Source organism: Misgurnus anguillicaudatus, chromosome 19 (genome assembly GCF_027580225.2).
Source record: "Misgurnus anguillicaudatus chromosome 19, ASM2758022v2, whole genome shotgun sequence".
Classification (NCBI taxonomy): Eukaryota; Metazoa; Chordata; class Actinopteri; order Cypriniformes; family Cobitidae; genus Misgurnus; species Misgurnus anguillicaudatus.
The window spans coordinates 14,701,447-14,766,424 of record NC_073355.2 but is presented as its reverse complement, the minus strand read 5'-3'; the positions used below and the strand labels follow the sequence as shown (position 1 = coordinate 14,766,424).

The 64,978-nt window shown below is 38.2% G+C and overlaps 1 protein-coding gene and 1 long non-coding RNA gene across 4 annotated transcripts; both read right to left on the bottom strand.

The window, feature by feature from the left end:
* Positions 1–28,318: 28,318 nt before the first annotated feature.
* LOC129431154 (histo-blood group ABO system transferase-like) lies at positions 28,319–45,864 on the bottom strand. Of its 3 annotated transcripts, XM_055188903.2 has the most exons (8): positions 45,707–45,864; positions 45,081–45,170; positions 36,031–36,066; positions 35,889–35,927; positions 33,933–33,977; positions 33,771–33,803; positions 33,561–33,695; positions 28,319–29,528 (listed from the first exon to the last, which is right to left on the bottom strand). In XM_055188903.2, exons 2-8 carry the CDS (start codon positions 45,128–45,130, stop codon positions 28,838–28,840), a joined length of 1,029 nt encoding a protein of 342 aa, XP_055044878.2. In that variant the 5' UTR covers positions 45,131–45,170; positions 45,707–45,864; the 3' UTR covers positions 28,319–28,837. The 3 variants fall into 3 exon arrangements, with proteins under 3 accessions (XP_055044878.2, XP_055044885.2, XP_055044889.2); XM_055188910.2 differs by lacking the exon at positions 35,889–35,927; XM_055188914.2 differs by lacking the exons at positions 35,889–35,927; positions 36,031–36,066; positions 45,081–45,170; positions 45,707–45,864 and having other exon boundaries at positions 33,892–33,977.
* Positions 45,865–59,536: 13,672 nt separating this feature from the next.
* On the bottom strand, positions 59,537–64,283 carry LOC141351016 (uncharacterized). The gene is made up of 2 exons (XR_012359159.1): positions 60,928–64,283; positions 59,537–60,133 (listed from the first exon to the last, which is right to left on the bottom strand). It is a non-coding gene; the product is annotated as an uncharacterized lncRNA (long non-coding RNA).
* Positions 64,284–64,978: the final 695 nt, after the last annotated feature.

The window sequence follows — 64,978 nt, the reverse complement described above, 5'->3', positions numbered from 1 at the left end:
CAAATTATTTCTGTCTGCCCAGCTAGAAGAAAAAAGTTCTAAAAACTTTCCCTGAAAGTTCCCAAGGTTCCCAAAAACGCTCTGCCAACGTAAAAAGTGTCCGGTTTTCTTTAAGTTCTAGGAACGTTTTTTGTGTTGTCTGACCGTTAGAAGAATGTTACATTTTACCATTTTTAAACGTTATGACAATGTCATGTTTTAATGTTCACACAATGTTTAAAACAACAACTGTTTTTATATTGACTTGTTTAATTGTAAATGATAGAGAAACATTGCATTTTATTATTTTATAAAACTTTATTTCTGAATGTTCAGTAAATATATTGCTGTAGAAAACACAATTCACTTATTAGGTTTAGATGTTGATGTTTTGTTTAATTTATAGTCACAATTATTGTGATTAGTGTTTGTTTTAATTGGACTCTTGACCCTTGAGTTTTTGCTTGCTAGTTTTTTTCCTGGTTTTGTTAACTTTTTGTTAATACACCACAATTGTTACGAGAAGTTAATAGTGTAATTCTGTGGTGCTTAGTACATAATGGTAAAGATCATCACCTAAAAAATAATTAATTTGGTAATCAAAAGTTTATTTTCTGTCAAAAATGTAAGTGAGATCCAGCCCTTTCACAGCAGTTTGTCATTAAGGAGTTTAAGAAACTTTAGACAAAAAATATCCGCTGTGCGTTTGGGACGGGCAGACATCGGGAATCGGAGTGTGGATCTCAGCCATGGTGGCAATTAAATGAAAAACTTCATGCTGCAGTGCATGCTGGGTATTAACAAATTACAAATCTCATTCGGGACTCCCAGCATGCACTGCAGCATGGATAAATAAGGATTTTTTTAAACAATTTTGTTTGTCACCGTGGTTGGGATTCGTGCTCTGGTTCTTGGTGTTTGCGCGTCCCGATTGTGTAGCTGGCGTTTTTTGTCCGGAGTTTCTAAAACTCCATAATGACTAACTGATGTGAAAATATGAAATCTCATATTGACAGAAAATAAACTTTTGATTAGTTAGTTAATTAGGTGGTGATCTTTACCATTATGTACCAACAACCACAGAATTACACTATTAACTCTACATGTTCATAACAAACGTGGTGCATTAACACAAAGTTAAAACATCCAGGGAAAAAACTAGCAAGTGTCAAGAGTCCAACTAAAACAAACACTAATAATTCTAATGGTGACTATAAATGAAACAAAACATCAACATCTAAACCTAATGAGTGAATTGTGTTTTCTACATCAATATATTTACTGAACATTCAGAAATAATGTTTTACTAAATAATAAATTGCAATGTTTCTCTATCATTTACATAACAATTAAACAAGTCAATATAATAAACAGTTGTTGTTTTAAACATTGTGTGAACATTAAAACATGACATTGTCATAAGGTTTAAAAATGGTAAAATGTCACATTCCTCTAACGTTCAGACAACCCAGAAACGTTCTTAGAACTTTGGAAAACTGGACACTTTTTACGTTGGCAGAATGTTTTTGGGAACATTGGGAACTTTCAGGGAACGTTCTTAGAACTTTTTCTGCTATCTGGGTGTATACGTGTGTGCGCGCGCGTGTGTGTGACAGAGAGAGCGTGCGCGTGTGTGTGTGTGTGTGCGTGTGTGTGTGTGTGTGTGTGTGTGTGTGTGTGTGTGTGTGTGTGTGTGTGTGTGTGTGTGTGTGTGTGCGTGCGTGCGTGTGTGTTTGTTTGTACATTAGTATAGGCTTTGATGATAATATCTTAAATGGCACCTGACTGAATGGCACATCATAGTTTAATGTTTCTATGATTTCCAATGAATTTGTTGTTTTAATAACATCAGTAACCGATGACAGGAACTGTTCACACCTGCTATTATGCGTTTTGGTTGATCGGATCACTGGGGAATGATGCCAAAAACAGATGTAAATGGGGTGTAGATATTGTTTTGGACTTTGTGTTTGCCAAATCTCTTAGTTTTACCAGTGATTTTAAGGTATGAATGCTGTGATTTTGTTTTTGAACCTTCAAAAATATTTTTTTCTCAAAATTTACTTTGCTGACTCGACTTAATTAACTTCAAACATGTGTATTATTTTTTTGTTAGGATTTCAACAAATCATGCATAGTTTTTAAGTTGTTTAATACGGACTGTCAAAATAAAAATAAAAAATTTCAAAAGTTTTTTTGAGAAAATTCCCTGAGGTATCTTAAAGCTGTCTGTCTCAATGTCAGTTAAACAATAAAAGACAAAAACTTTTATATAGGCTTCTGGTGTAACTGGTTTTTCCAACAGTGGTGTGCATGAAGCACGTAGGAGTTTTCCTTACTCAAACATGTTCTGAGGGCAGAAAGAAAATGATTGGTTCTTCAGCTCGAAATGTTTTGAGCATTTAAGTGACGTGTTTACACGTGTCCGTGGCACGACTTTCTTAATCGTGCCAGTTTCACGTATTGATCATTCAATCGTTTTTCTTATTTTCTTACCATTGTCACTTGGGATTGGGGTTAGAACAACTTTCTGTTACATAAAATGACATCCTCACTCTAACCCCAACCCCAAGCAAAAACAGTTTAAGTTTCTGACAAATAAACCTATAAACATTGCCATTCTAACCCAAACACAACTTTATCCATGCACGAAAACAGTTTAAAAATCTGTCAAAAACCACAAATCTAACCCCAATCCCAAGCGACAATGGTTTGAAAAAAGGAAAAAAATGGAATAACCAATACGTGAAACTGGCACAAAAAAGAAAGTCTTGCCACGGACACGTGAAAACGCGTAAACACGTCACTTAAATGCTCGAAACTACTATGTGCGCACCCTGCACGAGGAAAACTGTTAAATCTACTAGCCATTTGTTGCTGTGTTAAATGTTAATGTTTATGCACAAAGGCTGCATAGTCCAGCTATAATTTTACACTGTCAGAAAAAAGGTTCAAAACTGTACATTTTTTGTCGCTGGGGTGGTACCCCAAGGTACTGTTTTGTACTTTTACAGGTATACTAAACATAATACAATTGTTGTACCTTTGAAGGTACCATCCCAGCGACAGAAAAAGGAACAACTTTGTACATTTTTTTCTGACAGTGTATTCATTATTTTGTTATGGTAAAATTATTTATCAAGTTCAAGTTCCTTAATTTAATACCCTTAGGTAAATTAGGTTTCAGTGGTAAGTTTACAGTTCTTCACACATATAACAGCCAGTAAGGTACAACATTTTACAGTTTTTTACGATTGGTTACACACAAAATCTTTTCATGTCACACGATTTTTGAAAGCTCTGACTCAAAGTGCAAAACTACATGCCAAATCTCCAAAACCATAAGCTATTTCTCAGCCTTTGACTCAGTTTTCAATTGGATAAAACACTTTTTTCAAAACACTACACACAATTCTCTACCTAAAACACAAAGATCTATCAGGAAGTCACTTGCTTTTCTTTTCCAAACACAACCAATCACAATGCTAGACTTTTCCACCAGGTCACACAGACACACTCCTCACATGTGCAAACACTAATTGCTTAACTGATCACTAACCAATCACTGCTTTACTTTACAGTAGTATAGATAGGCTTATAAATAGGTCAAATGTAATATTCCCTGTTTGGCAATCTGCACCCCCTCCCCCCTACCAATTCCTGGACCGGGTCACCAGACACAATTTACTGTATTCCACTGTAAAGAATATACTTTTGGTTTACACGTTTATAGTTTTGATGTATGCTAATGTATACAACAGTAATGTACTTTGAAATAATAAATAGTTTCTACATTGCATTGGCGTTTCCAGTGTACTTGTTACCCCTCTCAGCAGATTACTTTTACTGTAGAACATTGTATTGAAATGTAGATATAAGCCTATAAAAGACCAAAGAGCTTTAGATTTAGAACAGCAGTGTTTAGATGGTATATCCAAAAATGTATTACAGTTTTTTTCGATTGCTTAACGTCAGTGGGCACAACTGAAGTCACATGTGCAAAACTCTAACTACAGTCTGCACAGCAGCAGTTCATGTGGACCAAACTCTAGATCATTTTTGATTGCTTGAACACAGTTTTCAAAACTCTACACACTTATCTCATGACTTTAAACACAACCTGCACAACACTGTGGATTTACAGCACTTTGTTCAAATGCTAACACACTGCTTTCAAAACTGTGAACCACACATTCAAAACAGAAAAGATTTCAGCCTTGTGCCTTTCAAACACTGCTGATTGCAATTTCATATAAATATCAATTCCAATTTCATATATATATATATTTCATATATAAAATTCATGTACATTTAGTTTCTACCTTTTTTTCTCATTACTGTAATTCCGCAAATTACTCCAGACTACTGAAGCAAACTGCTAATTTTTATATACCATAAAGAATTATGATTTTCTAAATAAAATAATAAGTCATGTGATAAATCAATAAATAAATCATTCTTTGAAGAAAACATTACTTTGTGTGATGTCACTGAAATTGTTAAAACTATAAAGATAAAAGGTTAGTATTTTGTGTATTGGTGTTTGATGCTAGTGTTTTTCCTCTCAGTGTGTTGTGAGTGGCAGTGTGTGTTATCGTAGTGAGGGTTGTGTTTAGTGTTTGGCTGCACTGAGCTGTTTTGAGTCATGTGTTTAGAGATGTGCTCATGTGACTTTTGGTAGTGCAGACTGTAGTTAGAGTTTTGCACATGTAGCTCCTGTTGTGCTCACTGTCGTTTAGCAATCGAAAAAAACTGTATTATGAAATAAGTGTTTGCCATTTGATGCAAATGCTTCATTTTGACATGTGTTTGTGGCATTTTGAATGCAGTGTTGCATTTTGAAGGAGATATGTGCTATTTTGCATTTTGTGTGTGCAGTTTTAAGAATTGTGTGTAGAGTTTTGAAAAAAGGAGACTTAGTTTTGAAAACGTGTGTAAGCAATTGGTAAAAACTGTAATGTGATGTATACCCATAAAGGTACAAAAAGGGACCTTTGAGAGTACCACCCCAGCGACAGAAAAAGGAACAACTTTGTACCTTTTTTCTGACAGTGTATTCACTATTTTGTTATGGTAAAATTATTTATCAAATTCAAGTTCCTTTATTTTATACTCTTATGTAAATTAGGTTTCAGTGGCAAGTTTACAGTTCCTCACACATATAGACAAATAAAAAACAACACTAAAGCAACACTAAAAGGACATCATAAGAACAGTAACATAAAATAACAGCATATAATATATAAATAAATAATAAGTAAAAAATAAATAGAAACCCCTTATTATGCCTTAAAATTATTCATGTGATTGATCACAGCTGGGACAAAGCTGTTCTTAAATCGTTTTGTTGTGCAGTGTGGTACTCTAAACCGTCGATTTGATGGGTGAAATTGAAACACCCATTCGCTGTACCTACTGGGTTGCAACGGTATACAGTAAAGCAGGGGTAAGTAAAGGCTCCCCAATCAACTTAGCCCATTTCACAATTTGGTTCATTCAGTTGCAATTTTTCATTGATAGATTTCCATACCACAATGTAGGCATGATAAAACACAATTTCCTCAAGAAGAACATTCGTTGATTCCCTTTTTTTACACACAGCTTCACAGTTTCCTGCAAAACTTAACTTTGAATCAATGATTGTCCCCAGGTATTTATATGATTGCACACACTCCATGTGTGTGTGTGTGTGTGTGTGTGTGTGTGTGTGTGTGTGTGTGTGTGTGTGTGTGTGTGTGTGTGTGTGTGTGTGTGTGTGTGTGTGTGTGTGTGTGTGTGTGTGTGTGTGTGTGTGTGTGTGTGTGTGTGTGTGTGTGTTTGTATGTACACTTTCTTCATATACTGTATATACCTGACTAAATGGCATTTCATGGTTTAATGTTTTCTGGTATGATTTCCAATGAATTTGTTGTTTTAATAACAACAGTTACCGATGACAGCAACAAGACCTTTTGCCCTTTCATAAACAACATTTTCCATAATTTACATAAAAACAGTCCTGGTTGATATGATAAATACATATTACACTAAATGTAAGCGTCAACCATCTTTGCACTTAATTGTTTTTAACCCTCTAAGACAAGGTGTGTCCACATTTTTTGTTGTTTGCACCATAACACTTAATTCTGTGTAACTGGAACCTGTTGTACACCAACGTGGACACTTATAACCGCTTCATGTTCAAAGAAAAATACTTATTATATTTATTGGTTCCCCAAACCCCAAAATAGATAGAAGAAATCTAAAAAAAGACAAACCAAACTTCGGGTCTTAAAGTTACACTTTTATTCATTTATTTTATCTTTGAAAACCCCTTTTCATCTTTGACCCACATTTCTCTGCAACATAATGTATATCTGTGAATCTGTGTGCTTTGTTATCACTCTTTATCAACAGCTCGAGCTGCTGGTGTAACTGCATGTTTTTTTTTCAACAATGTATATGTTGTGTTCAACCTGTACTGGGAAACTGTTAAATCTTCTTGCCACTTGGTTAAATGTCAAAGAATGGGGTGCACATTTTTTGCATAGCAGTACATGATAATACCGTCTCTAAATGACACATGCCTTTCATTGTTTAATGGTTTCTGGTATGATTTCCAATAAACATGTTCTTCCAATGAACAGTAACCGATGACAGCACTTTTAAAACCAACATTCTCAAATGACAGTATATGAGTCAATGATGGGCTGTTTACATCTAGTATTAAAATGTGTTTTGGTATGATCGGATCTCTAGTGAACGATGAGATGTAAATGTTTTGAGCTAGTTCACTTTCGACTAAAGGATTTGTCAATGTTAATACCATTGAATCAATATCAGGTTTGCACCCTCCGTTAATATTGAAAAAATATTAGGATTTCAACAAACCACCATTATCGTGATCAGTGTTTACTTTAGTTGGGCCCTTTACTCTTGTGTTTTAATGTCAAGTTTTCTTTGGCTGTTGAAGCAGTGTTTTAAAGTACATCTGCTATTGCAAATAAAAAAGATCTAATGTTATCAAGTTGTTTAATTCTTGTAAACATATCTAAGTTATATTAATGAAATACTGTTAAAGTTTTGAAAAAGTTGATATTATGGTACTAGTTGGAAACAGTGTCAGGTCTGTTGTTTTGAGGATTATAAAAACACATTAAAAAGTTTAAACTACTGAATCTATCTCTGACATCATGAATCGGTCTATGAATCTCATCAATGGTGACGATCAACAAAAGAAAGCTTCATGCTGCAATGCATGCTGGGTATCATGGTAGTACTAAACTAATTTATAACTCCCAGCATGCATTGCAGTTGATCGTTTTATATGAATTTGTTTGATGATTGTCACCATTATTGAGATTTGTAGGATGAGTAATGATATCTGAATGTGTTAGCAGTTTTTCTGCTTATCTTGTCACAGTGGATTTACAAACCAGAATAATTGTAATAGTCAAAATAGATCAACATCGTCATGTAAAGCAGCTTAATTTAATATAATCTTGACATCTTCAAAGAAAGCAATCAGTTTCAACCTAACTTTAAAACACATCTTTCATTTCCGATACACATGTGTTACTACACAACCGAGTAGAAGAAAAGAAAGATTTAACTTAGTGAATATCCAGAGTCAAGGACCCAACTAAAGCAAACACTGATCACAATAATGGTGGTTTGTTGAAATTTCTATATTTTTTCAATATGAATGGAGGGTGCAAACCTGATATTGATTCAATGCAGTTAACATTGACAAATCAACTGTTTTTAACATTGTTTCAATGGTTTGCATGCTATCTGGGTTGCTTATGTTGTATTTTTGTATTTTTTTTAAAGGGGACATATTATGAAAATCAGACTTTTTCCATGTTTAAGTGCTATAATTGTGTCCCCAGTGCTTCTATCAACCTAGAAAATGTTAAAAAGATTAACCCAATAACTTAGTTTTGGTAAACCATTTTCTGCAAGCATGTGAAAAATAGGTCATTGTAATTTGGCCCTTATTGTGATGTCAGAATAAGGTAATACCGCCCCCTTTATCTGCACTATCCAACCACAGCACAACCATTTAGTAGGGAGAGAAAGAGAGAGATAAAATATTTCACAGCACAATTGAGTTTCAATTGCAACAAACCACCATCATTGTGATCAGTGGTTGCACTTCATCCGCTCATTTGCATTTTACAGTTTTTTACGATTGCTATGACACCCCCCTCAACACTTCCAACAAATCCTCCAAACTCCCAACGCACCAACACACCTAAAACACACAACTGGCAAAACAGTTAATTTTATCCTCAAAATCAACCATTGTAAACTAAACTCTCACACTGTTTACAAAAACACTCTAAACATGTTTCAGAATCAACTAGTTATACCAGATCACCAACACATGTTCTCTTCCAACAGAAACATTTAGTCAATCATAACACAATGTCATAAAAAACACAAACATAAGATGGAAAAACAAAAACTGCATAAGGTTATGTGTAAGTCTATCCTTATACAATAAACAGTAGATTGTATTGATTATAGACTGAGTTTTGCACAGCAGTTTCTTTTGAAAACTTGGTTGTATTTTTGTTTAGTTGGGTTTAGTAAATGCATTCATTATGTTTGTTTTGCTGCAGCAATTCAAGACAAAAATGAATCATTCATCTTAGAGTACAGTTTATGAAAAAAAAGTAGAATTGTTGCAGTAAAGACTTTACAGTATTTACAACAGGACATTACTGCAAGATAACAAACATAGTCAATATTACTTCCTTTTACAGTAAAAAAGTAAAAATAAACAAATACAAACAGAAAAAGCCACTGAAGAATAAAGTAAAAAAGAAAATCTCATCATCTAATCTATTGCGTTTCTATTTGGCCACATGTTCTCATTCACATAACACCTGATTTTTCTCTGGCAAGGCATCTTGTGAAGAACCTTTTGCCATGTCTTATCCACCTCTGACAGTGTTCAGGTGTGATGTCTGGGAATGCACCATCTATTGCATCCAGGTGGGACTAGAGAAAAACCTCTCCCTTGTCCTGGTGGTCTTCCGCTGGCTCGTGCAGACATATATCTTATTTTTGTGTTGCTCATATTGTTCCTTTTCCACACAAGATCAACCTATAGAGGCTTTACTCTATTGTATACCATATAGTCGTGCAATTGAAAGAACCTGAGAGTGTTTCCTAGGTGGGAATCAGCTGTGATTTGTATATGTGCATTGATACAATAAATTGTTTTTCAATCCCAATGGAATAAAATACAGGGGATATATTTATGTTTCAATTCATCATATAAACAGCTGTTTACTTTGACTATAAGTGAGGTTTAGCACATGATGTTATCTGTTTTGACATGCTGTGTGAAAGCATTTGTAAATTTGACATTAAAAATCTATTGTTTTGGTCTTGTTTGAGCTTGTATGTAAAAGAAGTTAAAGCATTTTAAATTTGTGTTAATTGTATGCATTTTGTGTTAAAGCAACAAGAAATGTGTTAATAGTATAGCTTACACAGGTGGATGTAGTGCTAACTGTGTTAAGAGTTTTGAAAACTTGTTAAAAGTATTGAAAAATCTGTCATACCAATCGTAAAAAACTGTAAATGACACACCCAAAACAGCACACTTTTGCTCAGACCTATTTTAGACTTAGTTTTCATCTTAAAAAAAATCTCATAATATGTCCCCTTTAAGTTAATCCAACTTTAACTTTTTACATTGTAACCAATCTATTATTCTAGTTCCTACTTTCCAATTTACTAATACAGTGTGTCTGCTAAATGCCTAAATGTAAATAAAACACTTTTTTATACATAAATTCTTGATTTTCAGTTTTAAATCATAATTACAATTTTACAGTTGCTTTCCAGCATTTCTCAAATCATCCTTAAAATAAAAATTTTTTACAAACAGCACAACATCAATGTATCCCATAACTTGTTCAAAATCCATGGTTCATCTCTCAAAACATTTTTATGTCAGTGAACATGTCAGTGTTGTTGATATCTTGTGTCATTGTTCACGACCAAGTCAGTCAAAATGTTTACCCATGTGGTCAATATAACAAAAGTTATAGTTAAGAGTTTTTTTTCTGATGTGAAACGGCTACAGTTATAATAACAATGATTGTAAATCAGCAAATTTCAGAATTCCCATTTTCACTTTTGTTCTGTAAATAAATTACAATGAAACTGATTTTCTAGTGACTTGTTCTACTTATATTTTTTAATTTTCCGTTATCAGTTGTGGCCACAGTCTGTTCCATAAATTTACAAAAATCAAACCAAACCAGTTTTACAGTAACAAGACACATTTTTACAGTAGCAAATTTGTCCAGTGCTGAGTGAGGAAGTACAGAGGCCCGCCCAGAGTGACAGCTGGCCCGCCCAATCAGAAATGTAAAAAATACTACTCTGTATAGATAGACATGTATACTACTTTATGTGGTGTAATTTATCTATTGCATGTTATGTTAAAAACAGTAAAATTATAAGTAAGCCATTTAAAAACTATTAAAGCAGTTGAATGTTGCGTTATAATGAAATATTCCCGAGCAGCTTTCAGCCATGATCACTTTGAGAACTTTTTTTGCAAGCAAGTAGAAAACGTATTTTGAATAACAACACGTTATAAATGTGCTGCGCGCTTTCCTCTCAATAACATAAACACACAACAAATATGACAGCGGGGTAAAAAATAGAAAGAAAACATCTGATCATAGTGATGTTGTTTGATATAGCGATATAGCAGCACTATAAGTCACGCCACGTTTATTGCCACACTTTATACAATATAGCCTATTGCTTTTAAGCAACAAATAGCCTATCATAACAACCTATAAGCCTACTGTGTAATTGAGACATTCATTTAAGAAATGCATTAAAGCAGAAAGACGTAGGCTGCGGAAATATTGTGGGTTCACTTCAATCCACACCACAGACGTTCTTGGTTTGCTTCTTATTTATTAAATCGAGGCAATTGTTTGATCAAACATTGATTAATATTAAGATACAATTTATACAAAACGAAATTCACTTTAAAGAAAGTCTTTCTACAAAACAAACCTCGCAAAATCGCTTGCCCGACGTCCATTACGGGCTATGGCGAATTCCTGTTGGGCTAAAAAAAAATGATGCGCCTTGGCCGTCGGGCGGAGGAAAAAATATTGTAATGTGTTTGCATTCTCTCAGATTTAGTTAGGTAATTATGTTGTATGTAATTCGGCGTCATCTTGTTAGCCATTACTATCCTCACTAACAAGTGAAACTGTCAGGAAATGAAGTGAAAGCATTAAATCCATTATTCCTTTCGTTCACGTCTGATATGCGCGCTCCTCGGCTCCGCTCTTCATGAGTAGGCTTGCTCTTGTGCTCATCAAAAAGTATATTAAATGTTTATTTATTTGTCATTTCGTTTAACCCCAGAGTCTAACATTATTCTAGCAATTCCCTTTTTCTTTCTTTATTTAGTAAGTTAACTTAAATATGTGAGGACGAAAATATATTTTTAGTGATTTGCATGAAGAGAATATGATGTTAGAAGCTTCATTTTAAGCATTTAGTAGCCGTATTTATTTAAACACTTTAATAGGTTATTTAAAAAAGTATAAGGTTTTTTTGGGTTCATTTATATTTCCTGTCACTGTGTGCAGGTTCTTTTTTGTAGGCTATGAGAGCCCAATATTTTTTTTACCAAAAAGGCTTAATAAATGTCACGTTGCATTACAATTTAAAGTATCAATAATGTCAAAAATGTGACGTGCAGTTCGGGTGTGTGTGTATGCTGTTTAAATTAGTGTTCTGAAGTTTTGACGAATTTTATAGACTTGTTATAGTTTCTTATTCAAAAGTGACACCCATAGATTCAGGCCCACCCGGACTTAATCCATGCCCACCCATATGTCACGTTCTGCATCCGCCACTGATTTGTACACCTTCTGATGTCCCAGTCTGTCAGGCCAGAGATTCTTATTCATATCAAACAGATACTGTATCTTCCCTTGCAATGCAACATGGAAAGGATTGCTTGGAATGTCTTATCCGGTGATCTAACACTTCACAACTTCAAAGCAATGTATCTGTACAGTTCTTACAAAAGTCTAAAAGAAATCTATAGAAAACATGCTTACATTTTTTCTCAGTTGCTAAAATCCATTGGCTGAACAAAGTTCTCAGTTGCCTAAACTCAACAGATTATGATACAAAGGTTTTGCATGTTTTAACGTGTAAGACTATTCAACAGAACCAGTATAATGTATTTTCATAAAAATTAAATTGAAAATGTAGGAAACAGCAGACAACTGTACATAATCATCTGCTTGATTGTATCAAGCATTTGCAATTTGTCCAAAACAATAAGAATTACTCATAAAATGGCACATATGATCACCCTAGCCAAGCAAATATAAAAATATGTAATAAATAAATATCAAAATTGATGCTATTAATGTGCTTTGGCGGGCACCTCACAGCAGTGTTGGAGACCACTGCTCTAGACAAACCATATATTTGGCTGGATGATCTCTAGACGCTTGGTGATGCCTATACTTAGATCAGCTGTTTCCACTACTTCAGAAGGTTGCCATACGTAGCTTGAACAAATAAGGTCCACTGCCCACAGTCGATCAAAGTCAGCACAACTGACCTGATGATGTCCAGGTTGAACAAAGTGTTTAGAAAAAAAAAAATTCTAATCTAAAAAATGCTCTAAAGCGACTGAGAATAAGTGTTAAAATTTACTTCTTCCTGAGATCTATACGTTTTGAACAATGTGTTTTCTATTCTATTGTTTACTGACTGTTTGATGTGTATGTCATTTTAATCACTTTGTTTATGATTTGAGAGCAGTGTTTGATTTTGAACATTTTCAGTCAGAGGTTTTGCAAGTAGTGCTTGAAGATGAGGTTTTTTTTTTTTTTTTTTTTTTTAAATGGAGCAAGGTTTCAGAAATTGTGTTTTAGCAATTGAGAAAAATTTAACAGGTTATGAGAAAAGGTCAACATTTTGTATTTAATGGCTTAGGCAATAAACTGATGTTTTAAGGTTTAAAAGGCTATTTAACAGAAAACCAGTATAATGCATTTTGATGAAAGTTTCATGAGCACCTAAAATGTAGGAAACTGCAACAGACAATTGTATATTATCAATGTTTTGGGTGTTAAAGTTTTAAAAACATGCAAATTATAACAAATATCGAATATAGACACATTGGGTAAATATATGACTCTACATTCTTCATTCAAATACATAGTATACATTTTAGCACAAACACAGAGACATCACAAAATAAGAATGAATAGGATGTTAATATTGCATCATTACTAAATTACATTACTAAATGTAAAAATAAGTCATTGGGTCAATGTTTGTAGAAGCTAGCCAAAAAAGTCCATATTATTTTGTCATACTATCATTGTGCTATACTCCATTCAATGTTTTTTGTTTTGTGGCAGTGACGTTAAACATTAAGTCAGATAAGAGTAAGATAAGAGATGGTCTGCCATTGTCATATTTATCTTGAGATGCAGACATTGATTACCACAGTTTCACATCATCTGGTCGTGGTCATCATTTGGTGGACTGTAAAAGGTTGAGCATCAGGCTGAACAAGATTTGGGTCTGTCGGTCATGGGTGAAAGGATAAGACATAGAGACAAAGGCGTGATATTTTTTTCCCAAACCAGTTCAGGAGTTTTACTTAAACATGATCTCAGGGGCAGAAAGAAATTTGATTGGTTCACAAAAATGACCAATGAAAGTCCTCAACCGGAGCCTTCAAAGCAGCTTCTGCAGTGAAGCAGTTCAAGCTAACCGTTGGTCAGGTGAGTAGCGCAGATGGTTAGATAGGAATGTGAATGGTTTTGAATTCAGCTCGAAATGCTTTGAGCGTTTAAGTTACGTGCTTCCACGTTTTCAGGTGTTCGTGGCTTGACTCTTTTTCATGCCAGTTTCACATGTTGGTTACTCAACTGTTTTTCCTATTTTCTTACCATTGTCGATTGGGGTTAGAATAACTTTGTCTCTCTCACCTGTGAATGCGTCACTGAATTTACATAAACCACTGTTATCTAGCCAATGGCCGACCTGCAGCTATCCAACCTTTCAACCTTTCAGAGCTTCACTCACGAACCACCTGTAAGAGGTAGACAATAGTAAGCAGTTCTGCTTTTACATGTAAATGTGCCAAAAGAACACACACGCACATCTCCAAAATGTGGGGAGGGTGTCAGCTTTGAAAGAAACATACATTCATCACCTTTAGAACAGGATCCATCTCCCATATCAAGCGATCACATTAAGTAGCATATCTTCACTCCTAGCATAATCAAGACATCACATACAAAAACTCTGAAATATCAATAAAAAAAACTAAACACATGTTGTACCACATTCTTTGATAATTAGTTTATCAACCTAATGTATATATGCACTCTAAAAAATGTTGGGTTGTTTTTAACCCAGGGCTGGGTACTTAAACAATCATTTGAGTGATTATTTGATTATTGAAGACACCTAATGATAATGAGCAGAACTACAACTTCCAGCCACTGCCTTAGCCACAGTTTCTGTCGTGTTTTATTTGGCATTTTGTAAAATTCCATTGTCTTCTCTTGGAAGACTCATTGCTCACTGATATATCACTCTGCCGCCAGAAACGGAAAAGGGGTCTGTTTACATGTGGTTGTGAGGTATCTGAAAAAATAGTTCCACTATAGCAAATAACACGGATTGAAATCATACATTGCGCCAATATATTTGTTTTTAATCATAAACGAACACCACAAACCACTCGGTGAGTAGCACAGTTTTGAAAATGAACATATTAAGTGTTGTTTTAATGAAATGTGAATGGCCCTTGACTTCCATTCTGAAGCAGTCAAGAGATGCTTCTAAACGAGTCAAAAAGTCAAGACACGACCCATTGTCAAAATGTTTGTGTCCAACTATTTTTTTAGAGTGTAACCGGGATGTAAAATTTTCATACCATTTAATCTCTAGTCTAAAGTTATCATCCATTGCCCAATTGGGCTTCTTTTGATGTTAATAAAATGTTTCATTTTGAACTTTTGACTCATATTTATCTTAAAAATTCCTTGGCTTCACAGCAAACAGAAACATTTTGTCTTTACTGTCCTAAAATGCATATATGGCCTGAGCATAGACATAATGGCTGAATTCCAAACTGTGTCATATGGGTTGTGTAGTGTGATGTACATCTGATGTTATCTGACCTGATAGCAACCGTTTCACTGTGAGGTGAACCATGAAAAAGCACGGGCATGAAGACTATGTCAGATGCGGTTCATTACACTTTCACTTGTCAAAATACACTGTAAAATCAACATAACTTGTTAAGTTTAAGTAACATAAAAATAAAAGTAAAATCATTTCAACTTGTTTTTATAAGTTATGTCAACTTATCACAGGTCAGTTGTGTTAACTTAATGCTGCAATTTTTTTACAGTGAATATTATTTGTTAGTTTTCACTTCAGCAGTTCGTGTGGATGACAATCTGTGAAATATAGGTAAAAATCTTTTACAAAGGCACAGCACAGAGCAGACAGCGCCAATTTAAGTTTCAGCTTATTTTACAAGACCACACCCAAACAGCAATGCATGCAAAGTTTACACATCCTTTCTTTTTTTGAGCTATGTAAATATGTCAGTGGCAGTTAAAACATGTCCGCTGTAATGATGAGAGACTGAGGCTGGATACATGTGCAGTAAGGTTTATAAAATCCACGACCCTCTCTTTATCTTTACAGAATAAAATTATAACCTCATCCAAAACATTCTGGAACCAGAAATCCTCATGAACCTTTTTCTGTTTATTTCTTCAGATTTTGATTCTCAGAATGCTTTCCGTGAGGTTGTTATTTTAGTTTCATTCTGTAAAGATAAGACTTGTTAATGTTTAACTCTTTCACCGCCAGCGTTTTTTAAAAAGTTGCCAGCCAGCACCAGCGTTTTTCATGATTTTCACCAAAGTTTAATGCCTTCCATAAAATGTTCTTCTTTAAATATATAAACATACAAATATACCAAATGAAAGAACAGACCCTCTGCTTTCAAACAAAAAAAACGTTTCATCCTACCTTCAGTGGTTCTTTTGTAATCAGCTTTTGAATATGGGTAGGTTTCTGCAAAAACACCACATTTTGAGCAAAAAACAGAGATAATTCCATTTTTGTGACGGACTTTTCATAGAGATCCCATTCAGAGCGATCTTTAAAACAGACACGGACATGCAGCTGCTTGCCATAGGGCAATACTTCCGGGTTTAAAAAGTTGCGGAAGGGAGCCACCTGGTGGATAATAGCGGTATTGGGGAAAGATAGAAAATCTCGTCATTGGCGGGGAAGCGTTTTCTCTTAATTGACGAGATATCTCGTCAATGCCGGTGAAAGAGTTAATGTTTATTTAACTTTGAACAAACTGTTGCCAGTAGATAATAAAATTAAATCTACAGTAAGTTCCTGGCAAACAGATTCCTGTAATACTATAATTTTTACATAAATGTTTAACAGTGTATGTACATGCACATTTCCGTTTGCCTTTACACATCTTGGTGGTAAATCTTTAGTAGTTGTTATACCTCATTAGCTTTGGAATGTTCTCTCTAACATTATAGCTCAGAAATCCTTAAATCACTTTTCGTTTCCTTTTCGAAATCAAGTACAGCATATTCACTTTCTTTTATAACTCCATCATGAGTTATTTGTATCCTCAGAGTCCCTCCTTCTAGATTTTATTTAGTTTCCTCCATTTAGACTCTCCAAATCACTCTTTTACTTATTTTCCCTTTCAACGCAACTTGTATTTATTACCTTGAATATCACTGTTCTGTTCTCTCCATTCTGCCAGCCTGTTCTCTCTGTTTTTCATCTCTCAAAACCTTATACAGTGTTACGACCCCAACTGTTGTCTAGGGCAGGGATGTAACATTTAGTGTAAAAGAAAGATAACTCCAGCAGGTGTGTTACATTCTCTACCCCCTTCTTATGTTTAACATCCAAGTTAAAGTTTTGCAATAACAAAGACCAGCGCATCAAACGCTGATTATGATTATACATGCGGGATAAGAAAACCAGAGGGTTATGATCAGTATAAACAGTAAGTGGTAACTGCTGGACCCAACATAGACTTCAAAGTGTTGTAAAGCAAGTATGAGAGCAAGAGCCTCTTTTTCTATTGTCGAATAGTTAAGTTTGTGTCTATTAACTTTCCGAGAGAAATAGCTAACGGGATGGTCAATGCCGTTATTATCCTCTTGAAGAAGGACAGCTTCAGCGCCAACACCGCTGGCATCAACTTCTAACTTAAAAGGGAAAGTGAAGTTTGGAGCCGAAAGCACAGGTGCATTACACAGAAGGGTTTTGACACTGTCAAAGGCATATTGACAATCCTTAGACCCCACAAAGTGCTTAGACGGACTGAGAAGCGAGGTGAGAAGATGGACAATGGTAGAAAAGTTTTGCAAAAACTTCGGTAGTATCCAGTCATACCGAGGAATCTACGTAACTCACGTCGCGTAGTGGGCACAAGAAATTCTGAGATAGCCGTGACCTTGGCCTCAACCGGGCGAACTTGACCTTGACCAACTTCCTTTCCGAGGTAGGTTACTGTAGCCTGACCAAACTCACACTTTGCCAAATTGAGTGTTAAGGAAGCCTTCTCAAGTCGTTTAAACACTGAACGTAACATATGGACATGATCAGTCCAATTCAACGAATAAATAACAAGGTCATCTAGATAAGCGCTACAGCTAGATACATCTACCAGCACCAAATTTACGAGACGTTGGAAAGTCACCGGCGCGTTTCGCAAACCGAAAGGCATGGTCGAGTATTGTAAGAAGTTATCAGAGGTAATAAATGCAGAAATTTCAGAAGCTCTGGGAGTGAGTGGTACCTGCCAATAACCCTTTAGCATATCCAATTTACTGACAAAGCGTGCAGACCCTATATTATCTATGCAGTCTTCCATTCCTGGTAGTGGATAATTGTCGGGCACCGTTACAGCATTTACCTTACGGTAATCCGTGCAAAACCTAAATGTTCCGTCAGGTTTGGGAACTAACAGGCATGGAGAACTCCAGGGACTACAGCTGGGTTTTGCCAAACCATTTTCCAACAAGTAATTTACTTCCTGGCGCATAACATCCCGTTTAATAGCATTTACCCGATATGCATGTTGTTTAATAGGACGTGCACCACTAACATTGATATCATGTTGTAAAACAGTGGTTTGTCGGGGAACGTCAGTAAAAAGAGAAAAAAAATCAGAAATTAATCGTATGATGTCAGACCTTTGTTCAACAGTCCAACTAATCAAATGTGACGGAAGATCTTTCAACATCTCAGAATTCGACAACCGTGCGCACTGCTGGGGTGTATTGCAAAGCACAACCCCATCCTCATCAGCACCCGGATCATCAGAAAGGGAGGCCACCTCCGCGGCTACGGCTACAGAAGGGACAGCGGGCCTGACAGTCGGGTCTGCAGCACCTGTCAGTGGCTTCTCTCTATCATGGTAACGCTTAAGCATGTTTAAATGACAAACACGGACTGACGCTTTCTATCTGGAGTGTGAACCATATAATCCGTTTCACTCAACCTCTTAGTTACTACATAGGGACCACAGAAACGTGTAGACAGTGAAGACCCCAAAACAGGTAAAAGCACAAGCACTTTATCACCAGGCACAAAGTTCGAGGGACCGCCTTCTGGTCAAACTGACGTTTCATGGTTTTCTGCGCAGAGGCCAGCGACTCCTTCGCAAGAAGGCAAGCGTTGTGCAAACGATCACGAAACTTATTAACGTAATCTAATACGTTCGTTTTTGGGCTCACGTCTGTGTTCAACATCCGTTCTTTTAAGACTATCAATGGACCTCTAACATTGTGGCTGAAAACGAGCTCTGCCGGATTAAAACCAAGAGACTCTTGTACGGCTTCCCGCACCGCAAACAACACCAGGGGAACTCCCTCATCCCAGTCCCTGGCTGCCTCCATACAATACTTGTGCAGAACCGACTTGAGCGTCTGATGAAAACGCTCAAGCGCGCCTTGGCTTTCCGGGTGATAAGCACTTGATACCCTGTGAGTTATGGCGAGAGATGACTTTACTTGAGTGAAGAGTTTTGACAAAAAATGTGTGCCTTGGTCTGTTTGTACAATTCTAGGAAGCCCAAACGTGGAAAAGAATTTTGTCAGCGCTCTAATTATAGCTGGTGCTGTAATTTTTCGTAGCGGGAAAGCTTCGGGGAATCGGGTAGCGACACACATAACAGTGAGTAAAAATTGGTTACCTGTTTTTGTTTTACGCAACGGTCCAACACAATCCACAATTACATGCTCAAACGGTTCTCTGATTACTGGAATAGGAGAGAGCGGAGCAGGTGGAACAACCTGATTCGGCTTTCCAACGACCATATTGTGCAACGTCTTTTTTCAAGCCTGGCCAAAAGATGTGTCTCAGTATTCTATTATAAGTTTTTGTAACTCCAAGATGACCAGCTAGCGGATAATCATGAGCTAAATACAAGACATGCTGTCAATAAGGGAAGGGAACAACAATCTGACACACAACATTCCAGTCTAAGTCTTTGTCAGGTTTAGAGCACCACTTACGCATTAACAAATCATCCTCAATGAAACAAGCAACCCTTTTATCTCTAGCGAGATCCGGGGAGACAACAGAGGCAAAACACGAAAAGAGCGAACTATCCTCTTTTTGAGCAGCTATAATTTGCGCTCGACTGTGCCGTTTTTTCGCGACTCTGCGCAAGTCACGGCGCATGCAGGGAAAATATCAGAGACATCGTTAGACAGCTCTTCTGCTTGACAGTTTAGATCTGGCTTTTCAATCACTTCCAACGGTGGCATTACCTTCCCACCAGCGAGATCATTTCCAAGAATGACATCAACGCCTGTCACTGGGAGAGAAGGTCGCACAGCCACTCTCACAAATCCAGTACATAAATCACTACCAGATGTACATTATGTAACGGTGTTTTAACGTAACCCATCTCAATACCTTGCACAATCACACTTGAACCGCAAAAGGATTCTTCAGAGAAAGGCAAAGCACTTGCTAAAATAAATGACTGCAAAGCACCGGTATCCCCAAGCATGGTTATCTCTTTCTGATCCTCTGGATTTCCAGTTAAAGAGATTAACCCATTCAAGACAAAAGGGCGATAGTTAACATCAATTTCATTCACAGTATGTGCAACTTCAAGAGTTTTCACAAACCCGACACTTTTGGGCTGGTTTTGTTGCTTGCGTTTAAGGGCTATACAGTCAGCTATTACATGCCCTTGCTTGTGACAGTAAAAACAATCTCGCGTTTCTTTAGGCTGAGAAGAACTAGCCCTGGGATGGGATGTCTGTGAATGGGGGAAACGGACAGAGTTTTCTCCGTGCGAGCAGAAGAGAAAATACCTTTGTGGGTGAGCACAAACTCATCTGCCAAGACAGCGGCATGAGACAACGAAGTCACCTTCTGTTCGTTAAGATAAACGACTACACGTTCAGGGAGGCACCCTTTAAACTCCTCCAGCAGCACAAGCTCCCTTAACGTAGCAAAATCATTTACTTTACTTGCTGCACACCACTTATCAAATAAAACCCCTTTCTCCCTAGCAAATTCCACAAACGTTTGGGTTACACCTTTCTTGTGATTTCTGAACCTCTGTCTATAAGCTTCAGGAATCAGTTCATATGCGCATAAAATAGCGGTCTTTACCGAGTCATATTTCAAGCCCTCTTCTAAAGAAAGAGTGGAACAAACCTCCTGCGCTTTACCAATTAATTTGCACTGCAGTAGCAGAGGCCAAACCTCTTTAGGCCAACAAAGGGAGCACACAATAATGGGAGCCGCTAAAATAAGAATCCACCTCAGACTCCCTAAACTGAGGCACTAGCGCAATCTGCTTACTCACCTGAAAGGCAACTGTGGGCGGATCAACCGGCGGGGAAGCACTAGAAGCCAGAAGGGGGTTCGCCTGCGCAGCCGAGCCAGCGGCAATCTTCATCGCTTCCAGCTCGAGCTGTCGCAGTTTCACCTGTTTCTCGGCTTCAATCTCGAGCCTGCGCACCTCCAGAAGCATATCGAGCTCGGCATGACGTGCCTGGGCCTTTTCTTGTGCCTCTAACTGTAGGCGGGCTAAACGGACTTTCAGCGGACTTTCGAGCCAGTAGAGACTTGAGAAAATGGTTCAAAAGGCAACAAGCCGGGTTTCGCAGCAGTTACCAGCAGCTCTATCTGCCCCATCGTCTACATCTTCACCCGCACTGGAATGGCCGTTACTCGCGTCATCATCACTAACACCCGCACCGGTTTCACCACCATCAGCGCCTGACATGGGCAGAATGTTAAGCTCTTGTAAGCGCTGTACAACAGTGCTCCTAATCTCCCTCTTAAGCTTCAGTTTTCCCAAGGGAATCTGATAATGTTCCGCTATAGACAGTAAGTCCTTCTTCCTACACACATCAACCTGTTCTATAGTTTGGTTAATAATAAAGGCTTGCAAGTTAAACAACACCATGACTCCTAAACAGCACACCAACGCGAACACAGAGCGCCGCATACGAGCGAACACGAAGCGCAGTGTCAACCGCCACTAAACACACACCCAGAGGAGGAAAAATAAATAAATATATCCAGGGATTTATTTAAAGATCCCGGACGAGCCCCCAATAAATGTTACGACCCCAACATAACCTTATCAGTCATATTTAAAGCTCCACTGTGTACTTTTTTTTAGTTAATTTTTAGCAAAAACCCATGTTTTCTTTCAAAAGTATGTGCTCATTCATGTGTAATTACATCCACCCCACTAATCAAAGTATTCTCGTAAGTGTAGAATCTGCTCTTTAAAATACATACCGTCGAATCGCTCTCTGGCTGAATTCATGTTGTGCCTCCATCTTTGAAATACATTTGCCGACGAGGGACATTCCTGAAATTCAAACTCCGCCTTTCGCTTTTTCAGACTACACTCACGCTGGCCGCTAGCTGAAGCCTCCGGAGGTTGCATGTGTAGGCGGTATACGTCATCAAGACAGTCTTATTTCAGAATATTAACAATTGGTGGTGGACGGTGGTGAATCCTCTGGAAGTTTGTACAGCCCACTTGCGGCTAAAGCTCCACCCACTTGCTGCTAACCCACCCATTTGCAGCTGGCTCCGACTTCCGTTTATACCCCTTTCGAATTTTTTTCTTAACTTAAGGGCTCGTTATAGTCGTGCGTAGATCCTACGGCGTAGCAGCGACGGCGTAGGTTCCGCGTCGGTTTTCATTTATACTTTTGCGTCGTCGTCCGCGTCGACGTGCAAACACATGCGCGACCGCTGGTGGGCAGTATCCACGCGTGTAACCACAGTAGCATCGCGTCCGTCAGAGAAGAAGAAACCGGGCAAGTTAACCCACAAACGAAGAAGAAACAACAACTTGTTGTTTATGTTTTGAGAAGACCAGCAATGATGGAAGTAAATAAACAGCGACTTTTGATGCAGTTTGAGTTAAATCACTCCTCAACTTGGCTCATCTTTGTTTTCACAGTCACAAACGGAAATACCTATGACGCAGTTTCTTTTACCTGACGGGAGGGGTTGTGGTGGACCAATCACAGCGCTTGCGGTCCGCGTAGATCTACGCAGAGCTACGCACAGGCTACGGATAGCCTACACCGTAACTACGGCGTAGGACCTACGCACGACTATAAATCGCCCTTTAGGTTTAGATGTTGGCTGTTTCATTTAAAGTCACCATTATTGTGATCAGTGGTTGTATTAGTAGGACTTAACTCTTAGTTGCTAACTTCTCCAACTGCCATAACTATGTTTGCCCAAAACATGTTTTGCTATAGCAAAGCAAACACAACAGCACAATTCCATAGTTGTGTTTAGTACATAAAGTCCAAACATCATCAGCATCTAGAAAACTCATGTGCAGGTGTGGTGTTTGCACACTTATCAGAACTACTCTTTTCCATTAATTGTGAGCACCCTCTTAGCAGTTTGTCATTCTGAACGATTTTGAAATGCTGATACTTAAATTTTGACCACTGAGTAGCGTACACACACAAACATCAAAAATCAGGGTATAAATCACTATGATGGTGAAAATAAAATAAAAAGCTTCATGCTGCAATGCATGCTGGGTATCAACAAATGATAAATCTTATCCAAAACTCCCAGAATGCACTGTGGCAGGAATAAACAATGAACATGTTACCATTTTCTTTGTCACCCTTGTTGAGATCCATACTCTGATTCTTGATGTTTGTGTGTCTACTTCTTGCTGCGGTTAATTTTTAAGTCCCTCAAAATCGTTCAGAATGACAAACTGCCATGAGAGTGCTAGATATTATACTACAGTCTCACATAATTAATGGAAAAGGATACTTCTGATAAGTGTGTAAACACTAAACCTGCACATAAGTTTTCTAGATGTTGACAATGTTTAGAATTTATGTACTAAAAATCACTACGGAATTGCAGTATTGTTTTTTCTTTGCTATAACATGTCTTAAATATACAAAATTATAGCAGTTGGAAAAAACTAACAAGAGTCTAGTCTTACCAAACAACCACTAAGTACAATAATGGTGAGTTTAAATGAAATACGCTCTAAAAAAATAATCCGTAAAAAAACGGATAATGTCCTGGCAGAAAATTACCGGCACCTTTTCCGTTATGTTTACAGAATTTCCGTTTATTCAAAAACTGAACATTCTGTAGATTTATAGAACACTGTCCGTAGATTTACAGAACATTGTCCGTAACATTTAGGGACACTTCAATCTGCCTATGAAACGCAACAATGGTGACAATCAACAACAAAGCTTCATGCCGCAATGCATGCTGGGTACCAGGATTGTAGAAAACTTTCTTAACATTTACTCTCACCATTGTTGAGATTTGTATCCAAAGTGTTGATATCTCTGAAGCAAAAACCACAGCTGACACATTTGCAACAATCTTATTCAATACAGTGTGTTTATAGATCAGCATAGAGCATCACTCTTATACATTTCAGTTCATTATTCTTATTTTATCATTTCATATTTAAATGTTAGGCAGCTAAACATAAGAACAACCAAGCTTATATGACATCATAGACAATTCGTTTTCCTCAAGCAACAAACAAGTTGCAATTGCTACAAGCAAAAACACTGTTGCAATGCTAAGAGAGCAGAGTCAGTTCTGTGAAGGTCAAGGGACAAAAGCCTAACTAAAGGGAACACTAATCACCATAGTGGTGACTTCAAATGAATCTAAAAGAAACACAAACTGGAGATTTAATGTGATAAATGTTGTGGTAAATATCCATTTGACTTACACGTCACATCAGAAAGAAGATTTGTCTACTAAATCACATGTGTCGATGCTGGAATAGTTTAACACTTGTATCTTGTTCTGACAGCATTTGTTTAGAAGTTAAACATCATCCATGTTAGAAAATAACTCTGCAAGCAAGTTGTAATTTTAGATTTCAAACAGAGATGGTGATAGAGAGGCAAAAGTGAAAGATTGCAGCAGGAGTTATTGCACCCATAATGCAACATGTTATTAAAAAAACAGATAAATGCCTGTAAAACATAAATACGGAAAATTCCTTCATATTTACACAGTACTTTGTCCGTTTTTTTACGGATTTTTTTTAGAGTGTAGCAAACATCTAAACCTAAGTTAAGAAAATAACTACACTCTAAAAAAAATCCGTAAAAAAACGGACAAAGTACTGTGTAAATATGAAGGAATTTTCCGTATTTATGTTTTACAGGCATTTATCTGTTTTTTTTTAATAACATGTTGCATTATGGGTGCAACAATCTTTCACTTTTGGCTCTCTATCACCATCTCTGTTTGAAACCTAAAATTACAACTTGCTTGCAGAGTTATTTTCTAACATGGATGATGTTTAACTTCTAAACAAATGCTGTCAGAACAAGATACAAGTGTTAAACTATTCCAGCATCGACACAAGTGATTTAGTAGACAAATCTTCTTTCTGACGTGACGTGTAAGTCAAATGGATATTTACAACAACATTTATCACATTAAATCTAAAGTTTTTGTTTCTTTTAGATTCATTTGAAGTCACCACTATGGAGATTAGTGTTCCCTTTAGTTAGGCTTTTGTCCCTTGACCTTCCAGAACTGACTCTGCTCTTTCAGCATTGCAACAGTGTTTTTGCTTGTAGCAGTTACATCTTGTTTGTTGCTTGAGGAAGGAGAATTGTCTGTGATGTCATATAAGCTTAGTTGTTTTTATGTTTTTCTGCCTAACATTTAAATATGAAATGATAAAATAAGAACAAAGAACTGAAATGTATAAGAGTGACACTCTATGCTGATCTAAAAACACACTGTCTTGAATAAGATGGCTGAAAATGTGTCAGGTGTGGTTTTTGCTTCAGAGACATCAATACTTTGGATACAAATCTCAACAATGGTGAGAGTAAATGTTAAGAAAGTTTTCTGTCCTGGTACCCAGCATGCATTGCGGCATGAAGCTTTGTTGTTGATTGTCACCATTGTTGCGTTTCATAGTCAGATTGAAGTGTCCCTAAAGGTTACGGAAAATGTTCTGTAAATCTACGGACAGTGTTCTATAAATCTACAGAATGTTCAGTTTTTGAATAAACGAAATGTCTGTAAACATAACGGAAAAGGTACCGGTAATTTTCTGCCAGGTCATTATCCGTTTTTTTACAAATTATTTTTTTAGAGTGTACACTCTAAAAAAAAATCCATAAAAAACGGACAAAGTACTGTGTAAATATGAAGGAATTTATGTTTTACAGGCGTTTTACCTGTTTTTTTTTAATAACATGTTGCATTAGGGGTGCGATAACTCCTGCTGCAATCTTTCACTTTTGCCTCTCTATCACTATCTCTGTTTAAAGGGGTCATATGATGAAAATGTTAGCATTGCCACTTTGTAGGTTTGAGCAAAAATGTGTCGTTTTGGGTGTGTTTTTTAAAATGCAAATGAGCGGATGAAGTGCAAACACTGATCACAATGATGGTGGTTTGTTGTAATTGAAACTCTATTGTGCTGTCAAGTCCAAAAATGTGTCGTTTTGGGTGTGTTTTTTAAAATGCAAATGAGCGGATAAAGTTCAAACACTGATCACAATGATGGTGGTTTGTTGTAATTCAAACTCAATTGTGCTGTCAAGTCCTTCTTTTCTCTCTCTTTCTCTCTGCACTAAACGGCAGTGCAGTGGTTGGAGAGTTCAGATTTAGGGGGCGGTATTATTCTAATAAGATATCCTTATGACATCATAATGAAAGCCAAATTTCAATGACCTATTTTTGCTCACACAAAGATACAAATCTCAACAATGGTGAGAGTAAATGTTAAGAAAGAGTTTTCTACAATCCTGGTACCCAGCATGCATTGCGGCATAAAGCTTTGTTGTTGACTGTCACCATTGTTGCGTTTCATAGGTGGATTGAAGTGTCCCAAAAGGCTACGAACAATCTTCTGTAAATCTATGGAGAGTGTTCTATAAATATACAGAATGTTCAGATTTTGAATAAACGGAAATGTTTGTAAACATCACGGAAACAGTACCGGTAATTTTCTGCCAGGACATTTTCCGTTTTTTTACGGATTATTTTTTTACAGAGTGTATGCAAATTCAGGTTTCAAACAGAGATGGTGATACACTTTTAAAAAAATCCGTAGTTTTTACAGTGAAATACTGGCAGCTGTGGTTGCCAGAACAATTCTGTAAAAAATACAACTTAAAACCGTAAAAACAACAACACCACAGATGTATGCATTACAGCAAACTTTTGTAAATTGTACAAATCTTACCTGTATACAGAATTTCCTTGATTCACCAACTGTTTAGAAACTCTTATCTTTTAATGGTAAAATGCAGATGAGATTGCCAGACAACCACCCTAAAAATATATGAACATGTAAACAACTTTTTGTATTTCACTAAATAATATAATTTTATTCATTTCTTAAAATATGCAGAAAACCACTATAATCCAGGTGATGGAATAGACAGCTGCACAAAGAAACAAAGTTTCTTGTATCATACAAACAAATACAAAACAACATCGGGGTAAGTTTTTAAATCGCTCAGTGTCTACATGAGTCCATTTTATAGAGTTAAGAAGTGACACTTAAATAATGACATGATGAATGAACATTAATGATGAACATTAATGAGACTTTATCCTCTCTATCACCATCTCTGTTTGAAACCTAAAATTGCATTTTACATCTTACTTGTAGAGTTATTTTCTTAACTTAGGTTTAGGTGTTGGCTGTTTCATTTAAAGTCACCATTATTGTGATCAGTGGTTGTTTTAGTTGGACTTGACTCTTGCGTATTAGCTTGCTAGTTTTTTTTAGCTGTTATATTTTAGTGTGTTTAAAACCCATTATTATAGCAAAGAAAAGGTTATTGTGCGATTGAGTATGGATGGTTAAAACAAAATGTCAAACATAATCATTTAATGAACAGATTTATTTATATAGTTTTCCTCCCTCATCAGAAGCATTATTTTCTATTAATAATAAATTACTACAGTTCAGGGTCCAGAACTCTCATAACAGTTTGATATTCTAAAGGATTTTGATAGTGTGCACATAAACATTAACCACTGGATGAGATTTGTAATTTGTTAATACCCAGCATGCATTGCAGCATGAAGCTTTTCATTTTATAGTCACCATCATTGGTAATCTCATACTTGGTGACCTCTGCAATTAACCCATCCATTGAGTTGTGAACACATACCCGGAGCAGTGGGCAGCTATCCCTGCAGCACCCGGGGAGTAATGGGGACAAGTGCCAACTCGTCTGCCCTAAGAGACTGCAAAAACACTTGGTCTTTCTTGGTTTAGCAATTTTTACATTTATGTAATTTAATTAGTGACTTATTGGTAAAATTTGAAATTAACATGAACTTTGGCCTTTGTTTTTATGGCTCATTTCAGTATCTTCACAAGGAAACACTGTGACTGTTTCTTTTATTTTGTTTATTTTTTGCACTATTTTGATGTTTATGTATTATGATTCTGGAAAAGCTACATTGTTAGATTTGGCATACATTGTAGTGTGGTAAACGATGTTGTAAGAGGTACAACAGTTTTCTGTTCTGTTAAACAACATAAATAAATACATGTTAAAACAGGAAGTACTGTATTCTGTTTTTAAGAGCTGGTATTGTATCATGTAAAATTATAACTGAAGTTATTTCTTTAATTATTTTAGAATAGTTAAAAAAGGGAACAACAGTAAATTTAAAATATAACATGTTTTATTACATTAAATACCAATTACAATGCAAGTTTTTTCAGTCAATTACATTATTAACCCAACAAACAATGACTTTTATGCACTTTTAAGGTTATTGTGTTACGCAGTATTTAATTATATTTAAAGGTAATTTGACTGTAAAAATCCGTTATTAAAAATAATACAGCATAATAATTGCAGTGATATCCTATAGGTGTTTTGACTGTTTTTATAAATATCATTCATTAAACATGAAACAGCTGAATTATAGCTGTGTTTTCCCGTGTTAATAGGTGTTCTGACTTTTTATACAAATAAATATAATTTATTAAACATGAAAAGGCTGAGTAGTGTTTACCAGTATTTATAGGTGTTTTGACTGTTTTTATACAAGTAAATATCATTCATTACACATTTAAAGGCTGTACAAATACACAATATCTTATGTAAAATTCAAGATATAAACTGTTTTTGTACATTCGTTATTATACAGTCAAAATCTGTGTTTTTATGTCAGTTTTTCCTGAGATTTTTTTAACAACATGGTTAATTTTCATAAGGTGGGGCTGGTCAGTGCAGGTGAATACTGCAATTGTTAACTGTGGCTATAAGTTTGGGCGAACCTCAGCAACATCTTTCTCTACACTACAGAAGCGAATTGTTTTTATGGTGTCCGAATGGGCATTAATATTTCGCCAAAGATACTCAGGTGAGAGCGCCTTAGTGGGTTTATTGTATAGAAAATACTTGTTTAAGTGAGACTCATCGTGCCATATTGCCTCAATGGATTTAGCAGCATCAATTTTCTGCTGCTCATTGCAGGTTTTGGTGAGCTTATGCACTTCCTGAATTGAGCCACCAAATGCACCACCAGCGTAATAAAAATCGCCTTCTTCAGGCGGTATGAATGCTTGCGACTCTGGTCTACGTTCATAGGTAAATTGATCCCGTGGATAATTAAAGAACCAAGGATGAATCACTCCTACAAGACTGCCTAAAGCCTCCACACTCCAGCGGGCATAAAACTTTGTATCCACATCAAGGCAGAAAATGTAGTCAACCTCATTAACCAGTTCACTCTCAGTTAGTTTTGCAATCATTTCCATCCTGCCCATAGTGATGTCCTGCCACCTATCCATTTTCGGGACTGTCTGCACTTTCAGCTGACGTTCTTCACCGAACTTTATATCAGGAACTGCTTCTGGTTGATCTGTAAACAAGTAATAATGTACCTGAAATCCAACAAAAAAATGCTGCTCAGCTGACTCCAGAAAATCTTTGAGAAAACGTGTATATCTGAAAAAGAAACAGATTTTGTAGTAGATGTGTCTGTTATCAGTTTCTGAAAACATAAAAGACAATTCTATTTACTTTAGATAGGAATTGTGTCAAAATACTATGGGTGAAACTTACTGAAGGCTTATTAAATAACACCAATCATGGATGATATAGGGATGGAGCCTGTGATACTAAAAAGTAATAACTGAATCTACTTGAAAAAAGCTTGTATGTAGAACTCATTTGGACCGAATTACTTGATAATGCTGTGCTGTATGAACTTTTAGGTGAATACAATAGTTAAACTATGTAAACTTTAGTAAGCAGTACTCTAGAGCATTGAGTGTGTTGTACTAAATGACTGTTCACTGTTCAAATAGTGCAAAGAAATAGCACGCACGCGCACACACACATCAGTGTTGAAGTTAAAGAGATAATAAGTTATGATTAAGACATTAATGGTGAACACCTGCTGGTTAATTCTATGTCAAATCAACTACATTTTTTTAATTTTCTTGTCTCTACATTTTTATTTTGATGACTCTTTATCTGAAGAAAGTAATACTAAAATGATAAAGAAAGCCAAAATATTAAATGCAATAGATGAATACAGCAAAATCCTCAGTGTTAAATGAACACTCCAAAAGCTGCAATCTATCATGTTTGCCTCTTTATCATCATCTCTGTTTGAAAACTAAAATTATAACTTGAGTTAATTTCTAAAGGGATAAGTTTAACTTCTACGCTGCTGTCAGAACAAAATACAAGTGCTCAACTATTCCAGCATCGACACGCGTGATTTAGACAAATCTTTTTTCTGTTTACAGACGTGATGCAATCACAAGTCAAATAGACATTTACCACAAAATGTATCACATTAAATCTAAAGTTTGTGTTTGTTATGGGTTCATTTGAAATCACAATTTTTGTGATTAACGTTTTCTTTAGTTAGGCATTTGTCGCTTGACCTTCAGTGAACCAAGTCTCCTCCTTTAGTAAGACCACTTGTTCATTGCTTGGTGTAGAGGAAACACTTTCAGAGGTTGTTTATTTATTTTATAATTTTAGACAAATATGTATGTTTTATATTTAAACATTCAATTATACACAAATAAAAGCATATAAAAATGCTCTATGCATATGATACTGTTATGATTAAGACTGCTTTAATACTTTATTGGGGGTTTGTTTTTTTGACATCATGACTTCTGATACAAATCTTAACAATGGTAACAGTAAATGGTAAAAAAGTTGCACAATTTTGTCAACTTACAATGCATGATGGGAGTTATGAATGAGTTTTATTCAATCCTTGTACCCAGCTTGCATTGCCGAATGAACTTTTGTTGTTGATTGTCACCATGATTGTGTTTTATAGGCTGATTGTTGATATCTCAGTGTGTCTGACTTACACCACAGATTACATTTATGTGAAAAATATTTAATTCTTAAGGCTAGTTGGATTTTTACAGCACTGTTGGACTTTCATTGTAGACAGGACATAAATTTATATACATATATTATGCAAATGACCTAAGTGATCAAGATGGTTTAATGGAGTGTGCTTGTGTTTTTAAGTCTTTTCTCCAAATGAGGCATAACCAACCAGTGGTTCGAAATATTGCAATTCCCTCCAAATCACTTGACAATTTGGTCAAAATTGTATAAATGTTGGCGATGTCTAGATTGCCAACTGTATACTTGGTCTCGGCTCCCGGCCATCTTGATCCTGTGTTGCGTCGGGCGTATGGGAGCGTAAATGCCTTTTTATATCCCCGCAAGCCGAAGATTTCATGGTTTTAGACATTCTTTAATATCAGTATTGCTCAGATGATAATGCAAATACAGTTTTCACCGGACCGCAATTATTAACAGGATAGTTGTAGCAAACTGAAGCAGAGCTCACTACTAAGCTGCCTCCTCTCGCATCGCGTCACGTGACTCATCTAGTGGTTCAAAATATTGAGTATGTTTGTGAATGTGCTTTGGGCAAGAGCCAGGTCAACGTACAGCCACAAACTAGTAAGCAATGTCCTCAACTGTGATTTGCAAAAAGCATCTGTGATGTTTTTACTGCTAATACATGCTGATATATTCATATTTGCTACCTGAATCTGTCGCCTCAGGCTTCCATTGCTTTTCCTCTGTGGCTATGGGACAGCAGGGAAGAAAAGCCTTCAATTTCAAGCTATTGCTCCCCATGACACTCCACTGACCTTGACAAAGCAGTGAAGCTCCACTGCTTTGTCAGTCATCCAAAGAATTCTGGTTTCTAGTGAAGATCGCCTGTCCACTATGCTCTGTCTCTATACTGCACTTTTACATCATTGGCCAGTTCAACCTAATGTAATTTTTATAATATAATATAACACCTTATAAAGTGTACCCTATCTGACAGTCCTTAAGCCAAGTTCAGTTTGCAATCCAACATTTTGTCCTTTGAACTGGATTAGCAATTCCCTGGAATAAGATGTCAGCCTGTTCTAACCCAGGAAAACCTGCGGTTCACTCTAATGTCACAGCCTGAGCAACAAAACCTAAAAGAGCACAATCCAATGTGCAGGGACACATTAGTCTACATTTCTCCATACTCCAAACCAATTATCTTATATCTGGAGCTATCACTGAAGCAATATAAATATCTGGTTGGATTACCATTGCAATGATTTAAAAGAGTGAAGCCTGTCATCCTTTATTGGTGTAATATCTCACCAACTGAAGCTTTGGGAGGCATTCCAGTCTATGTCACCTAATCTTGATCAAAGACTGGCACCACAAGAAGATAGCATTTAATTTCAATTTTCTTGCGGCACAACACTTTTGGGGAGTGTGAGAGGAAGATAGGATTGATAAAGATGTTGTTATCTGCGACTATTGAGGCCCAATCCATATCAGAGGAAGGAGAACATCTTTAATTCAAACCCCTTGGGTACGTGTCTTCCAATGTGGCCAATCTTGACCCAGTAACACCCAACTTTCTTATCATGCGGTGGCTGGATAGCAGTTATGGTCTAAGTCATGGATGACGGAGGCACTCCCAGGTGCTTGCTGACCACTTTTGGTCCTCCTTTATTCACCATTACCTGCCAAATGTCCAAGTCCGATAGAAATTGCACCACATATTTCCTGATATAACCAATGGTACTGTAGTCATGATAATCAATTCCCAGCAGCCAAGAGCACCCTGGCCAGTTGGAACAGTTGTCCGAGTGCACCCCAGTCAAGACTTAAAAATAAGATCAGTGGACAACCAGGGGCCTCATTTATAAAATGCTACGTAAAAAGCATCCTACATTTGATCTTACGATCATTTATCAAAAATGCATACGTGTGATTCATAAACCGAACGTACGCGCGTACCCCTTTCAAATCTATAAATCGCAAATGAACTTGAATTTGTGCGCGCAGCCAAGCAGTTTCAGATCTCCGCCTTTAAACGATGCCTAATTAATGTCATAGACATAAAAGAGCTCTTGTCAATGTTTAAACCTAATTTCAAACAGCAAGAATGGCTTTTATTTCCAAAAACCTGAAGCAATCGGAAAAGCAAAAGTGCGTACGTCTGCTCAGACCCTGACGTGGCATAAAGCACTTTTCCACGTCAAAGACAGTTTTTATAAATATGAACTTTGCCGTGGATTTTTGCGTACGCACACTTTACAATCAAATCTGTGCGTACGCATGCTTTATAAATTAGGCCGCAGGTCGAAGGCAAGGTTTATACACATGTGGCTTGACTAGTAGCTCAACCCTAAATCCCAGAAGAGGACAAGGAGGAGCCAAGTTTGGTTTTCAATCTAGCAAAAAGGCTTCAGTATTTAGTATTTTCCCAATATGTCAAAACAGTTGGAGTTCAAGTGAATTGACTTTCAAAATAAGTCTTTTAAAGAAATACAAAGAAATCCTCACAATGTTTTTTTCTCACAATTATTTCAGATTATTTTACAGTACAGCAAAAAATGTATGCATCAATGACAAGCTCAATTATTTTTATCAGTATAAAAAGGGAGGATTAAATATATACAGTAATATATAAATAGTGTAACTCACTTTCCCAAAGCAAAAATTGTGGTGGCTATGGTGATGTTCTGTTGTTTGTAGATAGAGTCAATCAGTGTAGGATCAAAGGTTCCCTCCCAAACAATTGGCGCCAACCATGGTGTCACACAAACGACATCTGCTCGACTGTTTTAAACACAGAAACAGCACTGTTTAACCTGACACTAAACTGAATGTGTGCTGCTTCTATTTAACACTTACCCATTCAGGACACTGGACTGTTTGTACAACAACCTGTTCAAAGATTAAACAGAATAGACGTCACTTTTTGGTTTATGGACTTAGATGCTAATATAGTTAACACATTAAGTTCCAATCATACCAATATAAATTTGTTGTGTACATGTGTGTAGTGGTACACACCCAGGTAATGAATGCAATCCCAAGTCTTTATGTGGCTTCTCTTTCCTGATTTAAAGATTTAAAATAATGGTTATTATATTATTTTAATTATGTGGCATCTAGGAATGTTTTGCTGTTTCTTTATAAGCAGTGGCGGGGAATGACTTTTCTTCCGAGTGGCGCAAATTCAAAATATATGTTCAGAATGTTATGTGCGTGCAGGGGCGGATCTTCCAGGGTGGCAGGAGGTAGCAGTTGCCACCCTAAATAAAAGCATTGCCACTCCATATGCCACCCCCGGGATGGTATCCCAATATATAATATATACCCGAGTAGGCTCTTTTAGCAAGAAAGGCAATGTAGTTTTTCTCTGCGTGTGTTTGGGGGGTGGGAGACACATATCTGACGATGATTGGTGTGTGTGCGTGTGTCTTAGAGGGGGTGGGACAACCATATAGCTGATGATGATTGGCTTAATTTCCATCGTTAGCCAACCAGAGGCAGCAGAGTTCATACACAAGCACGAACAGTCAGTCCGAGCAGAAAGTCTTTTACAGTGTAAAAAAAGTCAGCGCAGTCTTGCTAACTTGGTGACTTTGACGCTAACTTAAGAAACTTTTTAGACCCCTGTTAGCGACTTTATTAGAAAAGTGACAAGGACAAATCTAGCAATCTTTTCTGGCATGGTTGGAGACTTTTGGAAGAGGGTTATGAGAGAAAGAGATGTGTGCCTTTCAAATGTGTTTTTCATTAATATAAACATAGTTCTCATGCCACCCCCTTGCCACCCCATAAATAATTTTCTAGATCCGCCCCTGTGTGTGTGGCTTGTCATGTCAAAATATGTGTTTGGTGCTTCATGGGAACGTCTTGGTTTCGTCTGTAAGCTCCTTTACCTGAGGGAGGGAACATGAAGTTGTGTCGATGATGTGACACTAGGGGTTCGACCATGGGATCCCTCTGATACTACCTGAAAAAAGCCAATGAACATTGCGAATCAAATTTGTATCCCGTGACTACCGGGCATCCGAGTATAAAGGAGGCAGGTATGCTCATTTATTCAAGCCGTTTCTCAATACCAAGTTCGCCAAGTTCGGACTTGTGTCCTTCCTAGTTCGGACTTGCAAGTTCAGACTCGGAAGACCGAACTTCTGACGCGAAATGCATTCGGAGAAACTTCGCTGTCATAAGTCCACACAAGTCTCCTCTGATGCATCCTCGATAAAATGGGCGGATCAAGAACACATCCGGGGATTTTATGTGAACTTGGGCTTGATGCGAACTTTGAATTGGAACAGTACTTGGGCCGCGACTGACGTTTCACAAGTCCACAAGAACGCAAGTACAGACAAGAACGCATATTGAGAAACGGCATCAGATTTAATGCTGAGGAACTGTCCTGACGTGGCAGGAGGGACACAATGTCTCATTCCCTTCCTCAGGGAACAGAGCCTACATACGTAACCAAGATGTTCCCCTTCTGTCACTCACTCGACGTTGTGTCGATGTGACACTAGGGGTCCCTATGAAAAATGCCACAGAAACTGACTGTATTAGAAGCCCCAATCCGTGCGTCTGCAGCAGGCACATTTTGATATGACGAGCCACACACATGACGGGCTAAATACATAGTTTGACAAGCTTAATTTGTGCGCTTTCAAAAATAAATCACTGGACGCCACTGTATATAAGCATGTGAATACTATCAACAATACATGTAAGAAGCAACAATTTATATTCTGGATACTTCACAAGCACGTGAGAGAAGGCATACATTTCTATTGTAAAATTACAGTTAAAAATCATGTACTGTTGTTAGCACATTGATGTGATTGCATATGTGTCCGTCTACAGTAGATATTTAGAATCAGAGAAATATTTGAAATGCTATGTGTAAATCTTTACAATGGACATCTATGTGTGCGCATGAAGTTGTGTTAATGCACATGTGTAGGTATGCATTACATGAGCACTCACGTGATGCCATTTGTTTGTGGAGTATTGCACCTGAAATCACTTCAATTAAATAAATTAAATTTAATTCAAGAATAGACTTTCCAATCTGTAGCCATACTTTGTAGTATTTATATATGTGTGAACATAGTTGTGTGAAACTCACCTTAGCCAGATGGAGTTGAAGCCCAAATAAAAGAGCCTGTGACAGAAGACAGAACACTCTAATTAAAGTTATTTATATACATGTATACTGTAACTACGGATGAACGACTGTATATATTGCACATATTTATAAGATCTCAGGCTCCGAAAACATTTTAAAAGAACACAAAGAATGGCCTTCTAAGCTACCATAGTTGCAACTCTTGCAGCACCAGAACAGGGTGTTCAACGCATCACTGTTTCTGTTTAAAAAACGTTGTGCAACAGTTTTTCGGGGCTTAATGCAGCCCTGTTGATAAAATGTATACCTTGTAATGCACTCATGGCCTTAGCCAGCCAGGGGCGGAGCGAGGGGGGCTTCTGGGGCTCAAGCCCCGAATGTTTTGTCAAAAGCCCCGAATCGTTTCAGATCTGTAAAAGGAATTAATCCAGTACGCTAGGTGGCGGCATTCAGCTTTAAACGCTCCAGTCCCCCACTCCAGGGAAAACGAATGAGAGATTGAAGTTGAAGTCGAATTAATATGCTGAATCTCCCCACAGTAAACCCATTTTCAAAGTGCTTATTATTACAGTGTGTTTGTTATTACTATAAAAGTGTATATTTTTAGTTATGTGATGTAAATACTGTTAAATAGCACCAACTGATATATTATCTGCATGGCTAACGGCTATTGTTAGCGCTCTGATCTATTCTGCTTGCTCTGCTGCTGCACACTGTCATTGGTAACATTATATTTAAAGTACATTTAATCACAGTGAATTAAAACTTTGAAAGAAAAACTTGCACATATATTTTTTATAGATAAATATATATTTTTAAGATGTCAGGTGAGGAAGGATATAGTTAAAGTTACTTACCCTGCTGAAAAAAACAGCATCAAACCAGCATGGACCCGCATGGGAATTATGCTGGCCTATGCTGGTTTAGCTGGTATTGCTGGTATGCTGATTTTTTCAGCAGGGGAGGCAGCTTATGTTTTGTCCATATGCATTTCACTGAAAGTCACAATGATTTCACCTCAGAAATACATTAATAGACAGTTATAAAATGTGAATCCTCAATCTCTTACAATAATGCTTATGTGTGTGTCACAGGCCGGGGCGGACCCAGAGATAGCTAAACAAGGTCACGCCCCTTCCTAGTTTCCACCTCGAGGAGGTTCCCAAGACCACCATAATGACCAGACAGACAAGTATACTAATATTAAAATAACACTTTATTAAATATTTAAAAAGGGTAAGGGGAAAAGGGGAAATGGCAGTTAAAAGCAACTCTTCTTCTAGTCTCCACGACCACTTCGTGCAGCGGGGGCTAGGACTCCTTTCCTGAAGGGACCCTGTTATCCATGGCGCCCTCCGCTTCTCCTCGAGGCAGAACAGGAAAGTCAAATTAGTGCTGTGTTGGATATTTTCTTCGGTACCTGTTTCTATCACTGGTCTGAGATGTTTGTTCCTCCTCTCGCCCCTTAAGGTCCCTGGCGTCCTCCTCGGGCCGTACTGGGGGGAACAGGATGGATGAGGTCCGCGGCCAAAGTAATTCCAGACAGAGGTAAAGGGTCGCATGAACTGAGGTTCACCGTCCCTCTTCGGAGCGTGCTTTACGTCCCTCTTCACAGTGGGCTGGAGAACAGAGGGAAGTTGCACCACACAGGTAAAATATGTCAACAGAGGTAAGGGGTTTATTACACTGGGACCGTTGCGTTCCTCTTCACAGCGTGCTGGGGACAGAGGTAAGTTACACCACACAGGTAAGATATTTCACACAAAGGTAAGAGGCTTAATACACTGGGACTTGTACGTTCCTCTTCACAGCGAGCTGGAGAACAGAGGTAAGTTACATCACACAGGTAGGTATTTCACACAAAGGTAAGAGGCTTAATGCACTGGGACTCTTACGTTCCTCTTCACAGCGAACTGGAGAACAGAGGTAAGTTACATCGCACAGGTAAGGTATGTTCCACAAAGGTAAGAGGCTTAATGCACTGGGACTTTTACGTGCCTCTTCACAGCGAGCTGGAGAACAGAGGTGAGTTATATCACACAGGTAAGGTATTTCACATAAAGGTAAGAGGCTTAATACACTGGAACTTCCACGTTCCTCTTCACAGCGAGCTGGAGAACAGAGGTGAGTTACATCACACAGGTAAGGTATTTCACACAAAGGTAAGAGGCTTACTGCACTGGGACTTTTACGTTCCTCTTCACAGCGAGCTGGAGAACATAGGTGAGTTACATCACACAGGTAAGTTAGTTCACACAAAGGTAAGACACTTGATACACTGGAACGTTTACGTTCCTCTTCCAAACGTGCTGGGGACGAAGGTAAAGTACACCACACAGGTAAAGTATTTTCAGACAAAGGAAAAAAAGCTGAAAGGTTGTCTCACCCAACACGTGTCCCGGGGGGCAGTGGATTCACAAAACGCCGGCTACACACAAGGAGCGCCGGGTACGATGCGTACGGACCTGAACGCTTCCCTAGTTTCTCCCCCTCCGCTCTGATACTGGGGGTACTGACTGGGGCGAACTCTTGAAGAGGCTCCGTACGGGGATGGTGGATGTGCGTGCAACTGCAGTACAAAAGTGACCACAAGCGCCACACGCCAGGTGTCGAGCGTTCTTACTCACACGGTCTCGCAGATATGGTTCCCTACTGCCCACGCTCGGGATCGGTATAGGCGACGGCTGACGCACCGGGGTTCCCACTTTACAGGTTAACTCTCCTTCTACTGGGATGACCACAACGCGCTGGTATCCTCCCACGGATACTCCTGGACTGAGGGCGGCACCTGGTTTTACACACACTGCACACACTGCAAGTTTAAGTGCACACACCCACAAAATAAAGTTCAGACTCACCCACAGCAATCTTCACACATTTACGTGACTCAAAAAGGTGCCTAGCTCGACAGCTCCACACCACACCCGACATTCTTGGTTTGCTTCTTATTTAATAAATCGAGGCAATTGTTTGATTAAACATTGATTAAAAGCAGTGCTTTAAGTGGGACGGAACGCCCCGGTACTCAGTACCGCCACTTCCAAAAATAGCTCTTGAGCGTACCACCACCTCTCTGTGCCCCCAGAACGTGCTTTTAGCGTACCAGAACGCTCATTTGCACATCTGTTTAAAAATCAGAGGTTTCATTTAATCCTTTGGCTGCGCTGCGGCTTTTCAGAGTGCCCTCAATCTACACTTCCTTCGTCTCACAGAGAGCAGAGACTATATTACCCATACACCCTTGCATTTACAAGTTAAAGCTCATGCATCGGTCAGTCAGTGTCAACGGCCATAGATATGTACACTAGATGTCGCCTTGGCTACGGCAGTTTATTGGACCGAATGCGTCAAACAGAGCCGCCATCTTAAAACAGGGAAATCCCGCATCAGCGTCATTGTAGCCAATGGTGTAACAGAAATAAAATCACCATAAATCGTCATTAACACGATTTTCTTGGTTTTCTTTGGGTTCGTTTCAACAGTCAGTATTTAGCATTTAGTACCGGAAAAAATTAAAGTTTTGATTTTATGAAAATTTACTTTTTCTAACTGTAATGCATAGTGCTAGTAGCCCTTTCATCCATGCGCAGCACAAAAGTCCGGCATCGTTCATCAATTCGAAGTACAGGCGGCGATAGCAGCTTTACCTAGATACTTCCTATGACAAGACCCCTGTTCTAAGATGGCGGCGGTTTTGACGCATGCTCAGAGCCCCAAGGCGACATCTAGTGTATATATCTATGGTCAACGGCGAGCCGCCAATAAGCTCAAAGAAGAAGAAGAAGTCAGTGTCAACGTGCTCTGGACTGGAGAGGTGTGTGTTTGTGTGTGAAACGCGCAATCATAGCTGCTCGGTTAAAATGAAAATACAATGAACACTCCTTGTTTTAGACTCTGAGTAGTAAAAGAACAAGGTCAGAATCAGAGGACTCATTGGGAGACAGAATGATTGCTGCAGGTCAGACGCAAGCCTTATTCAATACCCTTTTGTATGTACGTGATAATCTCCGCTGTCACGGCTGTCAGTTTGGTTCCCCTCGACGCAACTTCGGATTTCCTCAAGCGATGTGCAGAAAACATTCTTGAAATTGTAATATATATTTAGTTTAATTGCTAAACTACAAGTGAACGAAATTTCAATGAATTTGAACGACGTGCACAGTAGTTTTAACACCCGCAAAATGGTAAACAATGGGACAAAATAAATGACTTTCGAGTTTTAAATGGCCAGTATTTTCTTATTCTTGAACCCATAGACATGGTCTTGGTGTCATTTTAAAGTTTTTTTTTCAAGCTCTTTCCATCTCAACAACTAGTTTTAGCATTTAACCATGCTGAAAATGTTACTCGCATATCTACCTTTTGCGCATTTTATTTATGTTCAAAAGCTCTACAGTAGCCCTTTCTAATGTTTTTTTTTTTTCAAAATCCTTTTGCACATTTTATTTATGTTCAGTAGCTTTTTCTAGCTCAAACAAATCCACAAACTTATAAAAGTATTTATTATTTTTTACGAGGTCGTCTGTTGACTGCTGAATATAAAACCCCTTCAATATAGGAGTCGAGTCAGCAAAAACAAAAAACAAAAATAGAGTACCGGCACCTCTTTTGGGCCACTTAAAGCACTGATTAAAAGTAAGATACAATTTATACAAAACGAAATTCACTTTAAAGAAAGTCTTTCTACAAAACAAACCTGCAGGGCTCGCAAAACTGCTAGCCCAACGTCTCGGGGCTATTGCGAATTCCTGTCGGGCTACCAAAAATTTATCTGCGCTCTGCCCGTCAGGTCAGGTGGAGGAAAAAATATTGTAATGTGTTTGCATTCTCTCAGATTTAGTTAGGTAATTATATTGTATGTAATTCGGCGTCGTGTTGTCATTACTATCCTCACTAACAAGTGAAGCTGTCAGGAAATGAAGTGAAAGCATATTAAACCCATTATTCCTTTCGTGTTCACATCTGATACCCAGCTAGAAGAAAAAAGTTCTGAGAACGTTCCCTGAAAGTTCCCAAGGTTCCCAAAAACATTCTGCCAACGTAAAAAGTGTCCAGTTTTCTTTAAGTTCTAGGAGCGTTTCTGTTGTCTGAACGTTGGAGTGATGTTGCATTTTACCATTTTTGGACGTTGTGACAGTGTCATGTTTTGATGTTTACACAATGTTTGAAACAACAACTGTTTATTATATTGACTTGTTGGTACATAATGGTAAAGATCATCACCTAATTAATTTACTAGTCAAAAGTTTATTTTCTGTCAATAATGTAAATGAGATCCAGCTCTTTCACAGCAGTTTGTCATTAAGGAGTTTTAGAAACTTTGGACAAAAAATTTCCGCTGTATAATTGGGATGCACAAACATCAAGAATCAGAGTATGAATCTCAATCATGGTGACAAATAAAATTGTTAAAAAAAATCCTTATTCATCCATGCTGCAATCTTTACCATTATGTACCAAGCACCACAGAAACACCCTATTAACTTCATAACAAATGTGGTGTATTAACAAAAAGTTAGCACAACCAGGATAAAAACTAGCAAGCAAAAAGTCAAGTGTCAAGAGTCCAACTAAAACAAACACTAATCACAATAAGGGTGACTTAAAATGAAACAAAACATCAGCATCTAAACCTAATAAGTGAATTGTGTTTTCTACAGCAATATATTTACTGAACATTCAGAAATAATGTTTTATAAAATAATAAAATGCAATGTTTCTCTATAATTTACATAACAATTAAACAAGTCAATATAATAAACAGTTGTTGTTTTAAACATTGTGTGAACATTAAAACATGACATTGTCATAACGTTTAAAAATGGTAAAATGTAACATTCCTCTAACGTTCAGACAACAGAAACGTTCCTAGAACTTAAAGAAAACTGGACACTTTTTACGTTGGCAAAACGTTTTTGGGAACCTCGGGAACATTCAGGGAACATTCTTAGAACTTTTTTCTTTTAGCTGGGTATGCGCGCTCCTCGGCTCTGCTCTTCACGTGTAGGCTACCCGCTTGCTCTTATGCGAACTTAAAGGGATAGTTCAGCCAAAAACGATATCAAACCCATGATCCACTCACCCCCAAGCCGTCCGAGTTGCATATGTCCATCGTTTTTCAGACAAACACATTTTCGGATATTTTAGAAAATATTTTAGATCTTTCTGTTCATTAAATGTAATGTTACTGCTCTGTGCCCCCGCCCTCCGAATTTGTCATACGTCACTAAGAAAAGTGCGTACACTACGCTAATACTCTCTCCTGAGTCTAAGATGGCGGCGTTACCGGAAGGTAGTTTATAACGTTAATAACATTTTAAATATGGATATTTCTACAACAACACCACACGGATTACCCACAGAAGACCTTTGTTTATCATCCTGGAGCCATTTGGATTTAATTTGTGAAGGATGGACACACTTTTTTGGAATTGAAGGTCGTGGACTATTGCTGGACCCCGTAACATTACATTTAATGAACAGAAAGATCTAAAATATTTTCTAAAATATCCGAAAATGTGTTTGCCTGAAAAACGATGGACATATGCAACTCGGACAGCTTGGGGGTGAGTAAATCATGGGTTTAATATCGTTTTTGGCCGAACTATCCCTTTAAGTCGTTTAAAGAAATAATAGTAATTTCGTTTTCAGAGACTAAGATTGTTTTAGCGTGTCATTTTTCTCTTTCTTCATTTAGTAACTTAAGAGAAGTAATATATTTTTGAGTGATTTCCGATCGATTTGACACATCTATATATGAGGAGAATGTTAAAAGCTTTTGATTGTCGTATAGGTGACTAAATTGCAGTGGTAGGATCTGTTAACCTAAAGTAAATTAAATGTTTATTTATTTGTCATTTCGTTTAACATCAGACGAGTCTAACATTATTTTAGCAATTCCTTTTTTCTTTTTTTATTTAGTAAGTTAACTTAAATATGTAAGAACGAAAATATATTTTTAGTGATTTTCATGAAGAGAATATGATGTTAGAAGCTTAATTTTAAACATTTAGTAGCCTAATTTATTTGTAATAAACACTTAAATAATAAATAGGCTATTTAAAAAGTATTTTTTGTGTTCATTTATATTTCTTGTCACTATGTGCAGGTTCTTTTTTTGTAGGCTATATGACAGCCCAATAACTTTTTTACCAAAAAGGCTTAATTAATGTCACGTTGTATTACGATTTAAAGTATCAATAATGTCAAAAATGTGACATGCAGTCAAGTTCGTGTGTGTGTGTGTGTGTGTGTGTGTGTGTGTGTGTGTGTGTGTGTGTGTGTGTGTGTGTGTGTGTGTGTGTGTGTGTGTGCTGTGTAAATGAGTGTCTTCAACAATACACTTGTGATTAGTGTTTTGACGAATTTTATAGACTTGTTACAGTTTCTTTTTCAAAAGTGACACCCATAGATTCAGGCCCACTCATGTGTCACATTCTGCATCCGTCACTGGGTGGAGCTGGGGATTGAACCAACCTTCTGGCTTGTAGACAACCTACATGAACCACTGAACCACTGCCGAACATTAAGATTGTTCCAAAAGCATTTCAAATACAAAATAGTATTGAAATATATAAAAATAAAATATATGTATCTGAAATACTGCCCATCCATGCTAATCTGCACGCTTATCTTTCAATGCCCATTTGGGTCTGGATTATATATAAACTGAGTGTTGATTGATCCCTCTGGATTTTGCTGTGCACCTTAAAACACAATTACTCTTTTATTTTTTAAAGCATTATAAAAATTACAATTTGATCAATAAATCACTGCTATTTAATTACATATATCAATATTTGCTTAGAAAAACATGCTTAGCCCACAAATAAAAGTAATTTGAAGACAATGTTTTGTTGGCAGATGAAAGCATTGAACAGACAGAAAGTAGCTTCAGGAGTCTGCTGTAGACTCAGTTTATGCCTTTACTTTAAAACAATTTGTTGTTTGATTTATTTTGTTAATGTAGTGACTATTGAAAATGTATCGAAATTCGTAAACGCAGGTGACCGCACAGAGGCGTCATGCCCATTCAAACTAAGGGGGCACGTGCCCCCTTGGTTTTTTTGAGCCAATGGATTTTGCATCCAACCTCAAAATCAAATAAGCGTCCATTAATCTGTTATTTGACTTTTAATCTATTTAATATGCACACTATTATACATTCTGTGTGCATCCTTGTCACTTTTCGGAGATTTTCGCCGTTTTGATAGTGTTTTGATCATGTTACATTACTTTTATTCTGGCGGCAGCTGGTGCTGCACTCAGCACAGTCGCAGACGTCATCAGCGTCTGGGCGCGCTCACGAGCTCTCTCCTGTTGCTGGCTTGCTGCTGCATTTGGCTATCTGAGGAATTAAAACGTGTTAGAAACGCTCACAACATTTCCAAACCCCACTACGGTAATGTGCAGTTAACCTCCTCTGTGTAGAAAATGTATGGTTTTAAATTTGACCGTCTCAACGTTATATTAGTAGAGATTCATCTTCTTGGCACAACGCCAAAGTTCGCCTGAGTTCACGCGGGCGCGGAATCTCACATGCTCACATATGAGGTAAAATTTAATGCAAAAATCCGTTCCTCTAATAATTTTATCTAAACATGGATTTAAAATTACATTAATTTTATATGATAATGCAGTTGTTGTGCAAAATGCATTAAAGACACAATTAAACAAGCCATTAAGACTTAAATAAATAAAACATGCCGTTTCAGATGTAAATATGATGCAAATGTGTCGTTATTCCGATTGAATAGTATTTGATATTAAAGTTAGTCATCACTTTTATTTTGGAGGTTTTTGCATGAAAGCAGGGGTTTTCAGATTGTTAGAAATGTTAGTGCCATGGAAAAGACTGAAAGCTCTATAATATTTAGTTTGATGTCTGTGTATGCACAAATTTCTGTGAGCTGTTGACACTGTGCCCCCTTAAAAAAAAATTGGTGCATGACGCGCCTGTGACCGCAGGCACCCGCTCATTTTGGATCAATTTAACATCTAAACATTGCCAGTATAAATCAGCTATATATGTTAAAAAATGATTTACATACCCAATCAGCAACACGCCAACAAACACTAAAGGAAAGAAATTAGGTCGCATGGTTGTTGAAACTTGCTTCCGTTTTCACTTGATGTCTGAACTGGAGGATGATAGTGTGAAAATATAGATAAGGAAAGTGATAAAGAGAAATTTAAAAGTCAAACGGAGTCTAAAAGCTGTATTTGCATTTACACCATACACATGCTTTATCCATGAAACCTTAATTACCCCCATGGTTTTGCTACAGTAACCACATTAAAATCATGGTTTTACAAATGGATAGGTGTCAGCATACAGTAGAAAAATTTATTTGTGATTTCATTAATATTTAAAGAAATTATCAACAGAAGAAATAACCAAAGATCATTATGGTTTTCCAATGATATTTATTACTTTTAGGTATTTAAAAATTCCCAACAATGGTATTTAAAAATGTATATCTTTATGTTTACATGTAAATGTATTTAGAATTGAAAAGCCCATATTTAAACAGATGACACAACCAAGACAAACATTATCCAATCTGCTTTATTTTAATTGTTTTCTAGTTAAATGTCATTAATGTTATCACAAAACCTGATTGCTGTCATTTAAATGTTCAGCTTTAACATTGTGGTTGAAATTTTCTCCACGCACCTGAGATCAGCTACCTGATGTCCAGTCCCTGTGTCTTGCTGGATCAAAACAATTTTCAATCGGTTATCAAACTTATGGTTAGGGGGGTAGTTTTCAGTTAACAGATCCAAACCAATGTGATTTGACAGGCTTTACAGGTATCATGACATTGTTCAGCTTTCTCTCATCATGTCAGGATTTGTACTTAAACCTATAGGACAGGGGCGTAGCCACGGGTGTGCCGTCACCACACAGAATGGCAGCTGGCACACCTAAAAATGAATGCAGAATAATTTTTTATAGTCTCAATAAAAACATTTTGCTAAACTAGGGCTATTGTTGTTTATTTAGAATATATGTAACCCGGTGTAAAGTTTTTAATGCTCTTTTGAATTTGTTCTGTTTTGTGGTTGTTATAATTGTTATTATATATAAACAACCATGATGTTGTTAATTTTATTTGTATTATTTTGTTTAAATAATTTTTGCAATTAAATTTCGAGGGAACAGGGGCGTTGCTAGACATAAAGCTCTACTGGGGCACAGGGCCCCCATTTTTTGCTGACTTTTTTTGAAAGCCTGCTGTGTGCAAGAAGTACCTAACATTATTAACATGTTTGGAGGCATAAATGGCATAACATGTTTGGAAATAATGACAGCAGAGAAATGATATCAATGATTAATAACTTATTTTTACAATAATATTTTTACAAGAATATTTTAAGAAACCAGTCATTTTAAAACTGCTATACTAAATAATCTCAGTCATAGTTACTACTAACTGTCTTATAAGTTAGCAGGGGCGTAGCAAGCTTTTCAAAAGTGTGGGGGATGGATAACATTTTACATTTGATATAAACACACCAGAAACACCTGTACGTGCACCTGGGATGGAATTAAGCACCACCCATGACACAAACACACCCTCTCTTCTTTCTCAAACTGTAAAATTCATTTTTCATTGCTCACCTGTGAACCTTCCTGTGCTCTCTCTTAAACTGATGTCTCCAGCAACCTCCTCTCCTAAACAAGGGTGCAGTGATAAAGGAATAACGCTGTGGTACTAGCAAACCTTAGTAAAAATTAAAAAGTAATATATTAAATTAATGCAACAATATGGTAATAGGCTACTGTTGTTTAATGTCAACATTATCAACTTTCAGTTTTCAACTTCACTTACAGTATTTCTCTTGAAAGAGGTTTCAGGAGTTCACACTTACATATAATTTATAGAGTAATTTTGAATGTGTGTTTGGCGTGCTGTCCGGGAGAGGGCTTCGAGCTCGGACTTGGCCCAAACCCAGAGTACCCCCCTGTATTTAAGTGTGTTTTATGACAAAAAATGTGTGGAGAAGGGGTGGTGGGGGGATGCTGCGAACTGACAACAGATCGAGGTAAGACTGCTGAGTCTATATGTACCCTCTCATTGTTGATTGCTGAGTGTTTCCACCTGTGTATAATTGCTGAGTGCTTTCATCTGTGTATAATTGCTGAGTGCTTTCACCTGTGTATAATGCTAAGTGCTTTCACCTGTGTTTAATTATCTGAACATGCTCCTCCCGAACTTTGTTAATAAAACATCATTTCACTAGTTTACACTTACATATAATTTATAGAGTAATTTTGAATGCGTGTTTGGCGTGCTGTCCGGGGGAGTGCTTCGAGCTCGGACTTGGCCCGAACCCAGAATACCCCCCAAAATGCTAAAGAGCATCGGACAGCCGCCTGGTTAAATACCCCCCAAGAAGTGCAGAGCTTGGCGGGCTGGCCTTCGAGATGAGGCCTGCGTTGACCAGGAGGCCCCTGAGAGCGGTCTGAGCAGCATCGTACTGGGAAATCGCCTGAAAGAGAAAATAGGAAAGGTGAAACATGGGAGAGACAATGACAATGAACATACTTCCTGGCTGCGTGGAAACTTTCCACCCTTTCACAACTGCGCGGAGACTCTCCACTCTTTCACGACTGCGCGTAGACTCTCCACTCCTTCACGACTGCGCGTAGACTCTCCACTCCTTCACGAGTGCGCGGAGAATTTCCACTCCTTCACGAGTGCACGGAGACTCTCCACTACTTCACGAGTGCGCGGAGACTCTCCACTCCTTCACGACTGCGCGGAGACTCTCCACTCCTTCACAACTGCGCGGAGACTCTCCTCTCCTTCACGACTGCGCGGAGACTCTCCACTCCTTCACGCTGCGCGGAGACTCTCCACTCTTTCGCGCTGCGCGGAGACTCTCCACTCTTTCGCGCTGCATGGAGACTCTCCACTCTTTTGTGCTGCCCACTTTTTCATGCTGCGTGAAGACTCTCCACTCTTTCAAGCTGGGTGGAGACTCTCCACCCCTTCATGACTGCACGGAGACTTTCCACTCCTTCGCGCTGCGTGGAGACTTTCCACTCTTTCGCGCTGCGCGGAGACTCTCCACTCTTTCAAGCTGCGCGGAGACTCTCCACTCTTTCACGCTGCGCGGAGACTCTCCACCCCCTCATGACTGTGGGGAGACTCTCCACCCCCTCACGACTGCGTGGAGACTCTCCACTCCTTCGCGCTGCATGGAGACTTTCCACTCTTTCGCGCTGCGCAGAGACTCTCCACTCTTTCAAGCTGCACGGAGACTCTCCACTCTTTCACGCTGCGCGGAGACTCTCCACCCCCTCATGACTGTGGGGAGACTCTCCACCCCCTCACGACTGTGTGGAGACTCTCCAACCCTTCATGACTGTGTGGAAACTATCCACTTTTTCCGATCTGCGTGGAAACTTATTGCAGGCTCACTGAGTGTAAACTTTCCCCTTCCTGGGGTGCTGAAAAACAGAAAAGAAAAATTAGTGTTTGCCCAGGAGATTTCTCGCTGTGTCATCTGGGAGACCAATTCTTGCTAACCCTGCTGAGTGGCCCAGAGGGTTTTAGTCGATGAGGGTTTGGTGGGCTTTTTTGATGTGGAAACGGTTGGTCCTGATGTAGCTTTGGAAAGCATCTGAGGACCATCTCCCGAGAGCTTGGATCTGCTGTTGGGAAAGGCCTTTTTGGGCTGCTGTAGTTGCGGCCCCTATGCGGAATGAGGGGCTTGAAAAGTGCTCTGCTGGGACACCTGACTGCTGGAGGAGAGATTTGAGGTGTTTCTGGAACCAAAAGCGTGTCACGGGTTTATTTGATTCGTCTATGAACAGGGGTTCCACTGGAGATTTGGCTTGGGAGCTTCTCCATTGAAGATATGCTGCGAACTGACAACAGATCGAGGTAAGACTGCTGAGTCTATATGTAACCCTCTCATTGTTGATTGCTGAGTGTTTCCACCTGTGTATAATTGCTGAGTGCTTTCACCTGTGTATAATTATCTGAACATGCTCCTCCCGAACTTTGTTAATAAAAAATCATGTCAATCTTCCCCTGCCTCTTTCTTTTCTGTATCTTATTGATACTGCGTGACAAAAAGATAATGGTAAGCTTGATAGTGACATGGGTCTGACAGGACTGTGACTGCTAAATTTTGCTTACTTGTGCCCTGAAAAGCTTCCCAGCTAGAAATTAAAAGTTCTAAGAACGTTCTCTGAAAGTTCCCAATGTTCCCAAAAACATTCTGCCAACGTTAAAAGTGACTAGTTTTTTTAAGTTCTAAGAACGTTTCTGTGTTGTCTGAACGTTAGAGGAATGTTACATTTTACCATTTTTAAACGTTATGACAATGTCATGTTTTAATGTTCACACAATGTTTAAAACAACAACTGTTTATTGTGTTGACTTGTTTGGCTGTTGTGTGGGTGATGGAGAAACATTGCGTTTTGTTATTTTTAGAAAAATTATTTCTGAATGTTAAGTAAATATATTGCTGTAGAAAACTCAATTCACTTACTAGGTTTAGATGTTGATGTTTTGTTTAATTTGGAGTCGCCCTTGTTGTGGTTGGTGTGTGTTTTGGTTGGACTCTTGACACTTGACTTTTGGCTTGCTGGTTTTTTCCTGGTTGTGTTGGCTTTGTGTTGGTGCACCACATTTGTTATGAAAAGTTGGTAGTGTAATTCTGTGGTTGTTGGTTCATGATGGTGGAGATCATCACCTAATTAATTTGCTAATCAGGGGTTTATTTTCTGTCAAAAATGTGGATGGGATCCAGCTCTTTCACAGCCGTTTGTCATTAAGGAGTTTTAGAAATTTTGGACAAAAAATATCCGCTGTATAATTGGGATGCACAAACATCAAGAATCAGAGTATGAATCTCAACCATGGTGACAATTAAATAAAAGACTTCATGCTGCAATGCATGCTGGGTATTAACAAATTTTCAAATCTCATTCAGGACTCCCAGCATGCACTGCAGCATGGATAAATAAGGATTTTTTTTTACAATTTTGTTTGTCGCCGTGGTTGAGATTCGTGGTCTGGTTCTTGGTGTTTGTGCATCCCAATTTTATAGCGGATATTTCTTGTCCAAAGTTTCTAAAACTCCTTAATGACAAGCTGCTGTGAAAGAGCTGGATCTATATACATTGTTGGCAGAGAATGAACTTTTGATCTGTGGATGAGTTGGGTGAGGATCTTTGCCATTGTGTGCCAGCAACCACGGAATTACTCTATTAACTTTGCATGTTCATAACAAATGTGGTGCATTAACACAAAGTTAACACAACCAGGAAAAAACTAGCAGGCAAAAAGTCAAGTGTCAAGAGACCAACTAAAACAACCACTAATCACAATTATGGTGACTTAAAATGAAACAAAACATCAACATCTAGACCTAATAGGTGAATTGTGTTTTCTACAGCGGTGTATTTGCTGAACATTCAGAAATAATGTTTTGTAAAATAATAAAATGCAATGTTTCTCTATTATTTACATAACAGTCAAACAAGTCAATATAATAAACAGTTGTTGTTTTAAACATTGTGTGAACATTAAAACATGACATTGTCATAACGTTTAAAAATGGTAAAATGTAACATTCCTCTGGCGTTCGGACAGCACAGAAACGTTCTTGGAACTTGGAAAAACTAGTCACTTTTAACGTTGGCAGAATATTTTTGGGAACATTGGGAACTTTCAGAGAGCGTTCTTAAAACTTTTGATTTCTAGCTGGGTTTTCTCTGGTGGTCTAAATAATGTAACAATTTACAGTTTTTACATTAAAATAATATATGCTACACTTTTCTTTTATTGTTTGCATACCTTTTGAATAACTATGTCATCATTTCTCATTTTTTCTCCTCAACAAGTACAATCATACACAACAGGTAGTATTAACAAAGTATTCAGCTAATAAACAAACAATGCTCAAAATGTCAAAATCGATTGCACTAGCAATAAACCCATAAATACACTGCTTCATCACAGGTTATACATTGCTTGCCACATAGTCAACTACATGACCGAATTTAGCAGACATGGGGACTTGTGACTTGGTGACTTGGACTCGAGTCGACTTGAGTCTCTATTTTTGTCACTTGTGACTTGACTTGACAAGAAATAAAATACTTGAGACTTGACTCGGACTTGGAAGTTAAAGACTCGGGACTTGACTTGACTTGAGACACGATGACTTGAATGACTTGAGTGTTAATCCCATCATGTTCTCAGTTTGAATATAAAATATATAAACTATTAGTTAAATATATTTTTTATAAATATATATAAAATCTTGGTGTGATTCTGGAGTCTGACCTTAGTTTCAGTAGTCATGTCAAAGCAATAACTAAATCAGCATACTATCATCTCAAAAATATTGCAAGAATTAGATGCTTTGTTTCCAGACAAGACTTAAAGAAACTTGTGCATGCTTTCATCACCAGCAGGGTGGATTATTGTAATGGCCTCCTCACTGGCCTTCCCAAAAAGACTATTAGACAGCTCCAGCTCATTTAGAATGCTGCTGCCAGGATTCTGAGTAGAACCAGAAAATATGAACATATCACACCAGTCCTCAGGTCGCTACACTGGCTACCAGTTACATTTAGGATTGATTTTAAAGTATTATTAATGGTATATAAATCATTCAGTGGACTAGGACCTCAATACATTGCTGATATGCTCATTGAATATAAACCCAACAGATCACTCAGATCATTAGGATCACATCAGCTAGAAATACCAAGGGTTCACTCAAAGCAAGGAGAGTCAGCTTTTAGCTATTATGCCAGTCGCAGCTGGAACCAGCTTCCAGAAGAGATCAGATGTGCTCCAACAGTACTCACATTAAAATCCAGACTCAAAACACATCTGTTTAGCTATGCATTTACTGAATGAGCACAAGGCCGCGTCCGAACTGATTGCACTATATTTTATATGCACTATTTTAATTATTTTCTATTTCTCTTGATTTTATTCTTATTTTTAACTGTTTTATACTTTTATTCCTGTTTTATTCTTTTAAAATCACATGTATTTTCTTTTAATTGATATTTTAAATGCATGTATCTTTGATTTTTGTTTTCTCATTTCTATGTAAAGCACTTTGAATGACCTTTGTGAAATGTGCTATACAAATAAACTTGCCTTGCCTTGCCTTGCCTTGCCTATTTTAAAAAATAAAGTTGACCCAGTTGGAGCGCAGGCTGAGAATGGTGTTGTCATGACTGAATCACAACACTATCATCAGTCATGCCCTCTCGTACCTTACGCACACCACGCCCACTTAGAACAAATATTAACATGTCAGCCGTAGGGGTCCCGAGGGTCATCGCTTTCGGCTTAAACAAGATGGCAAAAGATGAACAGTGCGTTGCAAGACATGCACCATTAAAATCACGGGCAGACAGACGACAACCTCCAATTTTGTCCGTCATTTGAGGAGCCATTCTGCCCTGTGTGCTTGTCAATTTGTTAATATCTGGTTAGTCGGTAATATCTGGTTACCTAACCCTAGCTAATGTAATAATAGCTAAAGTAGCCATTAACCCTCATCATACCGTGTTGGGGACAAATGTGGGCAAAATTAGTTTAATTTATTTTTTAAAATACTTCCCTTGATCTGAGCGGTACGAGACTTGGCTACTTTTTCTAAGTTTGCCACCTGAACACACACACACACCGAGAAAAATGACTGGATTCTTACAATTGTAAGGGCCGGTTTACATATCGTGTCTTTTGCACGCTCAAGTTCATTATTTCAAATGTTGGCGCACGAACGGAAGAGATTACAATTTTGTTTAATTCCATGATGTATTTTACTGAACATGAGTATTTCTTTATATCTATAAATCTTTATTAAGATCAGATTCTGCAGGTAAAATTACAATAATAAGGTGACTTGACTTGGACTTGACTTGACATAGCCTGTGACTCGACTTGACTTGACTTGCCCAAGAAAAAAAATACTTGGGACTTACTTGAGACTTGAAGGTTCAGACTTGAGACTTACTTGAGACTTGCACATGTGTGACTTGGTCCCATCTCTGGAATTTAGCCAGCTGCTGAACAATAACCCAATTAGCATTAGTCCCAAACACATATCAAGCTTATTCAAAAACCTCAAAAGCATACATGGGTGATTCTTATGAAAACTTGGTTTTAAAATTGTCAAGCATGAAAATATAAAAATTGCTTAAATTTATTTTTTTTCCCACCAGACATTGAAAACAAAGTCTGGGGTAAATGGGAAAATTAATTTAAAAACTTTTACTTATCATTTAACACTTTTTGTAACATTATTTAAAAAATTAGTCCTAAAAAATCTCATTACCGCAACAGTCAGAAAACATCAACACTGACATATTTTCAAAATGACATGACAAACCTGAAAGAACATAATTTGGAGATTCTGCACATTCATTTAAAATCAAAGTATTATGCTTCTATTAATTAAATTAACATTTAATAAGCATCTGTTGCGGTAATGATAATCAAAATGTCGTGTAAGCATTCTGACAAGACAATATTTCAAATTAACTGTAAAAAAATGATCTTACCTGGTAGCCATCTTGAAGTAACTGGTCCATGTGCTTGGTCACTCAAAATCAAACTTTATTAAAATTCTGTATGTGTGCTTAAACTGTTTTCAAAAAGTGTTGCGGAGGATGAGAACATCAGGCATGGACACATCATTTTCCAAATTTTTCTTCATTATTATTATACATGAATATTCAGTAAATATTTTTTCTGTCATCTAAAGTAGTCAAGCAAAACATCCATTAATTTTTTGTTATATTTTTGTGTTAATTTGATTAAATTACAACATAACGCATGTTCAAACACAGCCGGACACATTGCGTTAATGAGAATTTCAGCAGAAAATGAGATAAAATTTACAATTATAAATTCTTATGTTGAAACCACACATTGTGCAAGGTAGAACACAGTATTGTGTTAATTCTGATGCTTTTTAATGTTACTATATTACACATTTTAAAGCTAAAATCATTAGTGCCGTGGTGTTTCAATGGTTTCGTGAGAATCACCCACATAGAGTTGATTAAAGTGTTTAATAACGTTTTTTAAACACTCATTCAAAGTAGCCTACCTGAAAAGGGAGATGTAAATAAACAAAAGTTCCCGCCTCCTCAGTGCGAGCTGACCGATCAATCTAACACACCAAGAGAGGCGGGACTTAAGGCAAAACAGCCAATCATCAGCCGGTAACACTCAAAGCCAGCGTCATGTTTCAGAGGGAAGGAGGCAGCGCAGGCAGCACAGCGACACAGAGCGGCCAGAGAAACGGAGGAGCGACTTTAGTAAGGCGTTCTTGCAAAACTGCATAAAAAGTGTGGGTGTTGAGCCCTCTCACCGGGAAAAGTGTGGGTGTTAAAACACCCACATCCCCCATGGGTGCGACAGGGGGTAAGTTAGTGTCCTAGAGTTAAATATTAGTAGCCTAAACTAAATATTAATTTCATATCTGAAAATACAGAACAGTATAAAACATACATCTGTTGATTTTCTCAGCAACAATGCAATCCAATTAATAGACTTGACAAAAGGTTTTCCTGAAATTTTTCCTCTAATGTTTGAGACCTGACAGGGGGAGGATGTTGTTTGTCTCCCTTAAACTCATCATCTCTCCTTTCTTCTTCCCTTTCCCTGCTTTGCACAAAACATTTCTGATGTACACCTACAGAAGCCAATAATGATCGAGTCAATATAAGATTAGCATTATTATTTAGAAATGTATTTTAGTCTCGTCATGTTTTCATAAGCTAACGCATTCGCGTGGTGTCACCTTTTGAATGCGGTTGTGTGCGGATGAACGCAAAAGCACATGCAGACATGGAAATGTGCATGCACGCATCAATGCGATTGCTTTGTCGCTTTTACAGGCATAAATTGGGTAACTACATTGCATATAGACCCGTTTTTGCCGCGATTTTCTTTGTAAAGGATTGCACTAGTTAACTGCTAAAATTTAAAGTTGAGATTTACACCGGGGCACAAAAGATTTACACTGGGGCACGTGCTCCAGTAAAAGGGGTCTAGCGACGCCCTGGGAGGGAGAGAAGCGTGACTCACTGGTGTCAATGTGCTAAATCTTCTTTTCCTTTCGGCTGTTCCCTTCAGGGGTCGCCACAGCGAATCATCTGCTTCCATCGAGGCCTGTGCCCTGCGCACGTAGGAGTTTTCCTTACTCAAACATGTTCTGAGGGCAGAAAGAATGTGATTGCTTCACAAAAACGACCAATCAAAATGCTCGTTACTGGTTTAAGCCCTCAGCGGAGCCTCCAAGGCAGTGAAGCAGTTCGAGCTCACCGTTGATCAGATGAGTAGGGCAGATATGATAAGATAGGAATGAGACTGTTTTTGAATTCAGCTCGAAACGTTTTGAGTATTTAAGTGACGTGTTTTCACGTGTCCGTGGCACGACTTTCTTTTTTGTGCCAGTTTCACGTATTGGTTACTCAATTGTTTTTCCTGTTTTCTTACCATTGTTGCTTGGGATTGGGGTTAGAACAACTTTCTGTTACATAAAATGACATCCTCACCCTAACCCAACTCTAACCCCAACTCCAAGCAAGAACAATTTAATTTTCTGACAAATAAATGTATAAACAATGTCATTTTAACCCAAACCCAACTTTTTATACGTGAAAACGCGTCACTTAAATACTCTAAACATTTCGAGCCGAACTCAAAAACAGTCTCACTCCCATCCCACCACACCTGCGCCACTCATCCGACCAACGGTGAGCTCGAACTGCCCCACTGCAGAAGCCGCCCCGGAGGCTCCGCCGAGGGCCCAAACCAGTAACGAGCATTTTGATTGGTCGTTTTTGTGAACCAATCAGATTCTTTCTGCCCTCAGAACATGGCTGAATCCGAAATCGCATACTTACTGTGTAGGTACTGAATTTCATTGGGTACCTACTTAACGTGCGCTAAGGCAGTATGTACGTTCGCGTTAAGTATGTACAGCATTCGCCATGTTGACGTTATCATGTGACATGACGTAGTAGACTTGTTCGAGTTCATGCGGAACCACAAGAGGTGTGTTCGACTTCATGCGGCGCTGCGCAGACCGATCGGAGGCTGACTTGAAGCAGTGCAATCCGGTTAGTATTTTTGTCCGACTTCAGCTAGCGCAGCAGGCACGTGACTGTGTCATATGGTTTTTAAGTACCGCGAGAGCGATTCGAGATCAGCCGCCTGAGTTAGCCAGCGCAGTTCGCGAAGAGGAGCTGCACGGGCTGTAATGACGACACAGCTGTTTCACCATTGGTCGGATTCAGCACATGACAACAATCACATGTGTTTCGTGCTTATTTTCACGGCCTCAGTTCCACAAACGCTCACAAATCTGTATTTTTATAACAATTAAAGCTCTTTTCATGTAGTCGCGATGTTATATTGTGTCATCTTCATCAAAATAAAATGGAAATAGAAATAAAAAAAACGTAGACCCCACTACATTGGTATTTGTTTGTTTGTTTGTTTATTAAGATCCCCATTAGCTGCTGCAAGGCAGAAGCTATTCTTCCTGGGGTCTATAGACTTCAACAACAAAAAATTTATATATTCCTATAACATAAAACCATACATTATACAGACAAAAAATGGAGTGCACACATTAATACATAACAATACAACTACATACTAAAAATAAAAACAAACAAAAAACAACAAAAACAACAACAGCTCTACATTATTCATTCTCACAATACACAGTTACAGCAATACTTCCACTATCTTTAACCATTCATATCAGGAAAAGCAACAAATATAAATAATAACAATTATTCTAATGTAAACAGATAAAGTCTTAATCTTTTACGAAAATTCATTGCATTCATTCCCAAAATCAAAAACTGCGGAAGAGAATTCCATGCCACCATTGCTCTATACAACACTGTCTTTTGTATAAGGTTGGTACGACACGGAGGTAACAAAAAGCGACTCTCTGTTGACTGACGAGTAGAATATTGATGCACAGCACTAAAAAAAGACAGTCTGCTGTACAGTATTTCTGCCATTTTTGTAACAATAATTTTTCTAACAAAGTTAACAATACAATAATTAATCCTACTTTTTACACTCAGCCAAACTAACCTCGTATTCAATTCTCTAACACTAGTCCTAAAAGGACAACTTAAAACTACCCTAGCTGCTTTATTTTGAGCAACTTGCAGTTTTCTTAAATTCACTTCAGTTGTACTTGACCAAATAATTGAACAATAATCCAAATGTGATAAAACTAATGATTCAACTAATATTTTCATCACTCGATTTGGAATAAATTTTCTACAATGCTTAACAACTGCCAGACTTCTGCCCATTTTCAACAGTATTTGATTTATATGACTATTCCAATTTAACAAGCTGTCAACAGTCACACCGAGTAGCTTTACCTCCGTAACCTGTTCTATTACAATACCCCCCACAGTCAGACTCAACACAAGCGGATCTTTTAACAAATACTTGGATCCCAGTATCATACATTTACTTTTCTCTGCATTAATCACCATTTTATTATCCATAATCCAATTTTCAATTAGTTTAAGTTCAACTTGTAAGATTGTATTAAGTTCAACAAGGGTTTGTGCGGACGTATAAATTGTAGAATCATCTGCATATAGGGCCATGGTGGAATTCTCTAAAACAAAAGGCAAATCATTTGTAAAAATAGAAAATAAAAGTGGCCCAAGGCAACTCCCTTGAGGCACACCACAATCAAGAGTCTGTATATCAGAATTACTCCCATTAAATGTTACAGTATAAGGTATTTAAATAATTTATGCTTATTCTGAACTTTATTCTTGTAAAAACAGATGCTGTAAGCCTCTTCATTTCCACTCATGCTCATACACGGACATTCAAAACAGTATAATTCACTTTTTATGTAGTTTACATCTTACAAATCATGTTTATTGCGATAAAGCAAGCAACAGCACGTGATCAACCATGCCTGACGTAAATGCCGCAAACTACGGGAAGCACAGCGCGTCCGACTTCACGTCTCCGTTTTCAGCTCCTCCCCACCTGCACGCGGCTAATCTCGCCGATCAGTTACATCCAGCCGCAGCCGATGTCGAACACACCTATTAACCGACAGGAGATTGACATCACAATACCGCGAGAGCAACTCGAAATCAGACTTCTCCGTATGATTTCTGGAATCGCTCTCACGGTACTTTGGTGTCATCCAGCTGTTGGTTCTTACAGCGGTGCATAAACTCAAACAAACCTATTAACAGATATGAAAACGTATGTGTGTGTATGAGGGACAGGTGCACTAACACCTGATTGCATAAGTAACTTGATCTGTAACAGTGTTACAGATATATTACACATTATTTTGTAGGGGACAAAATAAGTAAAACAAGCAGATTGTAATTTAATATCTATTGTCAGATGACAGCTGTGCTTGAATACAATCTAGACAATGCAGCCAATGTGATTATATACATTTTAGTGAAGCAATCTCTTGTATTTACTTAAAACAACAGGAAACATGAATAAAAAATAAATGAATAAACGATCACAATAAATGAAAACGTATTGAAGTGAATCCCATATGAAACAAAACTTTATTCAATTGTATTTTTCTAACAAACCATCACATATTTACTGCCATCTCAACACAGCTGTGATAATTCTACAGCTTTATTTTCATGAATCAGCTGAGCACTTTGTGGTAAATCCTGGCCGGTCTGTGCGTGAAGTCAGGGTGCTGAGGAACAGTCCTGTGTAACGTATCAAAATCACCCGATTCGTTGGTCTCCGGTCGATTGCTTTGCTTTCCCGTGGCATCATGGGAAAGCTGGGATAGAAGTGTCCATCCGATGCACGCTTCAGAATCGGGGCGGACTCAGTAGGGCATCCGGGGATTTCTCGCCTACTGTTTTTATGGATACTGAGGATTCGGACGTACTACTCTGTTCTCGTGCTGTTTCCCCTACTACATTTTCAGTAAGTAGGCGGTTTCGGACAATAAGTACACGTGCCTCTGAATCTCGCGAGAAATAGTCCAAAATCCCGCTAATTCTCGCCTACCCTTTTACGTATACTGAGGTTTCGGACATACTATTCGTTCGCCTACTGCTTTTTGCCTACTATATAGTATGGCAGTATGCGGTTTCGGATTCAGCCCATGTTTGAGTAAGGAAAACTCCTATCTACATCCCGCGCATCCTCATCTCTCAAACCAACTACCTTCATGTCCTCTTTCACTACAGTACATCCATAAACCTTCTCTTTGGTCTTCCTTTCGGCCTTCTGCCTGGCAGCTCTAACCTCAGCATTTTTTTACTGATATATTCATTCTCCCTCCTCTGAACATGTCCAAACCATGTCAACTTGGCCTCTCTAACTTTGTCTCCAAAACCTCTCACATGTGCTGTCACTCTGATGAACTCATTCCTGATCTTATCTATCCTCATTACTCCCAAAGAGAACCTCAACATCTTCAGTTCTACCAGAAAAACTCCGGAGACAGATTAACAATTAATTTGAATTTATTTAACAGTGATAAACAGCAATGCTTAAGGGTGTAATGATATAGTTCTTTGGCGTAGACCCCGTCCGTAGTTTGAATCCGGGGATCGTGGATTCATGCATTTCCTGCCTGAAGATGAAGGCAGGGGCGGAGCCTACCCCCCGGTCTATGGACGGAGCCAACCTGATGGTGGTGGTAGGGAGGGAGGGTGGGTTGTGAATCCTGACGTCGGTGTCTGTGAACGCAGAGACAGGTGAGCAAAGGATTTAAATACTCCCAGTATCAGAGGTGATTGGCCAGATCTTGTGAAATGGATGACGTGGCATTAGAGTTTTCCTGATAGAACTTGCGCTAAAGCTTACATTTCTACCAGAAAAACTCCGGAGACAGATTAACAATTAATTTGAATTTATTTAACAGTGATAAACAGCAATGCTTAAGGGTGTAATGATATAGTTCTTTGGCGTAGACCCCGTCCGTAGTTTGAATCCGGGGATCGTGGATTCATGCATTTCCTGCCTGAAGATGAAGGCAGGGGCGGAGCCTACCCCCAAAGATTTGATGGACACCCATCAGTTGGAATGTTTCTTGGAAGTTCCTAGAACATAGTGATATAAGGAGAATAGTCATTAACTGTCCGCCGATAGTGACCATAACGTCAACAGTAGAAGATAGCCGTGGAAGGCTGCCACGTCAGGTTTCAGGGCTGAGGCCGTGTAGGCCGGAAAATAAACACATTGGCTTGAGAGCAGAGAGGCCGCTTGGCCGGAAACTAAAGCCACGTTAGGCTTGAGAACAGAGAGGCCGCTTGGCCGGTAAATTAAGCCACACTAGGCTTCAGAGCAGAGAGGCCGCGTAGGCCAGAAGATAAAGCCACGTTAGGCTTGAGAGCTAAGAGGCCGCTTGACCTGAAAATAAAGCCTCGTTAGGCTTGATAGCGGAGAGACCGTGTAGGCCGAAAATTAAGCCACGTTAGGCTTGGGAGCAGAAAGGCCGCGAAGGCCGGAAATAAAGCCACTTAGGCTTGGAGCAGTAAGGCCGCTTGGCCTGAAAATAAAGCCACGTTAGGCTTGAGAGCTAAGGGGCCGCTTGGCCGAAAATAAAGCCTCATTAGGCTTGATAGCTGAGAGGCCGTGTAGGCCGAAAATAATGCCACGTTAGGCTTGGGAGCAGAGAGGCCGCGCAGGCCCGAAAATAAAGCCACGTTAGGCTTGAGAGCTAAGAGGCCGCTTGGCCGAAAATAAAGCCTCGTTAGGCTTGATAGCAGAGGGGCCGCGTAGGCCGCAGAAGGCAACGTTATACCAGAGTGAAAAATGGCCATAAATGATGTAAAGGCCATGATATAACATGTTTGAATATACCACCACCACCAGTAGTTTGCTTAAGACATACCTTGATTATGGCTTGCCATTATTTAATTGAAATGCATTGTATTATCCTGCATACTGTGAAATTGGGAGTGCTGCTCCTGATGAAGAGAGAAGATTGATTTATGCATGCTTTTGTATTCATTAAAAAGTAGAAAGAAGATTAGAGGGAACAAACAAATCTGACTGATGACAATAAAAGATTGCACGGTGTCTGCATCACATCTTGTGCTTCCCCGGTCTTGTACTCTTATTTGAAGTTCTGTCATGTTGTCCATGTCTGTAGACTTGTAGTTCATTGGTCCTGTTGTAGATGGTTTCCCAGGTATATCTTGATATGATGTTTACCCACATGTATATGTACAGTCCTTGTGTTTCAGTTGTCCTTTGTCGAGTATTATTTGCTGTCATGCATTTTGAGTCCTGTATTCTGGTCTTCGTTCCTGTTCTGCTTTGTGCACTTTGGGTTTTAAGAAATAAACCATTGCATTTGGATCCGTTGCCTTATCTTACCTGCTTCGCCATGACACACAGATGGTTATAAAAATCGTGGTTAACGATGTAAATTAAGACCCCCCAAAAACTGATAAGTGCTATCAGTAGGGTTGTACAGATGATAGATGGATATACTTCCGAGAGAGATTTAATGAAGATCCTCCTCCACACTGGTATTCCAGAAATGATCGAAGTCCGCACCATTCATGACCGCAGACATGAATTGTGACAACCCACGTGCACGCGGCATGTAGGCATGGCACAACACTACCAAAAGCTTACTCCTTGTGCATTTAGCAATTATGCATGTTCAGATCGTTGCAGCAGTTTATATTGCAATTCGAGTCCCTGGACGTCGATAAAGAGTCCTGACGGTAATACAGGCATCTGGAAATGAAGCACTTATAGAACTGCGTGTCCATTAGAGTCAATTGTAAAAACATGTATATCGTTTTAAAATAGCTTGCCTTATGTATGCGGCCACACTGTTATACGGTTTAAATCCTTGCAGGCAGTGTATTATAGTCATATGGAAAGGTGATACGCGTTTTGCTATTTGCTTGAAGATGCAGAGTAAGTGGATTGTACTCATCTTATTCCAGACAAAGTTCCTTGTAAAGTTATCTAGATTCATAACCTTAAGCCCGGGATTAACTGCATGATTTCTGTGATTGTGCTCTTTGTCAGTGGTACAGTGTCATACAACGGGAGAGGCTCAAAGACGGACGTCTTCCCAGTCTTGTGTCCAAGATAGCTTCCAATAGTTTCCAGAAATTCAGCATGATCACTGCACAGTGTGTTTGCTGCTGCATCTTGTAGAAGTGCAAAAATCCTGTGGTGTATTCCGGGCTTAAAACAAAACATAGAATGAAATTAGAACCAAGTTATGAAACGAAATTCGTTTTAAAGTAAATAAAACTTATGACATGTTATTTCAGGCGCATTCCATTTGTCCTGTCATATTGGACTTCATTAAAACAGCCTGTGATGATTAAAATTAAATAGTTAATACACATAGATAATCGAACAACGATAGACACGAACATTACACCACTCAAACAAGTATAAAACGGACATTATTTCCTTTGGGTTCCATGTTAAAACAAGAATGAATTGGTGTTTATAGCCTGTAGTTATAGCTGGTGCACCGCCATTTCCAGCGACCCATCTGTTGCCAACGTTCAACGGCACTTTAAATTGGAATTATGTACTTTGAATTTTAAAGCTAACAGTCACACTACATTTTCTACAGTGTCCAGACATCCGCTGTAGCCTACCCATGCACTTGCACTGGGTTCCTGCGTCGCAAGCAACACACAGTGTGCTTATAAATGGTTTAAACTGATGCAACCACATCTCCGTCTCCATGTCACTCTGTAACATGGTCCTTGCCAACTTTCGGTTGTAAAAGTATGCAATCAGCCAATCCAGTATAATGAAAAACAGAGCTTACCTTAGGAGACGGTAATCCAGATAAATAAACATAGGATGTTCAACACAACCGAGCTTCGATGAGAAGTTGACCGAAATCTGGAATAAAGTCTCATTTGAGAAGTACAGTATAAGGTGAAGCGGTCATGTACTTTATGCATGAAATTTCATTGAAATATCTGAGAATGAGGAAGTTATAAGCAAAAACATGTGATAAGCAGCATTTTGGTCACACACATTCCATATACATCCATATAACTTTTCATCTGATTTCTAATATGAAAAATATCATAACTTTCTCAATCCCCAACGGATTTTTACTATCCTGGTATCTTTGTAAATGGGAATGTCTGCTTAGTGATAGACTTTGAGCTTTGGGGTTTTTGAAAATTTTGTCATCATACCTACTTTAATAACTGAAGATCTTAAAGCACAAAGCTTTAGATAAAACATAAATGCTGTAACCCGTGCTCGATAAAATTGACAATATGCATTACTGTTGCCATTCGACCACACACACTAATGATTTGATTAGCAACAAATATGTGAGCTACGCTATCTGACGTAAGATTTAAAATACGTAAAATAGCGTATTCCCGTATCCTTATTAAAGTCTGTAATTAGGGTCAGGTGGGTGAATATCTATGATTAATATTTGCCGTTGATCGGAACAGTTTGGCATGAATAACTGTTAGGCATTATGCAACATGCATTGTTATAGAGTAGCAAGTAAATACATCGTACCTTAAATTAGTTGATTTAAGGGAAATACTGAAAAGGAAACACCAATTTTCGCGAGCAACAGCCGATCATCCGAGTCAATCGATGTCTTTGCTTTCTAAGATACCCGCTAACTGTTCGGAACAAATAATAAGTGGAGCATTTCGTATAGTAGATGTAGGACAAAGATCCTGTAATTAGGGAGATGTCAACCTTCAGCATTCTCCGAAACCCGCTGCGGCACTGCCAGCGTGCAGGTGCAGCGCTTCACCAATCAGTGATGATTAGTGACATCTGCTGCGGGCGTTCAAAGTGTGCGACAGTTAATAATGTTATGTTTACACTTTACGAATCAACCAAATGTACTTGCACTGTTCATAAAAGAAACAGCATATCGTTTCCTTCCCTGTGCAGCGTTACGCACTTTTAAGGAAACTTGCAGACTTCCCTGTTTAAAGTCTGTGGCTTTCTATGAGAGCTCCACACGATGATGATGCTGGAGAAACGAAACGTGTAACGTTACCGCGACTTCGGAAAGGATGAGTAGTAGATGAGAAAGAGCAGCCAGATGTTGCTGGATGAAAGGATCCTAGGAAAACAGTTCAAATGCCCGATAGAATCACTCGATATTTAAATCGGCGTGTTACGGGTAACAAAGGCTTTAGTGCCGTGTATGCACTGGACATCGCGCGTGTGAATCCTGACGTCGGTGTCTGTGAACGCAGAGACACGTGAGCAAAGGATTTAAATACTCCCAGTGATTGGCCAGATCTTGTGAAATGGATGACGTGGCATTAGAGTTTTCCTGATAGAACTTGCGCTAAAGCTTACATTTCTGCTACCTCTAACTTTTCCTCCTGTCTTTTCTTTAGTGCAACTGTCTCCAACATGGCTGGTCTCACTACTGTCCTATACACCTTTCCTTTCATTTTTGCTGGTACTCTTTTATCACACAACAAACCTGACACTTTTCTCCACCCATTCCAACCTGCCTGCACACGGCTCTTTACCTCTTTTCCACACTCCCCCTCGCTCTGGACTGTTGACCCTCAGTGCTTAAAATCCTGCACCTTCTTTGCCTCTTCTTCCTGTAACCTCACTGTTCCACTTGGATCCCTCTCATTCACACACATGTATTCTGTCTTGCTGCAACTAATCTTCATTCCTCTTCTCTCCAGAGCAACCCTCCACCTCTCTAGACTTTCCTCCACCTTCTCCCTGCTCTCACTACATATCACAATGTCATTTGCAAACATCGTAGTCCATGGAGCTTCGTGTCTCGTCTCATCTGTCAGCCTGTCCATCACCACCCTTACGAAAAAGAAGTTTATTCAAGTGTGCTTAAAGTATACTTCTTTTAAACTTAAAATAAGAAAGTATACTTTCAGTTTACTTTTTATGTACTTTTCTAAAATGTACTTAAGGTCTTT

Bases quoted from the DNA above. Each gene is read 5' to 3' on its own strand.
- LOC129431154 (XM_055188903.2), bottom strand. From the start codon at position 45,130: ATGCGACCTAATTTCTTTCCTTTAGTGTTTGTTGGCGTGTTGCTGATT. The intron at 33,804-33,932 runs GTGTGTACCACT...ATCTTTGAACAG, and splicing joins GGATTGCATTCATTACCTGG to GTTGTTGTACAAACAGTCCA. The intron at 29,529-33,560 runs GTGAGTTACACT...TTTCTTTTTCAG, and splicing joins ACAATTTTTGCTTTGGGAAA to ATATACACGTTTTCTCAAAG.